This window comes from Sarcophilus harrisii, chromosome 2, assembly GCF_902635505.1.
Source record: "Sarcophilus harrisii chromosome 2, mSarHar1.11, whole genome shotgun sequence".
Lineage (NCBI taxonomy): Eukaryota > Metazoa > Chordata > Mammalia > Dasyuromorphia > Dasyuridae > Sarcophilus > Sarcophilus harrisii.
In genome coordinates this window covers 375,018,985-375,091,073 of record NC_045427.1, presented here as the reverse complement: position 1 = coordinate 375,091,073, position 72,089 = coordinate 375,018,985, and the positions used below count along the sequence as shown (strand labels likewise).

At 39.7% G+C, this 72,089-nt stretch overlaps 1 protein-coding gene across 1 annotated transcript; it reads left to right on the top strand.

The window, feature by feature from the left end:
- Nucleotides 1–34,494: 34,494 nt before the first annotated feature.
- On the top strand, nucleotides 34,495–50,834 carry SPRY4 (sprouty RTK signaling antagonist 4). The gene is made up of 2 exons (XM_023505459.2): nucleotides 34,495–34,704; nucleotides 46,074–50,834. The coding sequence occupies exon 2, from the start codon at nucleotides 46,123–46,125 to the stop codon at nucleotides 47,023–47,025; it is 903 nt and encodes a 300-aa protein (XP_023361227.1). The 5' UTR covers nucleotides 34,495–34,704; nucleotides 46,074–46,122; the 3' UTR covers nucleotides 47,026–50,834.
- The last annotated feature ends 21,255 nt before the right edge of the window (nucleotides 50,835–72,089 follow it).

Sequence of the window (72,089 nt, the reverse complement as noted above, 5' to 3'; positions counted from 1 at the left end):
CCATTTCTTTTTTCCAGCTCGTTTTACAGATGAGGAAACCCTTGCCCAGGGTCACATAATTAATGTCTTAGGCCAGATTTTAATTCAGGATGATGAATCTTCCTGATTTTAGTGAGTTAAGAAAAATAAAATATTAGAAGCCTGAAAAGGAAGAAAGAAGTCACATTATGAATAACTTTAAATGTTTATATCATTTTATCCCTAATTTCCAAAGACATCATTTCTCCTGATATAAGGGACACAGCATGTTAGCTTGCTGTATATACTAACTACCCCAATGAAGATCTTATATCAAACAACCTTAGGCAGAACACATCTAGAATATTCTACAGATCTGTACCTCATTTTTCCCATTTTATTGTTGATTCCCAATTATTTACTTGAAAAAAATATATAGTTTCCTGGTTCTTCAGAATAATGTGCATGTATGTTTGGCTGTGCCTAAGTGTGTAGTGATGTAAATCCCTTCTTGCCCACTCATGCCTTTGGCTTAATATGTCAATCTTCTGTATATATGCTGTATGCGGGTGTGCCCATACCAGTGTGTCTATCTTAAGCCATAACCTCCTGAATAGCAGGAAGCAGGTCTATGTAATTCTTGTATTGCCCCTGGGCAACTACATGCTTAATAAAAATATCTTGCTAACAATGATGATAAAACTGCCTTAATGACCCTATTTATTATACAAGCTCATTGCATGAGATTAAGAACTATAATAAAAACACCTAAAACAACATTATGAAACTGAATTTTAAAGAGTTCATTAACTCAATATTATTATTTGCTTAGCACCCATTAAGTGCAAAGTACTGGGTACACTGAGATGGAAAAAACAATGGCACCAAAATCAAAAACAGAAACACAAACAAGGTTCATACCATCAAGAAGCTTAGATTCTATGAAGTTGGGACAACTAACAGAAGAGCTATGACAGTTACATAGGTAAGCTTATGTATAAAGTACAGTATTAAAAAGGGACAAAACAGACACAGGCAAAGTGCTCTAGGAAAATTCAAATAGAGCATAAACAGTTTGGTGTAAGAGAATGAAGAAAGTATCTAAAATGGAATTTGCAGGAAGAGAATTCTGACATAAAGAGGCTGTCCATTAGAAGAGGCAATTTCCTCACTGGAAATCCCTAGACATCACAGGTGTGATCTATATGTCCCAGGTGTACCTATGTATAAACAACACAATGGAAGATGCTATGTTGCATTCGGCTCCAGTGAAAGGAATGAAGAATGTGTAAGGAATAATTTGAACTGAGGCCAAAAAGTAAATTGAAGAAAGACTGAAGGGCCAGGTTAAGGAATTTGCATTTTATCCAAAGGCAATAGGGAGTCACTGAGGGTTTTTGACAATGAGGATAAGTAAAAGAGTCAGACTTGTACCTTGAGAAGATTATTTAACAATTAGGTGAAAGATGGAATTAAGTTAACAGATCAGCATGAGGGTCATCGGTTGTACCACTTCCTATTAAAATGGCCAGAGTAAAAAGTGATGGGAGCAAGTAAGACCATCTCAATGTGAGGAAGATAAAATTGTGATAGACAAGATTGAGGTCCATTCAAGAGGAGGTAGCAACTCAATGGATATGGGGAGGGAGGGATGATAAAGAAGGGAAAAGTCAGAATTGACTGAGTGATTGGGAGAATAGTAGAGTGATAAAAAGAAATGGGGAAATTGGAAGGAAAACTGGATTTAATGGCAAATTAGTGAGTTCAATTTTAGTTCAATTTAAACTCAGGGAGCCTCTTCCTGAGACTTCTAAAGAGAGTGAGGAAGAGTTTTCTTTCCCATTTCCATCTTCCAGCCAGCAATGGTGATTAAACACAAATGATGGTAAGAACACATTATTGTTTAGATGAATGTAAGACTAGATCTCAGGTCATTAGCTATTCCTTCTGCTTTATGTTTCTTTTATTTACTCAATATATAAAGTACAATAAATGTAGAATTCTCAAAATGAACAAAAATTCCTACTACAATATGTATGGACAAACCTTAAATATATATCAGACCATGAACTCAAAAAAAAAAAAAAAACCCTCAACAAAAAAATTGCTACCCTTATTAGGAGGAAATTGTGTATTTGTAATACAAGTATCCTATCATGTTGTCAACTTACATTTGCAGTATACTACAATTTGCTATTGCAAAGAAAACTGTGCTATTAGAAGAAAAAAAATTTAAAGGTTGAGAACCACTAAACTGGGGCAATTGGAAGCACTTTCTAAAAGTGGCATTTGAGTTGATTTTGAAGAGATCTAGGAACTATATAAATTAAGAGGTTTAAAAAAAAAAAGATATATTCCAGTAATGAGAACAATTTCTGTAAAGGCAGGAGATTTGTTTAAAACAAAAAGAAACGAAAAACAAAATAAAAAACCAGAAAAATAGGATCCATATAAACTGACCAGGAAAAACCTAAGAATGAATACATCTAGATACATCTTTGATAAGTTCTAATAGGACAATGATAACCACGAAAAATTTCATGTTGAAAAAAGAAATGAGGAAATCACTTACCAAGAAATAATTGCCAGAATCACATTGATTTTCTGGAAGAACAAAGTTTGTTTGAAAAAATAAAAAAAGGAACATAACTTTGGAGATACGTGTTGATCAGGACACTCCTGATCAACTGTAATATTCCGTTAGCCAAATAGAAAGGTTTTAAATGAATTATTTTTTAAAAGGGGGTTTAAATTGTTTAATAATGAGGAGAGTCAGCTACACACAGAGAGAGAACTATGTGAAATGAGTGTGGACCACAACATAGCTTTTTACCCTTTTTATTAGGTTTTACTAGTATTTTTGTTTTCCTTCTTGGGTTTTTTCTTTCTTTCTAGATCCAATTTTTCTTGTGCAGCAAGATAACTGTATAAATATGTATATATATATATTGGATTTAACATATACTTTAACATATTTAACATGTATTGGACTACCTGCCATCTAGGGGAGGAAGTGGGGGGAAGGAGGGGAAAAGTTGGAACAGAAGGTTTTGCATGGGTCAGTGTTGAAAAATTACCCATGCATATGTTTTGTAAATAAAAAGCTATAATAAAAATGACAATAAAATATTAGAAGAGTGAAAAAATAAAATTAAAAAAGGATTTAAATTCTTTGTAATTCCTTTATGATATATGAAGAAATCTTGAATCAAGTATGATAGAATCAGAAAGATAGCTTGTTTATGGCTAGCCAAAGATCAGCTCTACTCCTGATGGTCTTTAAATTCTATCTCTAGTGCTGGTAGCTTGACAATTCTAGAGACAGTATCAAGACAGGAAAGTTTTGTGGAATGTGACTCATCACAGTTTAGAAGAACAGTTGTGGAGAAAGATTCCTGGACTTAAGAGGCATTGCTCTTTGCATTTTCCCTTGAACCTTTTCCTGAGGGCAAAATGGAAAAAAGAGATTTCTCCCTATTTTTCTTCTCCCACTGGCTATGTCATCTTGTGTGTGTGTGTGTGTGTGTGTGTGTGTGTGTGGTGTGTTTCATCTTTTTTTTATTATAACTTTTTATTGACAGTACATATGCATGGACAGTTTTTAGAACATTATCCCCTGCACTCACTTCTGCTCCGATTTTTCCCTTCCCTCCTTCTACTCCCTCCCCTAGATGACAGGCAGTCTTATACATGTTAAATATGTTACAATATATGTGTGCAGAACCAAATAGTTCTCTTGTTGCACAGGAAGAATTGGATTCAGAAGGTAAAAATAACCTGGGAAGAAAAACAAAAATGCAAACAGTTTACACTCATTTCCCAGTGTTCCTTCTCTGGGTGTAGCTGATTCTGTCCATCATTGATCAATTGAAACTGAATTAGATCTTCTCTTTGTCGAAGATATCCACTTCCATCAGACTACATCTTCATACAGTATCATTGTTGAAATGTATAATGATCTCCTGGTTCTGCTCATTTCATTCAGCATCAGTTCATGTAAGTCTTTCCATGGCTATATCATCTTGCAGCAAAGTCACCAGCCTAGTAAGAGATACCAGAAGGGACCAGGCCCAAATATAGAAGTAAGAACCCTGGCAGCAGAGAAAAAATTTAAATATGGTTTCAAGAGAGAATTAAGCCCTTGAGATTGGGAGGTGTTTGACAGAAGTTCAGGGCCAGAATGCCAGTTGATGATTTGATTTATTGTTGTTGTTCATCATTCTTATTCTTATTCTTTTTAAAGGATCTATGATATCATAGAGTGAAGTTTTGGCTTTCTAAATTGGATTTAAGTGAGGCAAAATTGCACAAAGTTATCAGCTTCACCCTCTCTTCTAGAATCAATGAAATTCAGTGGCAAAATGTTATAAGAGAAATAGTGTTGGGTTTGGATATAAATTTAGGGTACACGAGTTACATAGAATATACTAAGCATACTAATATGCTTAGAGTGGTAGTGGTTGTGGAACCCATGTAGGGAACATTTATAACCAAGACAATTCCGGTACCAAAGGGCTCCTAAGCTCTTCAGTGTTCCATGTATTCATGATGCTCTTCCTCACCTATAGCAAATCCAAATTAAATTTAGAAATGAGAAAAAAGTTAAATAATGAAACCAAAAGAAATTAAGATTATTGTCAGACATTACTATACACTGTTTTTAAATGAATAAATTTAGGGATTTAAAAGAAAGATGATTATTTACAGAAATATAAAAATACAAAAATTAACAAAAAAGGAATGGATAAACTAAGTAGATAAGCTTTGGAAAGAAAAATCAGAGAGAATGTCAAAGGGACTCTGGAAAAAAGAGATTAAGCCAGCCCAGACAGATATAGAACTAAATTCTATCAAACTTTTAAAGAACAAGAAGTCCTATCATTTATAGATGGATTCAAAATATAGAGAAAAATAGTGGGGTGCCAAGTTCTTCCCATGAAGCAAATTCAGAATTTGAACTTAAAGACAAAAAAAAAAAAAAAGAAAATTAAAGACTAATAATTAATACTAACACAAAAGTATAAATAAAATGCTCACAAATGGAATATAGAAGAATATTTTTAAAATTAATTATGAACTAAAAAAGACTTAAAATGAACACAATCAATATAAGTCATTCAAAAGGGAAAAAAATAAAGGCTAATATAGCATTCATTCATGACTTTAAATTACAGGAGCAAAAGGTTCTTTCCAAAAGTATTTATTTAAAACCATGAGATGATACTGTACACAGTTTTTAAAATACTCAAAACATTCTCCTTAAAAACAGGTGCTTAAATAGGGATGTTCACCTCCACTGTATATGGTATATGTTGTGAATATTAACAATAGGAATAAAGTGTGAAAAATACTAACATTTTAAAATCTCTCATTTGCAGACATGATTAGATACCTAAAAAAGCTAAGACAGTTACTCCTCCCCCCCACTCAAAAAAATCAATTAATATAAGTAACCAATGACTTTAGCAGAATGGTAGGATACAAAATAAACCTATAAAAATGATTTGCTTTATTCAATGTGCTGTCAACAAACATCAAGAAAAAGTGACAGAAGTAACTATAATAGACACCAAATATTTAATCGTTAACTCTAAAAGAAACTGATTTTGAAGGAAATAAAGAAAGAACCAAATAAATGGATGGGTACATCTAGTTCTTAGGCAAAGCCAAATAGAATAAAAATGACAACAATGCCCAAACTTACTTAAAGATTTATCCCAATGTCAACCAAAGTACCAAGAGGCTATTTATAGAACTAGATAAAACTATAACAAAATGTATATGGAAAATAGGCAATAATATACAGAATTATTTTTAAAAGCCAATAAAAAGACATCCTAGATCTCAAAAATATATTACAAACCAATGATGATAAAAAGTGTCTAGTACGAAAAAAAAAATGTGAACTATTGGAACAGAATAGAGAACCCAAGAAAGATTAGTATTTGATAAATCCATGCTTAAAAAACATAGATAAATGCAATCACTCACTACTGAATAAAATCTACTGAGGAAATAGATAGGTGGGGAGGAAAAACTTTGGACCCATACACCACAATAAGCTCTAAAAGAGACAAAGTTTAAATATAAGAAACAAACGTCATATACACATATATACAAAAAAAAAAAAAAAAAAACCCTTGAAAAAAACTATAGATTTATCTGAACTATTCAGAGGAGGTATATTTTTTTCATTTAAAACTAGAGACAAAAAAAAAAAAAATCAATGGTTTTGGTTATCCAAAAATAAAAGTATTTTAACTAGCAAAAGAAAAATCTGTGAAATTAAAAAAATGTAAAGCAATTGGAAAAAGTGTTTGAAGTAAATAAATCAAAGGTCTGACATCCAAAATCTCTAAAGAAATGATGCATATTCACAACACTAATAATTCATACTTTTGAATAGAGTGTCAGAGGACATGAATAGACAATTTATTCAAGAAGAAATACAAACTTTATAACCAAGAAAGGTACATCAGAAACAGTGTTTCATTTTAAATCCATTAGAAAGACGAAAAATAACAGTAACAACAACAAAATTCAATGTTGGAAGGTTTGCTGAAATTGTTTTGGAGGACAAAAGTAGCAAATATCAAACAAGTATCTAACAAATACTAACAAGTATCAAATTTTGAGAAAGCAATATGGACCAAGAGCTCCCAAACTGATCACACCTTTTGACCCAGGAATTCTACTGCCCTGACTTTATACTAAAAATAACAGAATAAAAGAAAGAAGAATCTACCTAACTCAAAAGATTCATATTTGTTTCATTTGTGAATAAAAAAAGTTGGAAAGAGACTACATTACACTATAATAGCTAACACAAAGTGCTTCATAAATTATTTGATGCTCACACCATTGATAAGGAAAATCTGAACAGGATTTGAACTCAGTTCTTCCTGGCTCCAAGACTAGTGCTCTATTTAATTATGCTCTTTAGCAGCCTTTATCACTCCAGAGAAAAGATAAGAAGACAAATCCCTTTCTTTTTTCAGATTTGTGGGGGAGGGGGTTCAGAAGGAGATATAGCTATTAAATTCTGCATTTATTAATTCATGTGCTAGTTAGTTTTGCTGAACAGTTTTTCTTTCTTTTTTATACTTTATTATAAGAGATAATTTTCCGGGTAGAGGTGAAGGACATGTTAGGAAATGCAAGTGATATAAAAACCAGAGAACAATGATTTTTTTTTTTTACAAGCAACTTGAACAATCTGATTTTTTTTTTATAAGCAACTTAATGTAATTCTTGAAGCTTGCTTGTATTTCTTATGATATCAACTGCATTCTCCTGAACAAAATGGGGGATGGGAAAAAGGGGGCAAAGGAATTATGTGTAAGAGAAAAGACTGGCCCAACACTCCATAGCAACAAGTGGTGTAAGAATCTGTGCCCCTTGGCCCCAGCCTTCCTTTGCCAAATATCTGAGACTCAAACCCTTCAGCAACTGGGAGCCTATCCAATAGGGTGTTTAGCCACTCTCTATAGTTAATTTATTCACTGGCAAATGTTTATTTAACTATTTAGTCTTTAGATCCCTAGGCTTATTAAATAAGCTTCTGGAGGAAAGGTTTAGCAAGTGGGTGTGTTCAATCGGAGACAGATGACTGGGGTAGGGCGTTATTTGTTCTCAGGCGGTTATCAATGGAGACAGGATCAATTATTTTCATTAGATACAGTCAACAAAGGCAGAAGGGATAAGGGTTCTTAGCTGGGAAAAGCAGAGGTTAACTACTAGAAGGGGGAAGGGAGGAAGAGAGAGGCAGAGAGTTAAGCTCCCCTTGCCAAAGCAGGACCTGATGAAGGACACTTACAGGGCCAGAAACTCTTTCATCAAAGGAAGACTAAGAGAGGTGATTATAGTTCCACAATGCACAGGAAGAAATAGAGAGAATCCTAAAGAAACAGGGATGGGAAAGGACTAACTGCCTGTCTGGCCCTGCCCTTCAGACAGGGCAGGATTTGCTACCAAAATAGTATGTTCCTACACAAATACCTAAAAGGTAGGGATCTTAATTCTGAAACGACTCATGAACAATGGCTCATATATGAACTCCTTTCTAAATGATCTGTATTATTGGTAGATAGTTTAGTGCAATATATGCTGCAGACTTTTCGTTAAGTGATTTTTCAAGATCTAAAGTATATATGATATATATGTATATGTATATGTGTGTGTGTATGTATGTATGTATGTATTTGTGTACTGGTGACACTCAGCTAGCCCTGCTGTGTCTTTTTTCTTCTACTTCCTTCTTGGGCTCCTCTCCCCCATGTCCCCTCCACCCCCCAGTGCTTTAGGCTTGCCAATATCTCCCACAGATAATGTTTATCTCGGCTAAAGAAGTGGAAATAGCCACTTCCTGAGGTCTCTTAGATGAGTGAGTCATTCTTCTGGGATTTCTTTACTGCAGAAAAACTTCCCAGATACCTGTATTCAATCTAAATCTTATTTCTTTTGTGATTTTATTCCAGAGCAAACTCCTGGGTGACCTGCTTAGGAAATTTGGGTTAACTTCTGCTGCCTTGCCAATAAGACTTGTAAGTCATTGTGGGCAATCTCTTCTTGTACTACAAATAAGAAATAAGTGTGACCCTGCTAGACACATTCACCCCCATCACCCCCAAAAGCAGCAGCACTACCATCACCACCCTTAAACAGAATGAAAGTTCCTTGAAGGCAGGAGTTATTTTTTATTCCTATACCCTTAATATCTACCATTGTGCATGAACAATGCAGGTAATTAGTAAGGGCTATATGAAATTCTATTGTCTTACTTTCTCTATGAAATAGGTACCCCCATTAGCCTACTATTAGGATTGTTAACCAACTACAAAACATTCTGAATCCATATCAGAAATATACCCTTGTGCATTTGACATTTGAATCCTTGAACTCCCCTTTTACTTCTCTAGACTAAAATGAAGATCTAAGAACTTTTTGTATAATCTGAATTCTGTTTTACTAATCAATCATATTTCCCTTTCTTGATTCCTAGAGTGATGGAGTGTTAACTGTTCATTACCACACTGTTGCTAACACTAATAGCTAACATCTATATAGCTTTAAAACATTATATGCATTATCTCATTGAAGTAGAACAGCCAACCTGTGACACAGTTTCCATAGTTATCTTCAATTCGCAGATCTGAAAAATCAGAAGGATTGATTTGCCTGTGATAACACAAGAGTATCTGAAGTTTGGACAAGAAGCCAACTTCCTAACTCCAAATTAAGCATTCTGCCCCATTATATCAGCAGTTGTCATAGTGTTGTCCAGGAATCCTGATGGATCTCCAAGACGTTTTGAAGGGGACTGTAAGGTTAAAATATTTTCATAATGCTACTAAAACTTTAAATTTCTAATGTGGCAAACATTGATAATCTACATAAACAAAAGTTTTTTGAAATCCTCGATAATTTTTGTAAAAACACCAAAAAGAATGGAGAACCATTGCCCTATAACATAGTATCTCTATTAGTGAAAAGCAGCAGTAATGTGAATGCATTTTTAAAAGGGCAGGAAGAGATAATCCAAAGATCATTTATATTTGGCTTTAGAGTATGTTTTTACACTTACATTTGAATATGGGTGTGTCTAATTCTGGGAATTCATGATATACCTCCACCTAAACAAGCAAGCAACACTGGGAATACCTGATTTAAGAAAAGCTGGGTAATGGCCCAGTTTCCTGTCCTCTCTCCTCTCCTACGTGGCACCCCCCCACTCCACCCCCAGTTCTTTGAAATTCTTCATTCCACAATGGAGATGAGCAGGCTCCTTTCTCTGACTGATACAAAGCATCAGCCCAAGATAAACTGTCTCCACTCCCTCCTGGAATCATTTTGCAGACTCACATCTTCCCTGGGTAAAAGGAAATTGTTCATTGTATTGCTTCATAGACCTGCTGAGCTGCTACACTGGAGGCCATATAATTATAATCAGTAAAATTAAAGAGAAAAAACTTAACTAAACAGAATAGATAAATAGTAGCTGATAATTATATGGGCTTTAAGATTTTCAAAGAGCCACATACACATATTGTTTTGTGTTATCCCCTCAACAATCCTGTGGGATAGGTGCAATAGTTATCACTGCTTATTTCAGGGATGAAGTTCTAATATGTTACTTGCTCGGGGTCATACCGCTAACAAATGTCAAAAGCCTGAGTTGAAGCCAAGTCTCCCCAACTCCACACCTCCTTGACTTTTAACCATACCTGACTGGCTCTTAATGGAAACTTCAGTAAAAATAAGAAAACAAACTACATTGTTGGCTGTCTGACTAAATAATAAATATGGCTGCAGAGTTCTTCCTCTTTGTTCTTGTTTTCCTTTAATATTTCATTTGACTAATCCAGATGTTCCAATTATTACAACTTAACTTTAGAAAGCTGCCTACTAGGATCATTCCAGTGATAGAAAAAGGGCATGTTTTTTGCCCATTTTCAGAAAGTTAACTCTCTTTACTTATATGGAGGATTTTTCTTCTGCCTCAATCTGAATTTTTCCAGTATTGAAGATAATTCTCTTCTCCCCATCTCATATATTCAAAAGCATCACAGAATATCCAACCCATAAGCATCTTGAGAGGATTCTTGGAATAAACTGTTTCTGAGCAGAAATCCCTTCTAAAAGATGTCCTAGCAACAGATCATCCAGCTTCCAGTGGAAGAACTTCAATAATGGGGAACCCACTACCTCAGGAGATAGCCCAGTCCATTTTTGGACAGCTCTAATAATAAGGAAAGTTTTCCAGAAATGGAACCGAAATCTGCTTGTCTGCTATTTGCATTCATTCCTTCTAGTCCTGCCCTTTGGAGCCTGCTCCTTCCACACGACAGCCTTTCAAGTACTTGAAGACATCTTCATCCCTCTAGGTCTTCTCTTCTTCATCCCTAAATGCACAAGGTCCTTCAATAGCTGTATTCAGGTCACTTCTTTCAAATAACAGTATGTAATGGGCTCAAGATGTTTTTCATACTTAATCACCAATAAATAAAGAGAACAGGCTTGGGACCAGCTTTGAGACTAACCAATTGTGTGCCCAAAGATAAATCATTTAACCTTCCAGTGCCTTAGGCTCCTATCGGTAGAATGGAAATAATTAAACAGATGGATCTTCCTAACGCAAATGGCCTTACTATCTCAGTGACTGGCATTAAAGGAAAACTGAACAGGAAAAGACAGGTGGGGAGCTATGGCAGCTCTTGAAATCCATAAACAAATGCATTCAGATTTGAAGTGCTACAGACAGCTGCATTTAGACCACCACAACTGACCCAGAGGTCATTTCAGTTTTCTGCTTTTAAAAGTGCATCCACTTTGGGAGCATTCTCTGGCTATTTGTGTGGAATGAAGGCACCGTTGTAGCCTCATTTATAGTAAAGACTCACTGAATTACACTCCCATCCAAACAAGGGAACTCCTTTATGAGGCTGCTCTTCAGGGACAGGAGTAATACAGTTATTGGTTAATTGCATTAATCAAGCTCTTAAGAGTATTCAGTTACTCGTTCAATCAACTAACTTTTTTTTTTTTAAATGTTAAAAAAGCTAGGTCTAAGGATTTTGGGAACAATATGAATGACACCATCCTGGTCCGGAGCAGAGAATGATGTTTCGGAAGAAAAGGCTTTAGTTAAGATGTGCGTACATGCATAATTTCCATTTTAAAAAGAACAACGTTATAACATACATCTACCGCAAACCATATTCCTGTCTTTCAAAAGAGATCATCAGAGTAAAGATTCTGGAGCTGGAAAGGGATTTCTAGTGTTGCCTTATGCTTCAATTTACAGTTGAGTAAACTGAGGTTCAAAGATTGGGTTACTTGCCCGCGGTCGCCTAGCAAGTAAGTGTCAATAAAAAAGGATTTAAATGCAAGAAGACTGAGTAAGAAAAGGCATAAAAGGAGAGCAAAAGACAGAGCCATGTAGACAGGCAGATAGGATCTAAGGCCTTTTATGTCTTTCCTCTCACGATCCTCCCCACCAAAAAGCCACAAGAAAATGAAAAACGGAGGGAGTATCTAAGGGGGTCTCCTAAGACTGACTCCAGTAGGAACCGGGTCTCCAGAGGCGGCGAGGAGCGGAGCCCGGAGTAAGGACAAGAGAGAGCAAGCGGCCCCAGGGGAAAGGCTCAGGCCGCGGAGGCAGCTCCCGGGCTGCTGCGGAGGAGGCGGAGGCGGAAGCGAGGGAGGCCGAGCGCGGTGGGGATGTTTAAAGGAAATTTACAATCATTTCCTCTCTGTGGTTTGGTGACAAATCAACAACATCCTGTTCTTTTGTGAGGCTCCGGGCGCCTGCCAGGCGGAGGCAGCTCACAGGCTCTTAAAGCGATAGCCGCCCCGCCGCCCGTGAAAAGAGGCGGGGTGCGGGAACCTGGAGGAGGGAGACTAGGCAGGGGGAGTTGGGGGAGGGGAGGGAGGGGGAAGGGAGAAAGAGCAGGCCTCCACCCTGGCTCCCTTCCCCCCAGTCACGGCTCCACCCCGGGCGGCGAGGAGGAGCCGGGGGCGCAGCCGGAATGCGGAGAATGACCGGAGGGGGCTCCTCCTGACCTCCCCACCCGCCCCCTTTCGCACGAGCATCTGCTCCGAAAACTTAATGAGGTCGGATCGACTTCCAGGGAGGACCAGCAGCAGGGAGAGGGAGGGGAGGATGAGCACTGCAGCAAAACGGAGGTGGGGGGAGGGAGTGCCACCAAGTGAGCGGCAGGAGCAGGGACCCCCCCCCAACTTCTTTTCTCTGCATCTCGGCCCCCACCCCCATCTCCTTCCTCTGAACATTGCCCTGAGAGGGTGGAGGCGAAGGAGAACTTGCCGCAGAGATCCGTGATTGATGGCAGTATCCGGGCCATCCTCCACGGAGGGGGATAAGGGGGCTGGAGGTGGAGGGGGGTGGGGGCCAGCATCCCGGGGCAGGAGCTGAACGGGAGCTGCGGCCCCTCCCAGCAGCGCAGCCTCGACTGCCTGGGGGGTTCCGTGTTTTGTTTTCCCGTCACAGCTTGCCTTTCCTTTGCTGCCTCTCCAGTCTCAAAAACATACAGTTCTCTGTGAACTACAGAATTAAACAGCTGAGTCTTTTAAAACATGGAGCTATAGGTACTTTAAAAATTACAGGACTGTATACGTACGCTATAGATACAGATATGCACACGTAGCTTTTATATCGCCATATATTTATCTTTACAATGCCAGGGGAGGCTTTGCTGAACACTGTCCGGAGTGCATCATTGGACAGTAGGACTGCAACCGGGACTCCCTATGTGTGCAGCGATTCTGTAACACGGGGTTTTAACCATTTTCGGGTCTTGGACTCCATTGTCAGATGGTGAAGCTTGTGGTTCCCTTCTCAAAATTGTGATTTAAAATGCATAAAATAAAAATAAAATATGTAGGATTATAAAGGAAATCAGTTATGTTGAAATAGTTTAAATTTTTTTTTTAAGTTCACATACTTTGAGAGCACGGGCCTATGGTTTGAAGACTTGTGACTGATCAAGGAAGGGAGAAAAATCCCTTGGGCAGAGGGAGAGTTAATAAAAGAAATGAAAGTTATTATACTGCAGTCAAATAAAAAGAGCCAGCCATAACTACACTCTTTCCACCAGTCCTAAAAACTGGGCAGCTGTGGAAGGGATTCACTACAGAGCAAAAAATTGGGCTGTGGCCAGTGGGGGAAAAGCCACAGAGTATGGCTCTTTCAGGCCTCCAGACCCAGTCCTACTGCTGATCCTGTGTGACCTTAAGCAATACATCTCATTTTTCTCATCCCTAAAATAAAAGCATTGGGCTAGATCATCGATAAGATTCCTTTGAGATGTGTATGTAATTGTATGTATGATTATATGTGTATATATATATGTGTATCACACACATATACATGCATACATATCTGTGGAAATAGCTTCAAACTACTGCAAAAACAGTTGAGGTAAAGAAGTAAAGAACTTTATGGCGCTTTTAAATGCTGAGAGAAAATTCATAGCATATAGAGTTGGAAAGGACTTTAGACATTGTCTAACGCAACCCCTTACTCCTCCACCTTCATTTCACAGATGATACTGATGTTCTAAAAGAGTGAATGGCTTGTCCAAGATCACACTAAGTAGACCCAGAATTTGAACCCAGGTCATCTGACTCCAGATCGGGTGGTTTCCCTAAAGATTTGTAAAAATAGGAAATATAAGTGTGAAGACAGAGAATTAGAGTAGATGACCTCCAATGATTTCTTCTAAGTAAGGATTTTATGCTTAAAACTGATGTGTTAAGAAAACAGCCTTAGACACCTTTTCAGTTTCTCTGTGTTTCTTCTCTTGGTTCCTTTCAAAGATAATTCCCATAAAACACTGGGTTTTTGCCTTAACTAGACAGAGGCACCATTTGGTGAAGCTGCTAATGGATGAACTTCCTATGTACCCCAAATAACAGTGGGGGCAGGACACATGAAACGCCTGCTGCCATTCCAGCTGACTCCTGTCCTTCCCTTCACCTTTAGCCACATTCTCCAGAATGTTCTTACTTTGGGCAGGAGCATGCTTAGAATTGGGACAAGACTGGACACAAAACTAAGTCCCTGGGACTGCATATATGCAGTAGGGAGAAGGTAGGAAAAGGGAAGTATATAGATCTGCCAAGAAAGCCTTGTTCAGACTAATCAACCTGCAGCCTCTTTGCTCTTGGGTTTTTGGACAAGTGCAGATGGTTCCAATTTTTTGTGTGGTTGCTTTACCCAGGAACAAATTCATTTGCTAGGAAATTAAGCCCAAGAGGTAAATCTGGCTCCCCAATCCCTATGCCTCTGGGTATTTCTGCTCTGCTCCTGATTCACCTTGGTTTTGGAAGCTTTGTAGCTATCATAATATATAGGTTCTTCTTTGGAGAAGATGGTTGTATGATTTTTGATATCCTATCAAATAAAACCAATATATGAAAAAGTTTTTTAAAAAAAGCAATATATGCATGTAGGATAACAGCATCCCCAAATCCTGTCTTCCCTTGGAGTCTAAACTTCAAGTCACTGTTTTTATAACAGAAAAGTGATTTCTAACCAATATTCCTTTCCCCACCTCACCATTTTGTCAAGAGAGACATTGTGGTTTAGTAATCAAATCCTGGCTTCAGGAATCCCAAATCCAAATTTAGTTCATATTTAATTCAAATCAACAAAAAACTTGTTAAATACTTAGTATGTGCCAGGTTCTGAACTAGGCTTTTAGGGATATAAAGACAAATAAATAAATAGATAGTCCTTGTCCTTTCAAGGAATTTGTATTCAGCTGTGGGAATATAACAGTACCTGGATAAGTAAATACAAATAAGAGGAATAAAGTGCCATACAACTAAAAGGATCAGGAATGTCTTGTGTATGAACTGAGAACAAACAAGTGGGAGGGATTTTTTTGAGAGGGGGAAGATAAAAGAGAGGCTGGGGAAAGGACCTGCATTCCAGATGTAGAGGACATCTCCAGAAGTACATTATCTTATTTGGTGAGCATGCTCCAAGATAATTCAGTAATTACAACTTAAGTGAAGATTCAGAAGTTGTGTAATGACAAGATAAAAAGCAATCCACTGCACTCTCAGTTTCCCCCATAAATAGCCCAAAATACACAAAACTATGAAAGTATTTCTTGAGAAAACTTATGAGCACCATTCAGAAGAATTTTCAAAGATCCTACTTGCTAGTAGCCCTATACAGTGTTATAGAATGACCCCCTATCAACCAGAGTTGTTTAAAAGTAGTTTCTCTTTTTAATCCTCCTTCTTTTCCTTTTCCCTTTCCCTTTCCAAAGAGTCCTTTCAGGAAAGATTGTAGCTCCAGTAGAAGGGGAAAAGGGGGAATTGGTGGAGGTGGGGAAGAGGAAGGGTTCATAGGGGTTTAAGATTTAAACTGATGGGTCATTAACACAGTAACAAAGCAAGCAGGAATTTTCCAGGTCACCAGCCAACCCTTTACAGTGGCATTTAAAATTCATTGGGGGTGGGGGGTGGGGGGTGGGGATGAGGAGGGTAATGCTGGTGGTCAGGGTAGGGAAGAAACTCTCCCAGCTCCTAAAGGGAAAAAAGGAACACCCAGACTTTATTTATGGGAGGCAAGACCCCTTAAACACCAGTAAAATGTATTCAATTTGCTTTGGACTTTGTAGTATTAATCCTCCAGGTCTGACTCAGCCTCTTATTGCTTGTATGACTTTGGACAAGTCACTTTCTTTCTCCAGGCCTCAGTAAAATGAAGGGTCTGAACTCGACTCAACATCCACCATCCTATGATCTGAGCTGCTGGTAAAATAAATGCCAAAGCAGTCTTTGGAAGGAAGCTGAGGGTCAGCTCTGGAGTCAAGAACACTTGGGTCCTGCTTCAGACATACACTGGGGGACCCTGAGCATATCAATTAATTTCTCAGTGTCCAACACATTTCTTCAAGACTTCAAGTTATGAAAAAGCTGCAGATATTTATTCAGGAAAGGAGTTTCCACTCTGGGAGGTTCCTATACTAATGAAATTGAAGGCCTAAGCCAAAAACAAAACAAAACTAGATGCCAGGGGGAAAAACCAAATATCAGTCCACATATATAACCAAGGCAAAGCTTTAAACCAAATATTCTCCCTGGCTCCTTACTCCATCCTCCACCCCAGTATGAATCCATCAGCTAAGAAAGAAAATGTTCTGGGAACAACTACTACTTCTTTCAAACCCCCTAAAACCTACAGACACAACCTGACTTGTTCCAGCTGGGGTGAAGTTCAAGAGGAGGGAGCCTCAGCCACATTGTACATTTCCCCCATATGTTTGCTTTTTTTTTTTTTCCATTTAGTTGCTGGCAGGCTAAAAGTCACAAGGGAAGGCAGCTCTAGTACTTAATTGGTAAGCAGGGCTTAACTTGTAGAAATATTCTTCCTGTGATTGACTTCCCTGATGAAGAGAGAATGACAGTCATCTTAAAACGTGATGCAAGGACTCATTCTCCATAACTTGCTTGTCCTTGGAACTGTCACTTCACCCCATTGTTCCAGATCTATGGCTATACCTGTGTACATTTAAATTCCTGGCCCTTTCAACCCACTGTCCCCAGACACTGGGGGGACCTTCCTATCCTAGGCCTTGAAGCTCACAGAAGCTGATTACACTTACTCCTTAAAGGCCAGAATGACTTCCGGCAGACAATTCAAAAAGACCATCCAAATTCTTTGATCCATCTGGAATTTTATTATATTTTATGCTGCTTAAAGTAGGTTATTATTTGGAAGTTGGGAACTTTTTTCCTTACATAGAGCTGTTAGTCATAATGGTATTTGACCTGTAATAACAATTTTGACATATGCCCTTGGGAGATGACCAGATTCCAGATCTGGAAACAGGGAATAGTAGTGGGAGGAGAAGAAACTCAGAGGAGCATATCATAGCAAGGCTGTGATAAATAGATCCAGGGAAGAGGTGAGTTGCATATTTAAACTGTCACCAGAGAAAACTCTGAATGAAAATGAGTTCAGCCTGAGTATTTTATCTACTTGGGAAAGATAGAGGATAGAAGCAAGAAAAAAAAATCTCATCTTCCCCACTCTCACATCACCCATGCACAAAAGTCAATTAGTCACAAAAAACCATATGTACCATATGAATTTCCAGGTGGTGGGAAATCTAGAGATAAAAGCAGAATAGTTCTTGCCCTAAAAAGGCTTTTTTCCTTTTTTTTTTTTTTTTAATAGCATCCTTCCCAACCAACTCTGTCACTGGACCTAACATTTTCTTATCTATCTAGACTTGAAAATGTGTAGTTCTTTTGAATTATTTCCCTTGTATCCAAAGATCAAATCATGTTGATTTTCCTTTCAAAATAGATGTTTTCTATGAGCCTTAGAATCATGTCCTCTATGAGTCTCTTAGAATCAATGTGCCATTGGGAAAAGAGTACTGATTAATCAGAAGACATGCAATTCAAATAGCACTTTTGTCACATACTATCTGAGTGATTGTAGAGAAGTCAATTCCTCTCTCTGGGTCTCAGTTTCTTCATTTGTAAAAAGTAGGGGAGAGGTATAGAGAATGAACTTGAATGTGCTTTTCAGTTCTAAAATGATGGCTTTCATCACTTCTCATAAGCTCAAAAGATTTACAGATGCTAGAAGAAACATTAGAGATCCTCTAATAAAAATTAATGATAATAATGACATCTCAGAGTGTTTTAAGATTTATAAAGAACTTTATAAATATTATCTTAGTTGAACCTCACAATCACCTTAGGAAATAGGTGCTATTATAATTCTCTTTTTACAGAAGAGGAAATAAAGATAGATAGACTGTCCAAAGTCACATAGCAAGTATGGCAACTAGCAAAAGTGTCTGGGGCTAGATTTGAACTCGGGTCTTACAGATTGACAAAAAATATAATTCCCAGATGGATTTAAGTTACTTGCATAAGGTCACAGAGATAGTGCTATGTAAATGCTAGCTATTAGATATTACTAAATAACACAGCTGGGTTTCAAACACAGGGCATCTAATTATAAATCCATTGCTCTATTATCTCATATTGCCTCTCCCCTCTTTGGTTTTCTAGATGAAGTAGCCTGATGCTCTGGTTACAAGAGCATCTTCATCAGCAACTCTATCTTCAAGCCATATCCAAATACTACAGCCATATTTCACTTCTTTAAATATCACTACCATTATATCACTTGCCTGCTTTTAAAAAAAAAATCTATAATGGTTTCCTACATCAAGTCTGAATTTTTCAGTCTGACTTTCAAGGATCTCCCTTGTTTTATTCCATCCTACTGGACCATTGATTTCCCACAATTCCCCAGGATATACCCTCTTTTTCAGTCAGGCTTGTTCTTTCACCCTCCAACCTAATTGCCTTTTGGCCTCTATGTTTGGAATACCTTTGTCTATCTAGTGGTATCTTGGCCACTCTTCTAGGCCCAGCTTAATTCCATCTCTTCAATGAAGCTTTCTCAGAATATTCCCATTCTCAGCAGTCTCCACTATCCCTGATCTCCAAACAGCACACTATTCTATATTGCACAAGTTAGCAATTAATTACATTGCCTTTTAATTAATTACATTGTTTTCCACTGGGAAATCATTCTTTTATGTATTTTACTCTTTACTCCCCAACAGTAGGGAAGCTCCTTGAAGTCTGGGGCCATGTCTTATGCTTCTCTTTCCCATCCCCACCCCTAGCATCTAGTATAAGGCTGATTAAGCTCATAGTTGATGCCCAATAAATATTCAGATATTTATCAATTTTTCTATTGTCCAGTACCTAATATAGTGTCTTGCACATAGCAGGCTTGTAATAAATGTTTATGGATCGGTTGATAAACATTTCAGATTTCAAATCTGGGACTTAAAGAAGATTTAATGTTTTAACCATAAACCAACCTTATTCATCAGTCCCACATAAGTTTCTCAATGGCAGGGACTATTTTGATTAATTTTATATAAGGTGTCTGAAAAGTCTTAGTGCAGTTGTATACCTAAAGCACTAAGACTTTTGAGACAAGTAATCTAAGCAAAGTGTCTGAGGACTCATAGACAGAATTTAGCTGATTGAAATGCATCTTCAATTTGCGTATGGGCAGTCTATCTACCCAGTTAGAGAGCTCCCTCTCTCAGAGTGAGAAAGCTATGTTCTCTTTCTGTTGTAACTATCCATAGTATCCTAGTACAGGGTCCTGTTTAAAGTCTGTCAATCTTCCTGATCAGCCCAGAGGGGAAGAGAGAGAAAGGGCCCTCTCAACTGCTTTTTTCTGCCATGCTCAAAAGAAATTCCAATATTTCATGTTTCTCCCTCTCTACAAGTTGCAGGGGGAAATCCCAGGAGCAGATTTACACGTCACTTAATTGTGGGATTTTGAAAATGGGGCATGTTGTCAAGTAACCCTGAGGAAGCCAAAGGGAAGGAAGGAAATGGGTTTTTGGTTAATGAGACACAACAGCAGCTGTTTTATTGGGAGGAAGGGATGAGATTGGTCTCCATGAAGGAAGATGCATGTATATGAACAAGCTCAGGAGGAGGCAGACATGGGAATTTTCATCACTGATGACTCGAAGCTATTGTTCAGGTCCAACATCCAAGATCTGTCTTCTTACGCCCCCCCCCCCCCACATCCCCAGCCTTTTGCTCAGGCCTAGAACCAAAGTTTTGTCTAATCTTAGCATTGTCACTGACTCATCTGAGATCCTAAGTCTTCCACTGGCTCAGGGCCACTCGAGTACCCTGGGAGAGTAGTCTGGGAGGACAACCAAAGAGCATGAGGATAAAGGCAAAGCTGAGAAAACATATTTGCAGCTCCCAAGTGTGGATGCTTACTTACAAAGCTGCCTCATTGTCCCCTTCCTTCTATAATGCATTTTAGAATTCCAGGGTCCATTCCTAAGAACTATCTTTGACTTCATTCAAAAAAGTCCAAACAGGGAAATTATACCATCACCTCAAGAGCTCCAAACTCACCCTTCCTCCCTCATGTCTCATCCTTAGGCCTGATGAAGTCAGGTTAGTTGTTGGGATCTTGTTCATTTGGGGGTTTTTTTATTTGTTTGTTTTTTACTCAATGACCTCTGCTTCCTCCTACCCCCTTCTTTCTCCCTCCACTTAAACTGAGTTTTTGGCAAAGGGTTTATGCTGATTCTCTAAATGATTTCTAGCATAATTTACCAGATAACCTGCAGGTTGAGGACTGATAGACCTAAGGCCCTTCCTGCAAGGAAACTGTGTGGGTTTCCTGGATAGACAGATCCAGCTGGACCTTGGTTCCACCTTAATAGTAACAATAATAACAGTAAGCAAAATACATTTCCACATTGTTCTAAAGTCTGCAAAGCACTTTTTCCTCAGCAACTCTGTGAGGTGAGCAGATGGGTGGGTCACTGGTCATAGCACTAGAAATGGAAGGCTCTCTAATCCTTCCTTCTAATTTTATTGTTTAGTAGTGTTAGCCTTGGGATTTTGAATAATTTTGCCTATCATCAGTGTCTGAGGTGAGATTTGAACCCAGGCCCTTTGGTTGCAAAGATAATGCAAGTATTATTTTTCCATTTTACAGATGAAGAAACTGAAGAGGACCAAGATCCCCTAAAGAATAGGACATCAAAAAATATGACCAAATAAGAAGTAGAGAACACGATGCTGTACAAAATGGATAATTTTAATTTCATTAAATTAAAAAATTTTTGCACAAACAAAACCAATGCAACCAAGATTAGAAGGAAAGCAGAAAGGTGGAAACAACTTTTTTTGTGGGTGGTTTACACATTTATTGCCAAAGACAACCTTAGGCTTCAGCCTAAATTCGGGCATCTGATTAAATTCCACACTCTTTTGCAATGTATTTCCAAGGCTGGTGGTGATGGTATAGTAGAATGGTTACGTCTGCTGTCTAGTTCACTACCAACTGGACTAACTAGCTCCAGGATTTAGTAGGAGTGTAAATTAACCTTATGCAAATCATTTAATCTTTTTTTTTTTTTTTTTTTTTTTTTTAATGGAGATGATGCCTGAACATGTCAAAAGTGTTTAGTGAGAATCAAAATGGCTGCTTATCAATGTAGCAGAAACTGAGGCTAAGATGATCTGGTTACACAGCAACTGAAGCCACTCTTTATAGCCAGTATTTCTGATAAAGGTTTCATTTCCCAAATATATAGAGAACTGAGTCAAATTTTTTAAAAATACAAGTAATTCCCCAATTGAGAAATGGTCAAAAGATATGAACAGGCAGTTTTCAGATTAAAGAAATTAAAGTTATCTATAGTCTTATGAAAAAATGTTCTAAATCACTCTTAGAGAAATATAGATTAAACCAACTCTGAGATACTACATCATACTCATCAGATTGGCTAATATGACAGAAAAGAAAAATAATAAATGTTAGAGAACATGTGGGAAAATTGGAATACTAATACGTTATTGGTGAAGTTGTGAACTGATCTACTCATTTTGAAGAGCAATCTGGAAATATGCCCGAAATATTATAAAACTTTGATCCAGCAATAACCCTATACTTTGATCAAGCAATATCACTACTAAGTCTATATTCCAAAAAGATGATTAAAAAAAGGCAAAAGGACCCACATATACAAAAATATTTATATCAGCTCTTTTTGTAGTGGCAAAAAATTGGAAATTGAGGGGATACCCATCAATTGGGGAATGGCTGAATAAGTTGTGGCACATGAATATAATGGAATACAATTGTTCTAGAAGAAATAATGAACAGAAGGATTTCAGAAAAACCAGAAAAGATTTACATGAATTATATATATATATATATATATATTATATTTAACATGTACTTTAACATATTTAACATGTATGAGACGATCTGCCATCTAGGGGAGGGGATAGAGGGAAGGAAGGGAAAAGTTGAAACAGAAGTTTTTGCAAGGGTCAATGTTGAAAAATTACCCATGCATATGTTTTGTACATAAAAAGCTATAATAAAAAAGATTTACATGAATTGATGCTGAGTAAAGTGAGCAGAACTAGGAAAACATTGTATACAGTAGGCAATATTGTGTGATGATCAACTATGATAGACTTAGCTCTTCTCAATAATACAATGGTCCAAGACAATTCCAAAAGATTCATAATGGAAAATGCTACCCCCATCCAGAGAAAGAACTAAGTAGTCTGAATGTAGACTGTAAGCATACTATTTTCACTTTTTTTGTTGTTTGTTGTTTTTTGTTTCTTATGGTTTTTCTTTTTGAAAGTAATATTCTTCCAATGAAGCTACATATGACATGACTCCATATCATTCATATTCATGCCCTTCTCTCCAAACCACACAACTACTAACCTAGAATTCAGGAGGTAGAAACAAGAAAAGCCATTGAAAAGGAACGGTCTTCTCTTGTGAACTAGAGTAACAGCCTCCTAATTGAGTTTTACATCTTCAGTGTTCTCTCTCTCCACCATCCTCCAAGAGACACAATTATCAAAATGATATTCTGAAGTTTAGACACTGCCCACTACTCTTAGGAAAGAACATGAACTATGCTTTTAGTCATTTAAAGGGTTTCAAAATCTGGCTCCACCCTACTTTTCAGTTATTCCAGGTCATACTCTATGTATTCTATCAACTAGCCAATCTGCTCTGCTGGCCATTCCTTATATACAGTATACCAGCTTCTATCTCTTAATCTTAGCACAGGTTATCTGTCACACAAGATCAGCATGGAACTCCTTCCTCAATTCTGTTTATTAAAATCCTTATTTCCCTTTGATGCTCAAATCAACTGCCATCTTCTACAAAAGGTAATCTTATAATCTACCCCAGCTTCTGGTACCCTCACAAAATTATTTTGTATTTAATTTGTGTGTATTTTTCATTTATTTTTAGATGTACATATATATATATATATATATATATATATATATATATATATATTTGCATGAAGCCAAAGCTATATAGTACTTGGGAATGGACCCTGGTATTCTAAGATGTATTATTGGAGGAAAGGGATGATGACCTTTGAAGTCAATGACTGTTTTGGTTTTTGTCTCTGTATGCTCACCACCTAGCACAGTGCATGGCCCATTGCAAATGGTTTAATAAATATTGATTGATTTGATTACTTTCCTTGAAATCAAGCCAGGGCTGGAAAATCTGGGACAAAAGAGTTATTATGTATGGAAAGGCAAAGAAGAAGTCAATCGTTCAGAACTTGCAATCCTCCCAAATGTCTTCCTAACACAAAATACATCTTTTTTAAAGTAATATTCTCCCAATGAAGCTACATGATAACACAAAATATATCTTTTTGAAAGTAATATTCTTCCAATGAAGCTACATGATAATGTAGTACTCTAACCTCTAAAGAATCAAAATGTAGGTAACCCAAAGAACAAAGGAGAGATTCATGGCATAGTATCTTAGCTGAGAGGACCTTAAACTTTTTTAGCTTCAGATACATTCTTTACAGTGAGGAATTGGGACCCACTAAAATTTTAAGTTTGGAATAATGAAGAGTTCCAGAGTTGTTCCTGAAGACTCATTATACGAGTTTAGGGATTCTTCTGCCTTTCTTTCCTTTCATGCTTTTTTTTCTTTACCTCCCTAGAACTCACAGCAAAGGAGTTGGCTCAGTACCTCCTGGTAGAGACCTGCAATTGTGATCTTCCCAGCAATAAGCTAGAAAGAGCAGGAAGCAGGTAGGGATGGAAGTTGGTGAATGTTGGAAGTCTCAGAGTGGGAAGTGCAATTTCATGGCACACCTATGGAAACTTGTTGAGAATCACTTTGAAGAACATATAACCAATAGCCAGTTGGGCACAAAAGTTGTATACCCAGGAAAAGCATGCTTAGAATAGGAAAGAAGAAGGTTCAATAGCAATATAAGTATCTTCTCCATTATCCACAGAGTATTAAAAGACCCAGAAAAAGGTCTCAATTACAATGAGTAAATCCTATATAAAAGAAATATGAGTGGATGTAGACAAGAATTCTACGGATTTGGGGATCATAGACTTCCAGAACTTGAAATGATCCTGGAAGTCATCTAGTTCAAACTACCCCCTTTCCATTTTATAAATGAAAATTAGCAATCCAATGGGGTTAAGTGACTGGCTCAAGATCACACAGGTAGTCAGTTTCCCAAATCAGATCTTCAGTAAAATCATGTCTTTAGACTCTAAAACCGAAGTTCTCTCCACTGTGGTGGTTGTTATATAGATTTTAAGGGATTAACCACATAGATGAGAGCCACTGCACTATAGTCTAACATAGTTCTTATGAAATACTTTTACCTAATTAATGATATTAGGCAGGGTATGCAAGTTCAGTACTTCACATTTGAAAAGTGTTTTGCTGTTATTTTTATTTTTTATTCTTTTCTTCTCCTTCTATACTCTTTTCTTTGGTGATTTTATCAATTTCCATGAGTTCAATTATACAAATGATTCCCAGATACATAAATAGCCCTGACCTCTATCTTGAGAACCAGCTTCACAAATTGTCTCTTGGATATCTGAGCATGTCCAAAACAGAACTCATTTTCTTTCCCCAATATCCAGCTTTTCTGGCCTATTTTTCTATTACTGTCATGGATACCACCATCCTTCCAATCAGCCAAGTTCCAAACTTTGATGCTATCCTTCCACTTTTCACTTTCTCTTACCCTTTTCCATATTCCAATCTGATGTCAAGTCTTGTCAGTTCTACCTTCACAATATCTCTCCTAAACATTCCTTCTCTCCTCTGACACTGACTGACCCCATCCTAGTGCAGGCTTTCATAGCCCCACACCTGAACTATTTCAGTTGCCTTCTGGTTGGTCTTCCAGCCAAAAATCTCTCTCCATTTCAGTCTTTCCATCATATAGCTACCAAAATAATCTTCCCAAACTAAAAATCTAAAACCCTTCACTCAGCTCCCTATTACTTCCAAAAGTCCTGTTTGACCTTTAGAGCCTGTCACAATCTAGCCCATTCCTACCTTCCCGATCTTTTTACCCTTTTCTCCCCACTATAATACAGTTATACTGATCTTGTTGTCCCATCTCCCAACTCCACACTTAATCCCATACCTGGATTGCTCTTTTCTCACTCTACCTCCTGAAGACTCAGCTTAAATGCAGGCTTCTGCAAAAGGTCTTTTTTTGGTCTTTTCCCTTTCCTTTCCATGTCTACTCCCTGTGCTTACCTCATATTTGTATTGCATATATTTTGTATATAATATGCATGTTATTTCCCTTTAGTCTGTGAATTCCTTGAGGATAGAGACTGTGTTTTTGCCTTGTTTCCCCATTGCTTAGCATAGTGCCTAGTACATAGTTGGTACTTAGTAAATGCTTATTGATTGATTTTGCAATCTCAGGGAAGGATCCTATATCCATTTTTCTGAAGAGGAATTTTAGGTTGGGATCCTTTTCTCAGATAAGTTAATGAGATGTTGAACTTCAGGCTCCTGATTTTCTAGCTCACTAAAATCTCCAATTCTGTAGTTTTGAAGACAGTGAAAAAAAAAATTTCCCAGCCAATTCCAAAAAGATTTTAATGTATTTTACAGATAAATCTGGTCTGAGCCTGTATCATTCTATGTGTGCTGAGAATTTTAACTTTTACTCAGAGATAGGCGTAAGATTAGCATGAATATCAACCTATGAGCATCTTTCTCCTTTGTAAATTTTCTCTTTAACTTTGTTGTAAACAGAACTGAATTCATCATTAATCAATTTCTATATGTCTAATGATTCAGAACATCTTGCTTTCATTAAGCTCATAATTTTAAAAATTCTTCTTTTGACCTCTTCTCTTGGAATTAGAAGTTTCAGCCCCAGCTCTGCTTCTTCCTCTGTGACCACCAAGGCCACAATCTCATTGAACCTCACTCACTTCCTTATATCATAAAATGAAGACAAAAATTCTTGCCATACCTATCATATCCTAATAGTTGTGAGGAAAGCATTTTGTGGATCTTCATGCAACAGGACAGTTTTAAAAACAACGGCTTCAATTTATCACCTATTAAAAAGGAAAAGCTCCATGTATCAGATACCTACCAATTTCACACTTTCTCTTCTATAATAATAATTATTATGATGATAATAATAATGATAAATTATAAGTTGTTCCATTCAGAATAAAAAAGTAATTTTTTAAAACCTTCAAGCATGATAAAGATATGTTCTTTTTATTTTTGCAGGTGCTATTCTAGTGACCTGCCTTATTGGGCAACTCACTTCATCTCTCTAGGGCTAATTTTCCTCATCTATAAATGATATTTTCTTCATTTATAAATGATAATGATGATGGTGATTATAGTTAATATTTATATAGTATCTATAGGCACTGTGCTAAGCACTTAACAATTATTACCTCATTTAATCTCATGGCAACTCTAAAAGGCAGGTTCTGGTATTATTTCCATTTTTACAAGCAAACTGAGATAAGTGACTTGCCCAGGGTCACACAGTCATCTGAATAAGTCAAATAGTAAATATCTATTGTCAATAAATATCTGAATCTTGGTTTTAACTGAGATCTTCCTGATTTTACGCCTGGTGCTCCATCCACTGCACTACCTCACTAGACTACACCTTGAGGTATCTTTTGAGTTCTAATTCTAAATCTTAAATAATAGTCCTTTCCTTAATACAGAAACACAGGGAGATACACACATGGCACTACATAGTAAAGAAAGAAATCTTATTTCTAGCAGGTTCCAACACAATGTGTGCCATCTTCCCATCTCCCACTTGCAGCACCAAAAAGCATTTCCAGGCTTCCTGTCATCTCAGAAATGGCTTGAATTCAATTTTCTATAAGTCAAGAAACTTTACTTCTATTAACAATAGTAATAAGAGCTAGAGTTTATATAGCACTTACTACATTCCAAACATTGTGCTAAATTCATTATAAATGACATCTCATCTGATCCTCACAGCTCTGTGAATTAAAGGCTCTAATTATTCCCATTTTACAGTTGAGGAAACTTACTGAATCAAAGAAGAAGGTACTTGCCCAGAGTCACGTAGCTAATAAGGGACTGAGGTAGGATTCAAACTCAGGCCTTCTTAACTGCAGGTCTAGGACTCTTATCCATTGAGCTACCCCTGTTACCAATTTTGACAAGAAACCTGGATTTTATCCCCTGATCCACCATTAATCACATCATGGAATGTTGGGGTTATTTTTTCAGAGCTGGAAAAGAACTGAGAAGTCTTCCAAATTAGTTTATAAATGAGGAAACAAAGGCCCTACTACCATGCAGGTAATAAACAAAGAGCTAGCCTTTGAATTAAGATTTCTCTGATTTCAAATTCAACGTTTTTCCCTGGCCTCTCACTGCCTTGTAGAAGCATTCCAAAGAGCATGGCATGTTGTACACCAGGTATGTATTGCTCCACTCCAACCTCTACACCCCATCTCTCCGAAATATATATATATATGAATATATATATTTACATACAAAATATTATATAACTATGTATGTGTATGCAGTCTCCCCAATTGATGGAAAGCTTCTTGAGGGCAGGGACCATTTCATGTTTTTCTTTGTATTCCCAAACCCTAGCAGAGTGTCTGACACATAGTAGGTATTTTAAAATTTTGATTGAGAGCCAAAGCCTGGAGTTCAAATCCCAGTTCTGTTACATATTACCTTTACATCTTTTTGCAAGTCACTTCCCTTCTTAGCTTCAGTCTTTTCATCTGTAAAATGGAAGGCTTAGACTAGATAATCTCAAAATTCCTTTCACTGTGTTAAGTCTATAATATCTTGGGAATGTCATTCAGCATTTACATATATCAAGCTCTCAACTAGTAAAATCTAAGGGTAAGACTATGCTCCCTGGGATTCCTCCCAGCTCTAAAATTCCATAATTTATTTCTGAAGAAATTCAGCTGCCTCTTCTTTGAAATGGGACTACTATGTTCCTTTTATGTGTAGTAACAGTGAAGGGTTTTGCAGAAGACAGGACTCTGACAACAACCTAGGTTTGCCCCAAGCCCTCCCCTCTACGTAAAGGGGAAACTTTAAGGTATAAAAGAAAGCACAATGAATTCTGTGCCTCAGTTTCTTCATCTGTAAAAAGGGATGTTAAAACCTGTCCTACATTACCCATGGGGTTGTTGTAAAGATTAAAAGTAAACTACATTTGTCAAAGTCTTTTTTTTTAAAAATCTGTATTACATGTTTAACCTATATGGGATTGCTTACTGTCTTGGAGAGGGAGTGAGGACAGGGGGAGAAAAATTTGGACATATGGTTTTGCAAAAGTGAATATTGAAACTATCTTTGCATGTATTTGGTAAAATAAAATATTATTTTAAAAATTTTAAACCTTAAAAATAAATAAAGAAGTTTTATGTTTAATTAAACTATAGTAAAAAAAAAACTGTATAAAAGCAATGTGTCTGGTTATTAATAGCTAGTCAAGAAATGTTTATCCAGTGCCTACTCTATTGCAATAGAAAAAAAGCTATGTATCCCAAGAGATATGTCCAGTCTCACTATGGAAGCAAATAGGGCTTTATACAGAATAAAAGATGGAGATTCTCTGTCTTAGATTCCAGCTTTGCTCATGGGGATGCTACTTTCTATGGGCTGGTGACCAGTGAATAAACTAATCTGACCACTTTGGAGAAGATACACAAGAGCCTGAGGGAAGCTGTACAGTTGGAGTAATAAAAAGATGGTTTGTATGAATAAAAAATAATGTGGTGCTAGAGAAAAAGAACAAGACAATTCTGGAGAGACATAAAGAATTTCGGGACAGACAAAGACTCATGGCAGCCAAACAGGGAATATACAGAGAAATCAAAACCTTCCCATCCCCCAACTTTCACTTATATAGCAGGTCTATTATGTGAAAATGTTTTAAAACTCTGCATATTGCACATAGTAGGTGCTCAATAAATACGTTGGTTGATTGAAGAAGGAAGTGTACCAAACCTAGGAAGCAACTTAATTAGCCAGTATAAGGTATAATGTTTTTAATCTCAAAGTTCCTGAGGAAAATTCTTAACACTAAAATTTTTATTTGAGAAGGTGAGAAAGAGCACTTCAAAAACTTTTTGGTTCATTATTCTCTTCCTATTGTTCTCTGCTTTATGTCACCTCTCCAACTAGACTGTAACACCGCTATTGCTCATTTTCCTCATCTATCAAATGGGGATGACAGATTATAGATTCTTAAGAGGCTAAACACTGTCCCATAAGAGATACTTCTGAAGGAGATAATTTGGAATCACGTATTAGAAGCCGTGTCTTCAGATGTCACCTTTCTATTTGTGAGATCTAAGATGAGTCAAGTTAACATCCCTGATTTTCTCCTCAGTAGAATTAAGGGTTTGAGTTAGCCTTTGAGGTCTGGTTCTAATTCACATGATCATGGGAAGTAACAAATGGGCACATAGTGGGCATGTAATTAATAAAAACAGAATAGAACTGAATATTTTTTCACGGCTCCATAAAGAGTGATTTAGAGAGCCAACACAGCCAGGTTAAACAGGCAGCACACAGTGATGAAAATTTGTAAATGTTCCCACATGGAATATGATCAGAGCTCTGAAAACAAGTATATCTCAAAGCCCTTTCCTCTTCCTGTCAACTCTAGAGTAGATTTGTTCAAAAAGAGACCCCTAGAAGGGATTTTAGAGAATATTTAGTTAAATTACTTTGTAGCATTAAAGGATTCAGAACTGGAACAAACCTGAAAGACTATCCAGGCCAAACTAACTTAATTTGCAGATCAGAAAATTAAGACATCAGGAAGTTAAGGTAACTTTCCCAACATCACATAGCTGAACTATGGCAAAGCAAAAAAGGGGAAGGAAATAATCCTTATTAAGCCCCTACTATGTGTCAAACACAGGGTTAAACATTTTATAAATATTATTCCACTTGATACTCACTATAACTCTGGGAGGGTAGGGACCATTATTATCTTCATTTTACAGTTGAGGAAACTGAGGCAGGCAGAGATTAAATGACTTGCCCAGGGTCACATATCTAAAAATGTCTGATGCTGAATATTAATTCAGGTCCTTGTCCTATCCATTGGGCCATCTGGTTGCCTATAAAGTAGAACTCTGAAAACAGATTCTACACTACTTCCACTATAGCTGCATTCTCTGGGATTGTCCTTGAGTGAAGTTAGTAACCTATGTGATAACAAAAATTAAAAATGATAGGCAGGGTGGCAGAGTAGACAGAGTGTTTAAACAAGGAAGTAGGAAGACTGGGATGCAAATACAGCCTCTGAGACTTTCCAGGGCAAGATAACAACCTCCCTCTACCTCAGTTTTCTCATGGAAAATAGTGATAATAATACTTATAATATTCATTTCAGTGTTGTTATGAGACCCAAATGAGATGAATGGAAAGCACTTTGCACAATTTAAATAATTAAATAAATGTCAGCTTATTGTTTAGAATTAACACATTTATTATGAGTATTGTGGCCAGGAAAGGTAGCAAACCTAATTGTGAAGCAGGTAAAGTGGGATACTTGTCCATCTCCACCTTCACCGAAGGAGTGAATGAATGAATGAGATTTGGTTCACTAGCTCTCAGTCCCAACCCTATAGCCTTCATTTCCCTTTAGCTTCTCTTAAGAATCACATCCACGAGTAAGAAAATGAAGGACAATGTTGTCCACATGTGATTTGCATAAATATAAATAATGGGGACATTCTAGGGCAATTTCAAGTAGAATTCAACAAGAATTTATTGAGCACAGACCATGTGCCAGGAACTATGCTATGTGCTGGGAATACAACAACAAAAGATAAACATGTCTTAATTTTTTCTTTTTTTCCCCTTCACACTATCAATTATCATTGGACCAGATTCTCTACCTCAGAAGCACAGAGTGAGGAGTCTTCAGCCTCAGGCTGAAGAGATGGGGTGAACAGTAACCTGGATTATTTTAATTTAATTGAATCATAGACCAAATAAAATCTCTCAATTACTTTGAGTAGGCAGGAAACAATCCATGCCACAAATGTAATCAAAATCATGTATATTGGGCACCATATTCAGAGGATTTATTAAAATTTAATTTGCCAAATATTGTCTAGCCTTATACTAATCTATCTGTATAATTGTCTAAATTATCCCAAAAGCTAGTGATTTCAAAAATTCCCCTACTTACAATATTATAGATTTAACCCCTATCACCACCTCAGCTTTATTCCTCTATCATGAAACTGCTAGATTCATTGCTCAGAAATATTTTCTCCCTCATCTCTACCACTGCAGAGATTGGCAATATGAGCATCTTCCTTCAGGAAAGCTGAGAAAAGACCAAGAAATGGAATCATCTCTGTCCCTTTGCTAATGCCTTTGATTGAGGAAACTCTATCAGGAAGACTTCGAACTATCCTTCTCAGCTCTTTTTTTTTTCTGAAATGCTCCAGAATGATTTTATTTATGTTTAACCTTCTCGTTGTGTAAGCAAGAACAACTGGGTTAACCACCTGCTGGAAAATTAATTGCTCCTCCTTCCTTTGTTAAAAATACTGAAATAACATGCCTGTTTGTAATACCTGAGAAGTAGCTGTTTCCAGCGTGGGATAGCATCACTGAGCAGAGATGGAAGACTCATTAGGCTGAGGAAAAGGGCTTGGCCTTGATGGAAAGACAAAGACTCCCTGGAGGGCCAGGGCCCTTTTTGGTCTAAGAAGTCAGGGTCTTTAGGAGAGCAGGTGGGCAAGCAAAAGAAACAGAAGGGGAGCTTCTGCGAGTCAGGGAGCAGAAACTGGTTCCTTTTTAGAAAAGGATACGTGAAACATCCAGGGAGGTTTTGTCCCTAGTTTCAATAGGTAAAAAAGAGAAAGAATAAAAAGATGGGAAATTTGGGAAGGACAGGACTAAATATAAAGCCTCTATTGTCAGGTGACATATCTGTTAATTGATTGATTGAAATGGTTGATTTTATTTACTTTATTTTAATGCTTAGTTCTCTATATCCAATTGGGAGGATTTAGAACATATATATTTGAAGTTCTTTCTAGCTTCAATGACTAGGTTTTATTTCAAACCAAGTTAGACTGCAAGTACTAAGGAAATGTCTAACTATAGCAATCAGTTTGGGCAAGGAAAAGGCTGTATTCAGTTATTTTTTTAAACGTCAATTCTTTTTGAGTCTTTCTGAGATATATACAAGATCTCCTTGTAAAGAATATATCCACCGAGGAAGGAGAGGATTTCTGCCTATTAAAAGAGATAGAGATAGATAGATAGAGAGAGAGAGAGAGAGAGAGAGAGAGAGAGAGAGAGAGAGAGAGAGAGAGAGAGAGAAATGGTTCAGAGAACCAAGGCTATCTTTGCTTTGTTAGTGGGTGGCCTGACATTCACGAGCTCTTTTCAGTTTCTTTTCTGCTTTCTACAGACAGGAACACCGGATCCTTGTTAAGCAGGTCTTCTAGAAAAGATATAGTGGAAAGACCACTACATTTGGAAACAGTGGACCTGATTTCCAAATCCGACTTTGATATTCTACTTATATGACTTTCTCAAATCAATCTCTCTAGGCCTCCATTTCCTAATCTGTACAAGTAGAGAATGGCTTAGATGAACTCTAAGATTCTTTCCAGTTTTAGATTTTACGATCCTAAATTTCCCTCATCCTAGGCCACTGCTCTTCCTTGCTTTAAAATTCAAGCTATCTGAAAGGCCACCAGCAAATGCCATATTGATCCCTTACTGCACTAGCGACTGCCCACAGTCTCTGTGAGCTAGGCCTTAGAGATGTCAAATTAAAAAAAAATAGTAATAAAGGAAGGCGATGATTAAATCTGACCATATATGCTGTGGTGGCCCACATTTCTCCAACTCTACCTAAGGTTTATCTTTGTCAATCGCACTGATTTAAAAGGTAGAAAAAAGGAATTCAAAGTGTCCTGTTTGTTATTTAATCTAGTCGCCATCACTGCAGCATCTGGGAGCCGCACCCAGAGCAGGGGAGAGCAGCCAACCCCACTCAGGCAACCACCACGCCCCCCCCCCCCACTCCCCCTCCCCTCGGTCCCTCAGCCTTCTACGGGAATCTCCCCCCACACAGACCCACCCCTCCCCCTAACCCTTTGGTTATTAGTGCTCAAAAAATAGCTGCAGGGAGGGGAACCCTACTGGGGCTGATGGGGGAGGGTGGGTAAGGGATGCTTCGGGATATGCTCAGAGGGACTTGAAAGTCGCTGCGGTAATTTCACAGAGAATGAGGAGAAACGTCAGATCAAAGGAAGAAGGCCTCTCTAGGTCACCCAGGGAGTGAGGGAAACGCACTCCCTACATCTTCATCAGCCTCAGAGCCGCTCAGTAGCTGGAGGCCAAAGCATCTCCTTCCCCACCACTGAACACACCCGAGTTGCCCAGGGCGGTCCCCACTGCAGATATGGATTTAGGGATGAGGTTCAAGCACGTCTCCAGTGGGAATTTCTAGAATTCAGGTATTGCTTAATCTTTCCAAGGGGTAGAAGTAGGAAGACCTAATCAGCACTGTCTGTCTGTAGGCAACGAGTGGGGCTGCCCGGTTGTACCTTTCCTCCATCCCGGCTCCTACTCTCCCACCAGCCTTTCCGGCCCGTGCTGTCTGGGGCCGTCGCGGCCAGGTGGAGATCCCCATATGGAGGGAGTTCAGTGTGCATTCACCTCCTCAGTTCCCCGACCCCTTTCAGCTCCCAGGCCCAACAAATGGGGCCACATCGCCTCCCCGACATACACGCACACATACTGGACAGGCCCGCGGCGTGAAGGCTTTCTTTACCTTCTTTCCCAGGCCGGGTGGGGTACAGCACGCGCAGCTGATCCAGCTGCAGCTGCTGCTTGCCGCCGCCCTCCATTCATTAAAAAAAAAAAAAAAACAAAAAAAAAAAAACAATCATTCCTCTTTGTAAGGCGCGACAGCCCGGTAAGGAGCGACAGCCCCCAGCAACGATGGGTTAAGTTCCTTTCCGGCCCCCCATTCATAAAAAAGGGGGGAGGGGGGAGTGTAGGAAAGCAGCGCATGCGCCCAGAGGGTCTCTTGTGCCCACCCATTCATAGAATTGGGGACGGCGCGCATGCGCAGAGAGGCCCCCTTCCCTCCCATTCATAAAAAAGCCATTTTCCCAGGCAGTAGTTGCAACACCAAGGCGGAGCGGGGAAAGCTGACAGCGCTGTGCAGGCGTTTCAGGTCGCCGGGATCAATGCTGTTTCATCTGGCTGGGGTTTGCAGGGACAGCCACTGACTTGTTTGGAATTTAGGATTAAGTACCTATGGAGAAATGCTCCTGACTGGATTACTTAAAGTAAGTAGCAAATTTAAGGCTCTTAGATCCCACTTCTTCCCCCAGCAAATTGGATCTGGAAGGCCGTTTCCTTCCTCCAAAAGGGGCAAACGTTGCTCCCTTTTTGGTGCATGTCCCTATAAACTTTTCTGTTTGGGCGCCTCCGCAGACGGCAGCGAGGCAGCTGCGAGGAACTCCCGGTCCCGCAGTCTCCCACATAAACCAGACACCGGGCTCTGGGTGCTCACAGCGACGGGATGCGCTGTTTCAGACTGGGACATTTCCAGCCTTTACTCTGTGTTAGGATCTTCGAGTGCTTACAACTAACTCCCTGTCTGCCTTCCCCGCTTGCCTTCTCGCTGCATTCCCCCGCTTCGGACGCGGGGAGCGAGCATCTGCCCCCAGCGGGGCAGGGGCAAAGGAACCGCCTCGGGGTGCTGGGGACGCCCTGTGGATGGGTCTATTCGCTCGCCCCGTCGCCTTTTACCGAAGGGAACCGCTTCGTCCTAACTTTCCTTCCCCAGCCGCAGTGGCCTAAGCCCTCGACGTAGGTTTTTCCCCTTCTCCTCTGGATCCTTGACATGATCCCTTTCCTTCTCCGTGGGTGGGTCTCGTCGGAGCTTAGGGTTCCTTAGATGTCTCCCTCCTGGGGCACTTCTGATCTCGGCTCCTTGGCATGTAAGATCTTTACTGTTTGACCTTTGCTCCTTAGCATTCTATTCTGTGCAACTGTTTCGCAGTCGCCTTTTTTTCCTTGGGGCTGTGCAGAGCTCCGGTTTCCCCGGGCCCCATCCCCACCCTTCTCTAGACCCTGGTCGCCTAGCTTTGCCCCTGGGATTCCCTTGGGCTTCTGAAGGGTGGGGTGGGGGGCAATGTTGTATGGAGGGTGGGGAAAGAAATGGGTTTATATAATGCCGAGATGGAGAAATCCAGAGAGGAAACGGTTGCATGCGTAGCAAAGATAAGGCTTTTTTTTTTCTCCTGCTTTCTTGGTGGTACCAGTCTTGACGTCACCGGGGAAAGAAAGGGATAGAGACCTTATATTCTGAAAATTCATAGTCGACCAGGAAATGGAAAACCCAGAGAAGGCTTGGAGGTGAAGCTCAGGGGCACCAGTTTAGGCAGTTCTAGCCAGTGGAGAAATCCCAGCCGCATCACTAGGGAAGGGGTTTCCATGTCTCCTCTTCTTTCCCATGCTGACCATCAAAAAGCATTTAGACAGTAGTTTCTGTTGTGCAAGAGATTTCTCAATTCTCTTTAGCTTGGGAAGGGGTGGGGAGGGAGGTGAGGAGAAAGAGATCTTAAGGAGAAGAAAATTGTTGCTTTTCCTGGCCCAGGTGTTGAGGAGAGGCGAGAGAGAGCTTGGTTGGACGTGCCCCAATCTCGCTTGAGGTGAGTTGGAGAGAAAGAAATGCAGAACATGGAAGGGCTGCTTCCAGTTTACCTATATCATGGTTGATTTGGGGGAAAATCCATGTTTTCATGGATGGCTTGAGTTAAGTCGTGGAGCCGCACTCCAATGCACCAGAGGTGCCATGAATTCTCCAGTCCATTAGGTCCCCCCACCCATGCTTGGAAACAGAGAGGTTGGAAGGGTAGAACACTGATGACATATTTAATGCTTTTCTGGAAGCTTTACTTCATGTTAAGAAGGGGCAGACAGGTGATGTTGAGAGAAGTCTTGCTGTAGTGTTAAGAAATGTGAAGCTCGTTTTTAGGAAACTGTGAGGCATTCCTCCCGCACCCTAACTCCCCCTCCCCCCAATCTCAGAGCCTGGGCCCTGGGGGTTAGTTAAGGATCTTCTCGCCTTTCTTCCCTGAGATTAACAGCAAATTAAAGGCTAGCTGGTGGAAAGGATATGGAACTGCTGGATCAGTTGTGAAATGTTGGGTTATCAATCTCTGATAAGATGATATGAACTGAAGGCCTTCTCCAGCGTTGCAGCAGTAGATTTCACAATATTTAGAGTTCTCTGAATCTTCACCCAAGTAGAGCATCAAACATCCGGAGTTCTCAGGTTTTTTTAGTCGAGGGTAAAGAGGGAGGGTTAACATTTGGCTCTCCAGGGAAAAGAGTAGAGAGAATATTTAGAAGTGTCTAATGGGAAATAGCATTTCCTTTCTTTCCCAACCCCCTAGAGAGTTTAATCCATTTCCAGGAGTCAGCAAGCATTTTCCCCCTTTGACCATACAGAGCACAACTTTATTGAGAAGCTGAGCCACCATGATAAGGTCAAGGAGGATAGTCTTTTAGGGACTAGATTTGAGAAATTTACCCTACCTCAAATATTCTTCCTAAGGGAGGAATCTTTTAAGAAATCCAGGTCTTTGATTACCAATCTGTAAACTCCAGTATCATTTTCCCTTTAGATGGCATTGTCCTAGTCATTTTCCGGTTCAATTTTCGCTGCATAAAATTGTACTTTTATCTCTCCAGAGATAAGTAAAAAGGCTGGGAGTGAGGTGGGGTGTGAAGTGGCATAAATAACAATGATAATGATAATAATAACTGACACATGTTTTAAGCACTTTATGCCCACATCAATTGTGCTTACAACAACCCTTCAAAATAGGTGGTACAAGTGCTTTTATCTCCATTTTACAGATGGGAAAATTGTGACTGAGAAGTTAAATGACTTGCCCATGGTCATATAGCTATTAAATATTAAAGAATTAAAGATCTAATGCTGGCAAGGACCTCAGAGTCTATCCACCCCACCCCTCTCATTTTACAAATGAGGAGTTTTAAGTTATTTGTCCAAGGTCACATAGAGAGAAGGATCAGAGGTAGGATTTGAATCCAGATTCTTTGACTCCAGAGCCAGTATTATATTGCTTCTCTGTATTTCAAATCGATTGATAATATATCCTTTTAATCCTAGCTAGTTTGAAGGAAGCTGTAGAAGCTAGTATTTGAGATGATAGAAAGGTCCTTTTGACTGCACCATCCTCCTGGTATAGCTACCCAAGAAGCAAATCTATAGTTCTCTCAATTGAATTTAGATTCCCTTTTATTTTAATGCCAGAGCACTAGATTTTTAGCATTGTTTATGCTATGAGATTCACTTGATTTTAATGAATGTTGAATCAGAAATGTCTTTGATTGTGCCTAGATCCTTATCCCCCAAAAAGTAAACTTCTTTTCTTGGATTAATGTAAACTCCTTGAAGGCAAGGATTATTTCATTGTCTTTGTATTCCCTTTCCCCTCCCCCAAACCAGGGTCTGGCACGTAGTAATAATAAATGCTGGTTGATTAATTGATGTAGCACCTAAGGCTATCTATCCACCGTCTGCACCTGGATAGATAACTCCTTTTTCTCCTGATTTTTGTTACTCTGGGGAGATTTATTGCTCCTGGGTCTGTGTTCTTATCCCTATTTTAGCAAGCAGCAAGTGGCAGGCTCTTTGTGGGGTCTCTGAGCTGGCCAGTATTTTGGCCTCGGCACCTTGGCTTTGAATCCCATTAACATACTGAGAAGGCTGATCCCCAAGGAAGATCTGGGGTACTGATCTGGGTGAGGATGGTAGCTCCAGGTACTATATCTTGTAAGGGGAGGGGAACAAATTTCATAATCATCCTGATGATGAAGTATAGATCTGTCTTTTAGGGAAGGAGTTCTGACCTAAGTGGGAAAGGATACCTATGGAGCACTCTTCAAACCTTAGCTCACTGTATGCATTAGCTATTATTATTCTTGCCATACCAATGGAGATTGCTCAGGAAGCCATCCAGAGCCTTTCTTATAGCTCGATTAGTTGTCATTGACTGAAGGGAAGCCTTTAGTGAAGTACAGAAGTAAGAAATGATAGAATAGCTTTATTCCTTCTTAATACTGATTTGGGAAGAAGACTGAGCAGTTTATATGCTGATGAAACCCTTAACTTTTAGGTCTTAATTTCTCCATCTGAAAAATGAAGAGACTGTTACTTCTTAAGGATGACAAGGGATTCTGCAGCTGATGCCAAACCCTTGGGGAGCACTGGGAAATACTTAGTGTCCTTCTTATTCTCCAGAATAGCAAAGCCTCTGGCTTCTAAAGAAGATCTTTCCATGAGAGAAGGGGTTTGTTTCATGGGAGCTCTGGGACCTCAGGGTGTATGTACTCCGTCAGGGCAGAGAGAACAAATCGGGAGAAAGTACAGATAGATGTAGAGGCTTAACTTTAGTGTTAATTATGGAGTCTTTCTCACTATTGCTGTTCCCATATATAGAATTATACAAGGCCATATAAAATATGATATCTGAAAAGCAGAGGAAAAAAGGCTGTTTGGCTTTGATGTCAGAAGGACCTGGATTCAAGTCCATTCTCTGATACACAGCCCTGAAACACTGGGGCAAGTCAATTAACTTCCCAGTTTACCAGGCAATTCTATGAGTATGTTCCAAATTGAATTTGCTGTTAAGCAACAGAGAAGGGAGTCCCTACCAGGATGAAATCACGGGTCCACACTACACATATTTCATTTTGGCATACAGGCTCACAGGGACATTAGGGAAACAGACTAGAAGAGTTAGTTGTGACAGTCCAGTTTTAAGGGGAATTCTCAGTTCTTATTTATTGAAGAAGCCCTGGTTTATATTGATCTTTCTTGGACCACCCCCTGGAATTGGCTTTCTTTGGCCTTTTAGTCATATAATATTCCTGTCACAGTAATGGTTCTAATTACCTATTCATTATTGGGGTGAGAGATAAAAATTTAAAAAAATTGTTTGGGTTTTTCCCTCATCCCCATGTCTAAAGGATGAGCTTTTGCTCTTTGATGAAAGAAGACACTAGCTTAGACCAATGTTGCCCTGCATGCATTAGGTGCTTAATAATACATTTGAATCAAATGAATGTTAAGAAAATAATCTTTAGGGCTATCATAATAAAACTTGAAGTTGATGAACAGATTACAATCTTAACATATTAAGAACCCATTCAAACAGCAAGCTTGGAATCCTTCTGGTTCTTTGTGGGGCAATGTGAAGTTCCAGAACTTTGTCATTCTTTCAAATGATTAATTAAAAGCCCAGATGAATTTGGAGTGACTTGGGGAGGAGATAGTCTTCCTATGACAGGGTTGGTTATTGAAAAAAAAATTATCCTTATGATCCCAAGTCTATCTCTTCTAACAGATGACTATTCTTTGTGGGTGGGAGGAAGGAAAGTTGATGTTCTTAGAGATGGAAGACACTGTAGGGGGTGTCTAATTCAATCCCTACCAGAGACAGGATACTCCCTTTAAATATCTTGTAACAAGAGGTCATCCATCCACCACTTGAAGATCTCCAGTGACAGGAAACTTATTACCTCAGACTCAAGTGGCTTCTTTCTGTTATAGAAGAGTAATCCAATTTTCCACAGCACTCCAGAATAGAGGATCTTCGATTTAGAATTGCAAAGAACAGCAGAGGTCATCTAATCCAAGGCCTTCATTTTACAGATAAAACTAGGCATCAAGGTGGCACAGTGGATGGAGCCTTGAGTCCAGGAGTCTGGAAGATGGGAAGTCATTTCTGCCTCAGGCACCCTCCACTATGCCCTACTAGCCATTTAATCTTTCAGTTTCAATTATATGGTATTCCTAGCATCTACCTCACAGAGTCATTGTGAAGATTAAGTGAGAAGGACATGATAATAGCTCTTGCCTTTATATAATGTTTTAAAGTTTGCCAACCATTTTACATCTGTTGTTTCATTTAGTCCTCACAAAAACCTTATCAGAAGTGTTTCTATCAGGTTTTTTACTCCAAATATACCCTTAAAGGCTGAGGATACCCTAGGAAAATTTTCCTCTCTTAGAAAGAAGGGGAATCTCCAATTCCTTTTGAGTTTTAAACCCTCAGCAACTCTCAGTTCTCACCTCTGGTATACATTTCTCCTTTTTTTCCTGAAAGTTGGCACAAGACTGCTCAGTCTTTTAGATTTTGTAAATAAAGTTTGAATCTGGCTTGGCTGAACTGTAACGTTGCCCTGAAGAAGTGCAGATCTTCCAGTAGAGCATGGCCCCATGCTGTGAAAGAGGAAAGAGTACTGAATATGGGGCCAGAGGTTTGGATCCTTGCTCAGTTGGTAAAGTAATACTTCTGATCTTGTCATTTAAGTTAATTGTTAAGATTAAATTATTTAACATTGCCAGGCCTCAGTTTCCTCATCTTTTAAAGGAGGGGGTTAAACCCAATGATTTCTAAGATCCACTGCAGATCTAAATCTATGATCCTATAATGCCATCAGCTGGGTTTCACCTCCCTTGAAGACTGAGGATGTCCTAGGAAAGTTCCCCTCTTTTAGAAACCTGCATGATAAATGAATGTAGAACCACTAAAGACATGGTCATTTATTCATGGTTTTGTAGTTTGGGAAATACAACTGATTCAATGAATCTTTTTTTTTTTTTTAATCAGATAGGTTCTTCTAATATCTCCAGATTGCTGAGAGGGAGATAAACTTTACCCTGCGTCATTCTCCAGGCTAGTCAAAAGCCCCACTGTCTCAGCACCCTTTTTGAAAAGCCTAGCAGGTATCCTGTGAATATGTACCAGTTTGGCTCCCTTGCATCAAATGCAGTGCCACATTCCTCTCTCCCTTTCCTATATCTCCTGCCATATGATGACCACCCAAAAGACTAAACTCACCATCATTTACTCTGAGATTGAGTTTATATTACTAATTAACCCTTCAAGAGTTAATATAGCAAAAAGTCCCTTAAGCGACTCATGGCATGCAATTTTAAGAAAGCAAAAAATGGAAACTATGTATCTCTATATTTGCAGTTTAGGAGAAGGAAACTTCATCCTCAATAATCAATTAACTTGAGTTGCAAACTTTTTAGGTCCACCTTTGGGTGTCCTCTAGCCTCAGAGCAGCTAGAGGGCGCAGTGGTTGGAGTCCTAGCTCTAGAGTCAGAAGACTCATCTTCCTGAGTTCACATTTGGCCTCAGACACTAACCGTGTCTGATCACTTAACTCTGTTTGCCTCAGTTTTTTTTTTCTATAAAATGAGCTGGAGAAGGAAAGAGCGAACCACTCCTGTATCTTTGCCAACAAAGCTCCAAATGGGGTCACGTAGAATCAGAGTATATGCCCCCAATTTAACATATGGAGAACTTACTGTGTTTTATGCTGGGGATTGGGGTGATACAAAAATAAATAAAAACTTGGTCTTTGGCCCTTGAGGACTTTATAGTTTATTCGGTGGTGCACAGAATTGGTGATAGACAAAGGGAGTATTGGGGATTTGAGGTCATAAAATGTATTGAAGCTGTATTCAGCCTCACCATGTGATTATTGATTGTTTCTGGAAGTCTGAGAGGCCATTTGCACCTTTTCCACCCTCAATGTAAATTGTAGCTATTCTCTCTGAAGGAGGTTTTCCTGAATGATTGGTACATGCATCCTTAGCTAATGCTGCCCCATTTCCTTGCTGTCTAAAACTTGACAAGATAGATTTTCTGACTGAATGTAATATTGGCTTTGGGCTATCCATCCAGGATCTATCAAATTGGCAAACAGTCTCTCTTTAAGAAACTCCAATGCAGCAAAGTCTCCGCTCTCCACTTTCTATTATAAATCTCTTCCTTCCTTGTAGAGGAAACAATTTACCTATTAAACTCCACTTAAGTTCTTTACTTTAGCTTCAGACTGTCCAGTGAAGCAGTGTCATTGATGAGTAGGGAAATTGATCTTTAAGTCTATGTGAAGGAAACCTGTTTTTTTTGTTTTTTTTTAAAGAAATGTCATTTAGCTCCAATGATTAGCTACTCAAGAAAATGTTATCTCTAGTCAGATAGTGTAACCTAAGCAGATTTGATGAAAGCTTCCTTTAAATTTCCCTCTATTTTGGCCACAGGAATCAGGAAGATGGAAAACATCAAATGAAAAGTTTGAAGGATTAGAAAGAAAAAAAAAAGTCTGATTCTTGTTGCAGAAGGAGGCTTCCAAAAAAAATGATGCTGCTAGTAGAAAAGTATATCTTAGGATTTTCTAATGATGCTGGTTTCTGTCTTAGAGGGCAATATACAGATATTTTAAACTTTATTCCCAGATGTTACATTCTACTTGTAGCCCATAATTTGGGGGCAGCTTGTTTTGGGGGAAAAGGCTGCTGACTGAATTACATGACTATAGTTAATGGACCTGGGAATTAGGGATACCTGGGCTCTGCCAACAGTTGAATAATTAGACACATGACCTTGGACAAATAGCTTTTCCTTGCTGACCTAGATCTGTTCTCTGCAAAATGAGGGGGGTGGGATTCAATGTAACTCTACCATCTCTTCCAACTTCAATATTAGGTGAGGCTATGGCACTAGCTCCTGTACAGGTTACTTTGTTGAGGCAAAAGCTGTTTACCCAAGGGATTCCCTGTAGGATTTCCCATCTAATTAGTGCCCTCTGATTCTAGGATTGGAGTCTTAGAGTTATGTTGCACTATTCTAAAAGGCCAAAGATTTGCTTAGATACACAATAGTAATTAGAAATGTGTTCTGGGAAGAAGTAGCAATTTTTAAGGTACCAAGTCTTAGTTTGGTATGGAATGGAAGAATGAATTAATTTTTTTCATTCAAACTTTCTTTTCCTTTATTTTCTTCAGGATTTGTCTTATGGCCTTTGAGGCTCAAGGGCTCAACTTACTAGTGAGTAAGTGGGATCCTAAATTTCAAGTTCAGAAAAACCTTAAAGACACAGATGCCTGGAAAGGCTAAATATTTCTAATTCAACTCCATTTCATCAAACATTTGTTCAGTACCTTTTCTTTTGAGTAGTGTAGGTGAAGGGAGAGGGCATTACCAACAAGGAGGCCAGCCTTTGCAAACACTCAGAGATAGGCAGTGGATGTTGGGTACAAGGAGCAGCAAATAGGCCATTGTGTCTGAAATGGAAAATAGATCAGAGAGAGTTAGACTAAATAGGTCTGAAGATATAAATCCAAATCTGATAGTAGAGGACTTTCAAAGACAGTTTCTCTTTTACCCTAAAGGTCAGGAGCAATTGAAACTTTATGAGCAGAGAGGTTGACATGGTCATTCCCTCTGTCTTAAGAATATCAATTGCACAATGTTACACAGATAGTAGAAAATCTTGGACTGAAATTCAGGCCTCTAATCCCAAATATGGTATTTGTTGACAAAGGAATGTTCCTTTTTTTTGTAATTAATCTGAGAAAGTACTTAAGAGCTACAATAAGCAATGGGAATAGGACCATCTCTGTCAGTAACTCTTCACATCTATAAAATGAGGGACACGGACTTGATCTCTAAGGTCTCTCTCAACTCTAAAATTCTATTGTTTTGGAGTTTGTATTTTTTGTATTGGAGTCTGCTGAGATGTTTCACTCTCCTGAAAAGCACCATCTTTTCTGAAAGACTAAAAGGTTGTGAGCTCCAAAAGAGCCGATGGCTCCATTAGAAGCCAGAATGCAAGACTAGGACTGGATAAATATACTTGATACAGTTAGGGCTAACATCCTGCACTCCCTTGAAAAGAAATGTCTTCCCTTTTCTCCATCCCCATTTTCTTAGCAGTACTTTTATTTCCTAAGTACATTGGGAGAAATAGAACCACTGCCTAGCACAAACCTAGAAAACTCCAAGTTAATCTGGGATCCTCAGTTACTTCTTTAAGTAGGAATTGGAGCAATGGGATTTAGATGAGAACTGTTCCACTTGCCAGGAATGGTCAATTCAACAAACATTTCCCTGGTTTGAAAGAGGTCTTTGGGCTCACATGAATGCAAGGTTGGGGAGAAATCTGTCACTGAACAGAATCGAATCCTTCCTCCCCAGTTTTCATTTCCTTTCTCTTTTCTAAGAGAAATCTCACTCCTTTAAAGTAGAACTGTCAAAGCTAATTGATCATTCATGCTCTGTATAAATGTAAAATCTGTCCAGTATTGAACGCTGCAAAATAATTGCTTTTTGGCTATGACTTTAGATATTCGGAGGAAAAAATTGACTTCTCCTAATCACTCCTTTTATAAGAATCTCTTTTTTCTAGATGAAGTATTAATCACTTTGAGGGTGATTCCATGATGTTTTTAGGGAAGAATGAAATGCATTCTACCTCTGATCTGAGTCCTAAATGCAGGCCTTCTTTATGTGAGGAACTGAAATTTAGATGACTTCATCTTTCTGACCAGGCTCTTCTCATGAATAAGGAAGGATCAGTTGCTTAATTAAGAATTAATGAGAAGGTATTCAGTGTAAAAATATCTGAAGGGGAAAACAAATAACCTAAAAGGCTTATCCTTTGAAGGAATAGAATTGTTCTTTATAGACAGAGGATATCCGGACCCAAGTGGCTAGTTCTCCTAAAGAACAGAGAAATGGGCATAACTTGTCAAAAACAGCAGCCACCAGGAAGGCTAGAGATTTTTCTAACATTCTTGAGATCCTTAAGTGAATGAATTGAAAATTACTTTCTAAGTCAGGATAAGTATATATACCAAGAAATGGTTTCTGAGCATTTTAATAACATTAGTTTCTTCTCCTTGATTCCTTTCCCCCTCCCTAGCCCCAACCCATCCAAAACAAACAAACAAACAAAAACTTGTATGGGAAACTCCATTCTGTTGGTCCAAATAGAGATTTGGGGAAACATTTTTCTTCTTTATTCCACCCTCCCCTTTCCCTGGAATTCATGAGCTTCAGAATGGAATCTTCCCAGGCTGGTCCATTTTTTTTTTCCCTTTTCCTTTTGGATTCCAAATACTGTCCCTTGGGCAAAGGTCTCTGAGACTCATGCTCAAGCGGCTGCTACTTTAAATTGATCTGCAGCGGAATTCCAAAAGTAAAGGTCAGCAGGCGAGGAAATTGCACTTCTAATAGAAAACAATGTGCACTTTCTAAATTTGAACCAAGCAGTTTCCGCTCTTTGATTTAAGTTTAGTTACTTCCTGGGGTTCCGTGTCAGGCTCTGCAGTTGAATCTCTGGCCCCATTCCAACGTAAAATTGCACTCTCCCAGTGAAATCAGAAACTGAAGTGAGGTCTGGCTAGCTCTTCTAGTAAATACCATTTATCCTAAATATTATTCTGCTCTGCGTCTGGAAATCGGTAACACTCATTTTTCCCTCTAGATTTTCCCCTAGTTAATCGCAAGCTCCCCTGGAGTTAGGTGGCCACAACGGGATGTGCTACTATTATAAACTGTTCTATGCGTACCTTGATACTCTGAGTCCCTGAGCAGAAAGGTCAGAAATGGCTTTTTTACTCTCTACTTTTACGGGCCTCCCTCCGATGAAGGCTCTGCTTGGGCAGCAGTTGTACGGGACTCAGGTTATAGAAATACAAACCAGTCCAAAGAGACACTGGCAAATATACGAAGCAAGCCTATCAGAAAATTGATGGGTATATTGGCAATTGGAATAATGAATCTCTCTCTTCTCTTTCTTGACTTTTTCTCAGGACCCCTAGAAGCCAAGTTTCTCGAAGCAGTTCTGGACGTCTGGCCCCTATGGAGCCCCCAATCCCGCACAGTATCCCTGTCAGCCCAAGCTCAGTCATGGTGCAGCCCCTGCTGGACAGCCGCCTCCCATACGGCCGACTTCAGCACCCACTCACGATCCTGCCCATTGACCAGATGAAGACGACCCACATAGAAAATGACTACATCGACAACCCGGGCCTGGCCCCCGCAGCTGGCTCCAAGCGGCCCCGAGGAGGGTATCCCGAGCCAGGCCCAGGGCTCTCCCGGTGCGACCAGGATGTCACCCACCCCTGGATTTCCTTCAGCGGGAGGCCTAGCTCCATCAGCAGCAGCAGCAGCACCTCCTCCGACCAGAGGCTCCTGGACCACATGGCCCCACCCCCTGTGGCGGACCAAGCCTCCCCTCGGGCCGTGCGCATTCAGCCCAAGGCCATCCACTGCAAGCCCCTGGACCTGAAAGGGATGCCTCCGCAAGAGCTGGACAAGCACTTCCTGCTCTGCGAGGCCTGCGGCAAGTGCAAATGCAAGGAGTGCGCTTCTCCGCGGACTTTGCCTTCCTGCTGGATCTGTAACCAAGAGTGTCTCTGCTCCGCCCAGAGCCTGGTCAACTACAGCACCTGCATGTGTCTGGTGAAGGGCGTCTTCTACCACTGCACCAACGAAGATGACGAGGGCTCCTGCGCCGACCACCCCTGCTCCTGCTCCCACTCAAACTGTTGCGCCCGCTGGTCCTTCATGGGGGCCCTGTCTCTGGTGCTGCCCTGCCTGCTCTGCTACCTGCCGGCCACGGGCTGTGTGAAGCTGGCCCAGCGGGGCTACGACCGCCTGAGCCGGCCGGGCTGCCGCTGCAAACACACCAACAGCGTCATCTGCAAGGCAGCCACGGCAGTGGACAGCAGCAAGACCAACAGACCCGAGAAGCCTTTCTGATTTCCCTCCCTGCCCACCTCATTCATTGCCTCGGCTTGGTCTGTTCCTGACCCACCACATTGCCAGAGCAGACTGCAGCGGCTCGGTCTTCTGCGTCCTAAAGAGTCCTTGGTTCATCTCCCCCTCTCCCCCTTCGGATTCTGGGAAGAGTCAGATCAGTAACCTTCCTCCTTCCCTTCCCAAACAAGGCACTTTGGGCAATATTCAGGGTTTTGGAACTTTTGTGTGGGGAGGGGGGAGAGGAGTGTCGTGTGATATGGACTTGAGATTTTTCAGAAGACAGAACATAGATGTGCACACACATCCGGAAACTGCAGCTGCTTGGAATGCCTTCCCAGCCCCTTTCTCCCTCCCTTCCTTCCCTCCCTTTGTCCCTCTCTCCACGGATAGGGGCTGGCTGCCTGGGAGTTTGAATACCCCAGGAATCATTAACTAGGTGGCTTGGGTGCCTCTGTAGAAGAGAATTGGATTCTCGATTTCTCCCCTCTTTCCCAATGTGTCACCAATTTCTTGGTGAAGGTGAAGAACTAAACTGCTATAATCCACACTCTAAAAAGGAGAGGGGCCAACTAAGTTCAAAGTAGGTGGGGTGGGGAAAATGCTGGGCGTCTCTCTGTTTTGCTCCCTGCCCCAAGTTACACTAGTAAGGGCGAGTTTTAGACTAACTCCCAAATACCTTTCTCTCCCCATCCTTCTCCTTCATCACTAATATTTTGGAGATGTTCCTACCTATAGCCACCAAAATTCATTCTCTCTTAGTTCTGATAAGCTGTCACAGAATTAATTGCCCACCAAAGGTCTTTTTTTTTTTTTTTTTACCTCCGTCCACAGTTTTTTTTTTTTTTTTTTTTAAATAATATGGGTGGGGCAGGCAAAGGAAGGAGAGGCCAAATGTCATTTTTGCCAATGAGAATCTGGTTGCCATATCCAGTTACTACATTTTGCTAGAATACATAAACTAGATGGTTAACAGGTTTTTAAGACAGTCATTTCCTTCTCTGCTATCCCTCAAGTGCTGCTTTCTAGGTCTGATTGGGGAAGAGGAGAAGAACGTCCAGAGGAAACACAATCTCTGCTCTCTGTCCCCATCCCTATCTCTGACCTTCCCCCCTTCCCCACACATAAAATTTTTAATTCTGAAGAGAGGCAGTCACTCTCGTTGGCCAAATGACATTTGAAGCTTGGTGAGTTTTCTTCCTCTTGCCTGCTGCTGCTGCTCAGCTTCATAGCTTCTCATGTACAATAGTGTGTCTATATCTTTGTAAATAGAGAGATGACAAAAAAAAAGTCTATTTTAGTGTTAGCAAGTGCTAGGGGGAGAGCCAGAAAGGCCCTGATGGGGGAAGTTTTCCCAAGGGGGTTTTGAAATAGAATGCTAGTCAATGGTTATCCCCCCAAAGATACAGTGACCCTTTCTCTCGAGGTGCTAGAGGAAGTAGAATGGGCACATGTGAAATGGGTACGTACTTGTTGCATGCAAAAGCTGATCTTGTAGCTTTCTTTGGTCCTCCCCCATTTGTTGTGTTTACTGTCAAGTGGAGAAAGTGTCCTGGGCAAGACCGCCAGGGGCAGATGGAGCAGGCTCAGCAACTGTTAAGGCTGTGCCAGACATAGATAGCATTCTCCAAGAAATCTCATCTGTTCCATGGAGAATAATAATCCTCTTTTTAGGAGGGAACAAGGGAGGTAGTCTATAGTCCTGTGTAGGATACTTTCCAAGGACCTTTTTTTTTTTTTTTTTTTAAGAGTAGTGGTAACATCTGATTTAAAATAAATTAACTGTAACCATAGGTATTTATTGATTGGGGGGGAGGAGGGGCTTGTGTTTTAGACTTTCTTATTTATATAAATATTTGCTAGCTTGTAAAAGCAGAACACGGAATTACCACACCTGCATTTTCCGGTGCTGGTTCATGTAGCTATCCTTGCCATAGACATAATATGATGGGTATATATATATATAGATATATATAAATGTTCTTGCACAAATCTGAGGGAACAGTAGGAAGGGAAACACATTTACAGCCAACCACTTATACCAATTGAATGTATCAGATGTCACTACTAAAAGAGATGACCATAAAGGTTTTCCTGGGGAGAGGATTAGACATCCTGTGCCTGCCTAGCAAAAGTCATCCATCTGTATGTGCTAGGCAGTGGATGGTGCTGGAGGGCCTCAACTTGCCTCCATGGGAACCTGGACTGAGTGGTGGGCTTGCTACATTTTGATGGCCATTCCCCCTTGCACACCCATTCTGTGGAGAATTGATTGACCCATGCACACACCATACCTACACTAATCCTCTACACAAACACTTTCCTTACAAAGTAGCCTCCAGGACCTTAATTTCTAGTGTACATAGTTTGTAAACTCCTGATTTCTTTGGATTTCTGGGTTTTTTTTTTCCTTTTGGTTTGGTTTTAGCCCTACTGGGCTAAATGGCTTCAACTTTTTCCCTTGCCTCCCCACCCCTTAACTTTTCTCTGCCTCTATTATTTGTGGCCACTTTACCAGAGTATAACAGATGAAAGGCTCATTTTTTATTATTATTATTTTTTAAACTCCCGATCTTCAAACAATTCCTTAGCCTGTTCCTGCATGGGGGCTTCCCCAATTGGAACAACAAGCTTGTTGAGGTTCTTGCCCATGGATGTGGGACTCACTAGGGGGACCTGAAAAAGGGCCACTTGATAATGAATTCAGGAGTACTTGTATTGGCCGAGATATTGGGTTGACAAGAAGTCCCCAATCCCTTCCTTTTAATGGTACCACTTCCCACTTTTACCTGTTCTTGCTGGGAGCCATGAGTCAAGGGATATGAGGTCATTCATAAAGGGTAAATATATCCATTTAGAAAGTCTATGGTCTTCCCAGAGCAGGTAATAAATCCTAGCCCCCTGAGCTTGGAGGATATGTTTTTTTTTTTTTTTTTTTCAATTGGAGGTGTCCCAATGAGAGCCACTGGCCCTTGAGGAGTGAAGTAGATGAATTCAGGCCATGATAGCAACTGTGTTCAGGCCCACCATTTCTCAATGAGTATCCAGCACATCCCCATTAAAATGTGCCACACTGGTTTTTCCCAAGGGTAGACATAAGAAATCTGTATAAGCTTTATAAAACATTTTCATATCCCTATTGATATTTGAACCTCACAACCTTGTGGAATAGACACAAAATCTGAGGCACAGATGAAGTAGCTTACCTAAGGTTGGTAAGCAGAGAGGGTGTCACCGAAACCCATGTTCTGGGACTCACTAGGCCTGTAATGGGTTGGCTAATAAGGCTCAGAATGGGGTAGGGTAGGGGTAAGTGAGGGCTAGAGTGACCCTTTTAATACCAACTTATAGCAGAGCTCCTCAGAATGTCTCCATGGGAAATTAACTAGCACAACATTTTAGCCTTGCTAGCCTTTTGGTTCTCTGTCCTTTTGGAAGCAATTTCACACCCCTTCTGTAAACTGTAAATCCTGAGTTTCCTTTTTTTTCCCTGTCGGTAACTGTGTGCCTAGGGTGTCTGTTCTCACTGTCCCCAAGTTTGATTTTGTGTTACAAAAAAGCTGTTCAAGTCTTCCCTCCCCCATCCATCCTTACTTTGTTTTTCTCCTTCATTTCCCCCTTCACCTTCTCACCCTGCAACAAAAAAGTTACCACAGAAGGGTTCCTTTGTATAGAATATTTATTTTGAAGCTCTATTTTAATACTATTTATTTTAGAAAGTCTACTATTGTAAGAGTTCTTCTGTTTGTGAAGAAAAAAACAAGTTTAAAAACTGAATGTACTGATCTAGAAATATATATAAATATATATTGTTAAATATATCCAGGACTACTGTGTTGTGTTTGTGTATGCATGGGAATGAGTGTTTATTCTCACTTTAAATCCCATCTTGGGGTCTTGTAATACCCCAAGTTGGTCTTTCTATCTGTTGGTGCCGCATGCTAAACCTCTTCCATATCCTATAACCAAATGGTTCCCTCTCTCAGATTGGAAACAAACTCTTTTCCCCAATAAAGGTTCACTACATACATTTTCCAGAATATTCAGAAAAGGAAACCTGTGGGAAAAGCTAACTCTAGGCAATTTGAGTACCTTGACTCACCTTCCCTTTATTTGTAAGCAGGATAGAGCCACTGGCTTAATCTATCAACTCCCAGGAAGAACTAAGGATTTTAAGGTGAAAGGGAGGAAACAAAGCTCTTTCTGTTTGGGTTCCTCCCCACTCTCACCCCCTTAATGGGACATTCTCTGATATCTGTCTATCTTTGCCTTGGCTTTAAAAGCCTTCGGAGTAATTGTCATCCTTTGATTCCTCATAAATCTCTGATTTCATCCATGTGTGTTCCGCTACAACCCATCCCATATCTTCTTCTGTATACAGAGAATCATATATCACAAGTTCCTAATAAGAGGGCAAACCCAGCCAATTCTCCCATCTGTTTATGTAGCTGTATTTATTTAGTTATTTGAGGGAGCAGAACATTCCTGTCAATCCATCTATAAGGATCCTAAGGTCAGGCAGCCTTTATTATGAAAAGGTAAAGATTGCCTTCTTTCTTGACATCTGTCTATGCTTTAGGACCAGAGAGAATTTTTTCAGTAAGCACAGCTCTTCCCACATGTGTTTGGGATGAGAGGGGCTCAGAACACCTGGGTCCAGTTCCTGACCTGTCACTTCCTGCGGGCCTTTTGTCTCAAAATTCCTCCTCCATCCCTGAAGTTGCTACTCTTTGCACTTCCTTCTAAGGCAGTTACTGCAAATGATTAACATTTCTTAGCATCTGGGTCATCCCCTAAGAAGGAAGAGAGTGATGGATTTTGTCAGCTCAGATGCAGAACTGACTAGTCCTGTCTGTGCAGGGAGCTAGCAGAGACAGGATCAGAGTTTTTCCTACAAATCTATGCCCAGACTCCATTGGCCCACATAGAATGGAGAAAGGTTAGTTAAGGATAGACTAGACCCATGATTTCATTGATAGAAGGAGCTTTCAAAGTTAATCAGTACTTTCACTTCCTTAGGTGAAAAGGTAAATGTATATAAGTCATATGTATACATGCACATACATACTTGTGTATATACATATACATTTAATAGGATAGACCCCCACTAGTTTAATCAGGCCTTATATTTTCCATCTTCAGGGTGAAAGAAATTTGAGTGGGGATACTAGGCAAACCTTCCATGATTGTGTTTTAAATTATCTCCAAGAAATGCTGAGCCCTTCCTTCTTATAAATAACTAGCAAAGAGTCTAGGTTTCTGAAATCTCACTCTGTCATGCTTCCCAAGAAAACTAGAGCAGGATTTGTGCTTTCAAGAAATCTAAATATTGGAAATAATGTACAGCTGCCTAAAATATGCCATCATGGAGGCACATTTTACTCCCTTGTCAACATCTGCTTAGCCCTTTTTTGTCCCTACCTCGTATGAAATGGACAGGGGGTAGAGCAGGAAAGGAGGGATGCAAAGAGTAAAAAACTTTTATCAGTTTATTAGTGCTATGAAGAAACAATTTCGGATTTCACAGAATAAGGAATCAAATATTTGATCTACAAGGAGCCTCAAAGATTATGTAGTTTTATCTCATCATATGACAGAGGGAAAGAAACACAATGAATTTAAGTGAGTTGTCCAGCCATTCCTTCAGTAAGTAATAATGCTGAGATTTTGGAATCTATTTCCTCTTATTCTATATCCATTCCCCCACCGTTATATTCATCTTTACGAGCCGATTTTAAAATAAAGGTGAAAGTAAGTCTGGGCCAGCTAGGTAAATTCTTAGGACACCAAGCCATTTTCTATCTTACCCTCATCTTTAAAAGGGACCTTGGGGCTCCCACTATATGTCAGAGGAGTGCCCCTTATCCTTCGGGGGCTACAGGAATCTCCTTAGGTCCAGACTCTTTATAACAGTGGGAGCTTTCATCTAGCTGGTGACCCCCCACCCCTGTGCAGCTCCTGAAGCCCAGCTTCCTCCTCTATCCCCCCTACCCCAACAACCCGCCCCCTGTTGTGACTTTAAATTAGTAAACTTTTCAAAGTACATTTGTGACTAATCGTATTAGTGCAAGTAGACAACTCTTGTGCTGGAGGTGTGTGCCAGATGAAAGTCGAGGAGGACATTTTTAAGAGCCTAAAGTTTATTCATCCAAACTTTAATAAAACAATATGTCCATTGCCTGGGGCAGGTGTAATTTTCATAATTTATGGGTCTCTGAGACAGGAAGAGAGCTCGGGGTTTTATTGTGTTTTGCACGATAAATGGCATTCCAATTGTCTACATGTTGTTCTTTGAGGGCTCTTGTCTGGCAAGAACACAAGTCCTGCTGGAGCCCACCTGGGCCTCTTGCCCTGAGGCAAGGGATAATTATGAATACATCTGTATCTGTTAAGCAGGAGATGATTGAAAAACTCCCCTCATTTCCTTATGTCATTAGAAGACACTTCCTATGCCGACACCTATATTAACACTTAACTGATGCAAGGCTTGGAAACCTTTCTTCCCATTCTCTCTCTCTCTCTCTCTCTCTCTCTCTCTCTCTCTCTCTCTCTCTCTCTCTCCCTCTCTCCCTCTCTCCCTCTCTCCCTCTCCCTCCCTTCCTCACTCCGTCCCTTTCTCCCTCCCTCCTCTCTCTCTCTTTCTCTTTCTCTCCTCCTCGATCTCTCTTCTCTCTTCTTTCTCTCTCTCTCCTTCCGTCTCTTTTTCTTCTCTTGCTTCTTTGTCTCTGTCTCTCTATTTATCTCTCTCTTTCCCTCTTTTTTTTCTCTCTCTCTGTCTCTCTCATCTTTCTTTATCTGTCTCTCTTTTCTTCTTTTTTCCTCTTTCTCTCTCCTGTGTCTCTTTGTCTCTTTCTCTGCTTCTCTCTGTATGTCTCTCTGTCTCTGTCTTTCATTTTCTTTTTAGGAGTGAGAGGAGACAGATAGAACTGCCTGGACTTCCTCTAGATTGCATCCCCTCCCTTTCCAAATAGTTATATAGGAAACAAGATCCCAGGAAAGAATATGCTACCCTGAAGGACAAGCCAATTAGGGGAAAAGGACTGAAGTTCTAGGTTGAATTGTGAGTGTTAGCATTGAGTAATAATAGTAATAATTTACAGAGTAACTTAAAACTTGCAAAATAATGCCTCATTTGGGGCCTGCATCAATTCCACAGATATATGCTATCATCAATATTTCATAGGTAAGGAGACTGAAACTTAGATTTAAGTGATTCACCCTGATCACATTGAGTCAAAATGTGCATTTTGAACCCAGGTCTTCTTGAATTCAGGACCTGGGGTCCTTCTGAAAGGAAAGTCAAATAGAGAATATGAAGAATATGGGGAGGATATTATTGAGTTGTAGGGGGAGGTTGGTGAGAGCAACAAAGCTTCATTCAGTTAATCCAAGCAGCTTTGAAAGACTAATGAGCTTGGGAGTGAAGGAATAACTTTATATTAAAAGGCTTCAGCATCTAGGAGAGAGAAGGTACCTAGGAGGCCAAATAATCAGACTTTAACCTAAACAAAAATTCCCTCTATAATAAGAAGGTTCATGAACCCCTGATTCAAGAAAAATGGATGAGAAAAGATTTTCATCTTTATTTTTACTAACCTCTAATTGAAATTTAGCATTTTTCCCATTCAGAAGTCTATTGGTAAATGTTTAACAACTAACTCTAAGGATAGGGATTTAATCCTCACTCTTAACATTGTCTCCATCACTTTCTTAAGTTTAGGCAATGGTCAAAAAATAAATCAAGCCCAAATTGCTGATTTCTGAGGTATAAGTGCTCATGCTGAAAATTTAAAAATCTAAATCAACTGTGATGGACTTGGCTCTTTTCAACAATGAGGTGATTCAGGGCAATTCCAATAGACTTCTGATGGAGAGAGCCATTTGCACCCAGAGAGAGAACTATGGAAACTGAATGTGGATCATAATATAGTATTTTCACTTTTTGTTGCTATTGTTTGCGTGATTTTTTTTTCTTTCTCATCTTTTTCCTCTTTTGATCTGATTTTTTTGTGTAGCATAGATAAACATAGAAATATATTTAGAAAAATTGTACATGTTTAATTTATATTGGATTACTTGCTGACTAGGGGAAGAAGGAGGGAGAAAAATTTAGATCACAAGGTTTTGCAAGATTAATGTTGAAAACTATCTTTACATGTATTTTGAAAAATAAAAAACTATTATTATTTTTAAAAACCCAACAATCTGGCATAGGCTGGCACCAGGATACCCCTATTTGAATAATGATAATAATAACAATAGCAGTAGTTAGCGTTGATTATATATTGTTTTGCCACTTCACAAATTTTATCTTATTAAATCTCACAACAAATATTAATTAATCTACCATCCGGTAGATTCTATTTTAACTCCTATATTTTATATATGAAGAAACAGGGACTAATAGATTGACTTATACAGATCCAACAAACTAATAACTATCTGAGGCCAGATTTAAACTCAGATCTTCCTGATTGTTTAAAAACATTGTTTTGAGAAGGGATCCACTAACGACTTCATTAGATTGGTAGGAATCTATGACACAGAAGCAACTAAGCATCCCTCTCTCTTAGTTACCTCATCAAGTTACTACTTATGACATCTAGAATAGCTGTGATTGTTAGAAAATCCGTTGGGAAGTTCAACAGAAATTCTCTTCTCATTTCTACCCCATTCTAATCCAAATAAAACCTAAGCTCTCCTGCACATGACAAGCCATACTTACAGTTATGAGTCCTTTCTTTAGTTCTTCTCCAGGTAAATCTCTAAAATCCCTTTAACTGATTCTTCTGGGTTCTAGTTCATCACTAAGCTGGTCACCTTCCTTTGGATACTTTTGGTTTGTCATTATCTTTCCTAAAATGTCTGAAACTAAACTGAATATTTCAGGCCTGGTCTGACCAAGAGAGAATACAGTAAGATTACACCTGCATTCTCATGGGTCCTCCTGGATCTCTCTGTGCAGCCCTAGAGTCGATCTGCCTGAGAAGGAAGTGGGGTTCTAGTTGTGCTGGGAAAGGATAAAAGAACCGTTTTCTGGGGAGCTATTCCATTCATCCATCTCCTTGGACGCTTCCACGACTGTCACCCAGAAACTACTTGCTCCCTATAGCAAGGCCACCTGCCTTCTTGTGCCCAGATTCTAAGGATAGCTTGGACAAGGACCAGTTCACCTTGGACCTATGCCAGATTTCCAAAACAGTCTAGAAAGGGAGGAAAGGAGATTGGACAATGGTCCTTGTGCCAGATCTCTAGGATTCTCATACTATTCTCCGGGTTACAGTCAGAATCTCCCCCTGCCCCCACCCAAGACTGCCCCATGACCCCTTTGGCAATCAAACCCCATGTAGCCAGTCTCCTGTGCAGTCTGGATTACTAAAAAGCTCTGAAACGGCAGGCACCTGATCAGATTAAAGAATGAGTTGGATTTCCAAACTGAAGCTCAGAGTCCTCAAGGCACAGAGGCTCTGGAGTACAGTCTGTGAGAGCAGATCTCTCTCTTCTTTAAGAGAGGAGAAAACTCACTACAAAGAACTTTATAAGCAGGGCATTTTAAAGTCCAGTTAATTACCTTTCGTGATAATAGCTGACATTTATGTACCACTTAAAAGTTTTCAAAGTGCTTTTTTATATATATTATCTCATTTGAATCCTACAAGATTCCTGTCTTTATTTTATAGATGAAGAAAGGTTAAATGACTTTGCTCATGGTTACACAGCAAATAAATGTTAGAGATGGGATTTGAATCCACATATTCACAATTATAAATCCAGCACTCTAGTCATTATTCCTTGCTGCCTAACTTTACTTAATCTCTTTCTACTATGTAGTTATACATACCCCTACTGAAACCAATAGCTTGTGAATTGTGAAAGGAGTTCTCTAATAAATCAATGAAAGCCCCAACTTTGAGTGAATCCCATTCTAGCCCTCTAAATTATAATTTGTAATCATTAACTGTTTTTCTTGTTTCTGCTGGCTATCTGACTCTATCTTCCTATGTCAGATTTGACATTCAAGTTTATGAAAATATATGATAATTTTCCATGCCTGCCTCTGGGTTCTTCACAGGTGCTTGTCAAATATATCATTTATATAGGATCCTTCCTATATTAAGAACTTACTGTATAAAAGCACAATTCTGGGCAATAGGGAAAGAAATCAAATGTATGTTTTGGCACAATTCCTCCCCTTCTGGAGTTTGTAATCTAATAATGGGAGAAGATAAGCACAGATAACCATAATACCTACATGACAAGTGTATTAAAGACCTGCTAAGAACTGGAGAAAGCTATTTGAATTGGGCTATCGATAAAATATAACAGGTTATAACTTAGGGCTAGAAAGGAACTTTAAAGATCATCAGGTTCAACTCCATGATTTTATAGATGACTTGTTTGGCTTCTTTTTTGAAGAGGACCAATGACATAATGGGATGATGTCTTGACTTTTGAATGAATGAATTTAAGTGAACCAGAGTTGCAAAGTCATCAACCTCACTCTTGCTTTCAGAGTCACCAAAATTCAATGGCTAGGCAAAAATCAAAATGATTGGTGATGGTCTAGGATGCAGTGGATGCCTTGGTACCTTTGATTCTGACCAAACTTTACACACTTCATAGCTCCTGCTTCATGAGTGTTGAAACAAATTATTTTCATTCACCCATTCTGTCCAGGGGAAATCTTTACATGCTTGAGATAGACACCCCCTACGTCACTGGAGGATTTGAGGCTTGTCAGTTACCTAGTTTAGCCCATCCACTAAGATGTTTTACCGGGGATGATTGCTGCTTCTTAGAGCTACAAGTAAGAGTTGGGTCATAGGTGGATGGTCATTTTCCTCCATGTTATACATCCAACTAAAGGAAAATGACCATTTTCTGAACATTTCTCCCAGAACAAAGTTGTCAAGAGAGAGAAACAAGTCAACCTTGCATGACCTTGTGTGCATGAACACCTCACATCTGAAGGTCAACTGCATTTAGGCCCAAGTCTCCTGACTCTTAGTCCTGAGCAGTGCTGTAGTTAGAAGAAATGTACTTCATGTACCTTTCCCTCATCAGGTAGACAATCTGTCTCCTTGGGTTTTCTGCCATTGATTTTCATTTTTAAAAACCTCCTTCTCCACATGTGCAAAAATGTTTGTGGCAGCCCTTTTTGTAGTGGCAAAGAGCTGGAAAGTGAGTGAATGCCCATCAATTGGGGATGGCTGGATAAGTTATGGTATATGAATGCTATGGAACACTAATATTCTGTAAGAAATGACCAGCAGGATCAATACAGAGAGGCCTGGAGAGATTTACATGAACTGATGCTAAGTAAGATGAGTAGAATCAAGAGAACATTGTATATAGCAACAACAAGATTATGTGATGATCAACTTTGATGGATGTGATTCTTTTCAACAATGAGATGATTCAGGTCAATTCCAATAGAGTTGTAATAAAAAGATCCATTTGCATCCAGAAAAAGGATTATGGGGACTGAATGTGGATAATTAACATAGTATTTTCACTTTGTTGTTGTTGTTTATTTGTTTCTTTTTTTCCGTATCTCATTTTTTCCCTTTTTGTTCTGATTTTTCTTGTGCAGCAAGATAAATGTGAAAATATGTATAGAAAAATTGTACATAGTTGAACATATGGTATAAGTTTACCATATACTAGATTCTTTGCTGACTACAGGGATGGAAGAAGGAAGGGAGAAAAATTTGAAACTCAAGGTTTTGTAAAAGTGAATATTGAAAACTATTTTTAAAAATAAAAAAAAAACTATTGTTAAAGAAAAAAGAAAAATATGCGTCAAAAAACCCTCCTTTATCATCAGTGGTTGTGGTTGAGATTTCTGTTGCAAAGTTTCTGTCACAAAGCTGATCAGCTGGCAAAATCAATATCTCCCACCATCAAGAATTTGTTTTAGAAGTTCACAAAGGATACTTATCAAATATAGTACCTGTGGAACATGGGAATAGAAGAATAAACAGGGTACTTCCGGAATGAGTTACTCCTAAGAAACTTAGCTGTATTATCACAAATAATAATTCATACTGACAGGCATTTTAGGCCTAGGAGATCAACAAGCTTCATTGTTCATTTGTCCTTACTCATTTCCATCCGTCTATGTTTTAAGGAGGAAAGAAAAAGGAAGCAAACTGACTCAATTGCTTGAGTATTATTGTGGTCTCAGCATTTTATACAATATAGGGATCTTTGAGAAAAGTCCAGAAATCTAAGTATGTTTAAGCCTCTCTTTCCTTACCAGTTGCTGGATGGCTAACTAGAAGAATAAACATTTATTAAACCCAACTCGTTACCAAGATACTAGAAGAGTAAGAGATGAAATTTAAGACATGAAAATTGGTACAAAATCACAGATTTGGAAGAGACTTAGTCCAATCCATTCCCAAACAAGCATCCACTCTCCAACATACAAGGGTTACCCAGTCTTTGCTTGAAGAACTTACAGAATATATAATAATCTCGTCCATTGCTACTTCCTACTTAATGTATTGGCTGATAGGCAAAGTGGTATAGTAGATAGAATCTTGATTAGACTTGGAGTTTGAATTCTATTTACAGACACTCATTAGTTGTGTGACTTTGATCAAGTCATTTAACCTCTCTCAATTTTTCCTTGTTTGTAAAATGAAGATCATAATATCACTTGCCTCCCAGAGTTGTGAGAATCAAATGAGAGAACATTTGCAATTTTTAAAGATCTTTATATATGATAGCTGTCATCACAGCAGAAACAGAAACCCAAGGATGCTTTGTTGTATAGTGGCTTCCCCTATTCCCTCATGTCTTCCCTCTCTACCATGTTTTGATGATTCTGCCTTCCACATGCTAAAAAGAAACAATTGCTGAATTTGTCTTAGCTATTTGTCCTTTCTTTCAATTAACTCAGCTTGAAAATTATAAACACTTGGGTGATAAATATTGAAAAAATCATTTGGTGGATTGCAAATGATTTCTTAGAATTAACCATTTTCATTTTTTTCCTGGCTCCATGACTTTCTTCACAATATTTCCAACCCTCAATCTCCAGCAATTAGGATCTTCTCCCTTTGTCAAAGGTCTAGTTCAGATGCCACTTCTTTCCTGACCTCACTTGAGTAAACTGAAGTGATCTCTCCTTTCTCAAACTCATGGCTCTTTCCCAGGATGTCTTTTTGTCCCTATAACATGTTCCTCTGTGTCCTAGTTATTTGTGTAGAAATTGTTTCACCCCATTAGTTGTTAAGATGTGTGAGAACAGGGAGTATGATGTAGTTTATCTATCTCTAGCACTGAACATAAAATGTAAAGATTATCCATTCTGTTGAACCTCGGTGACCAAAATAACCAGAATCTTGTTTTAGAAACATGACAATTAGAACTGGAATCGTCTTTGAGACTCAGAAGTTAGAAATTCAAAATCTAGAAGGACCTTAAGAACAGGGAGGGGCTTCAAAACATGCAATGTCAGTGTTGGGAATGACCTTGCCATTTTCTGGTCCAACTCCTCCCTTCTCCCCAAACACACAAGAAGCAATATGTTTTAACTGTTAAAATGAGGGGATGGTCTAAATTATTTCCAAGAATTTTTCCTTCTCAAAGTTTGCAGACTGGAAGTAGCAAAACTAGATTCAACCCTTTATGTTCTCCTTTCCCACTTTCTTCTCTTCTTGATCACTCAGTGACTTACCTTAGAACCTTTCACTTTTCCACCTTAACCAGCCATTACTAGCCTTTGCCTGACAAGGGTGCTGAGTCTTGGGGGAACTTCTGTAGTTCAGTGAGCTATTTGTCCTTTCCTCCAATTAACTCTGGAGGTTTCTGTAGCCTCCAGAATATTTTTTAGTGTGGTGCTCCCTCTGCTTTTCCATATCTCTAAGTTGTTGTGATATGGGAGCCACCTGCCAGTGGCTGTTAGAAGTCTAACTCGGACTTCATGTGAGAGGATGATGATGATACAAGGACACTGAGAGGCAATTGTGCTCTCTGACCCTCAGAGAGCTAGTCCGGAGGGTATCTTTTGGCACCCCAATTTGGGGGCTCTAGAAAGCACACTACACTAAGACAATAGTTCCCTCTTCCAGTTCACAAGCAAATTCCCTCATGTCTTCCCTCTCTACTATGTTTTGATGATTTTGCCTTCCACATGCTAAAAAGAAACACTTGCTGAATTTGTCTTAGCTATTTGTCCTTTCCTTCAATTAACTCAGCTTGAAAATTATAAACACTTGGGTGATAAATATTGAAAAAATCATTTGGTGGATTGCAAATGATTTCTTAGAATTAGCCATTTTCATTTTTTTTCCTGGCTCTGAGTTCTTTGCCCACTCATTCAGACACATATTCCTGAGTAGCTCCTCCCCACTAATCCCTTAAAATTTCTGCTTGGTTGCCTATTATACTCACTTCACAGACCACCCCAACAGACAAGAGAAGCCAGACCATGCTATCCCCCAACAGAAAGCCCTTAGCTTGAAAAATCACCCAAACTGTTGAGTCCACTCCCCTCAGGATCCTCCCCAGTCCTCCCCACTCCTTCCTCATCTGCTCCACATTCTACAGGAAACTTGGGAAGTATCTTTGAAGTATAGAAGAAATAAAGAAATGGAAGGAGTCATTTTTTTTTAAATGACAAAGAGACTCTTTGCTAGGACGGTGCAAAAAATTGTTCCTCAAAATGGAGGTGGTGGAGTAGTTCTATTGACATTGCAGAAGGCTGATAATCCTATTTTCCTAATCTATCTTTTAAAGAATATCCTGTTCCTCCTTAACCATGCTAAAAGGAAGACCCTCTCCTGGAAGGATGTTCAACTGACTCATATGATCCAGGGTTTGTGGGACAGACTGGGCTGAACTCCAGGGAGTTCAGAAACATTCATCGTCCAAGTTTTCTGACCTTTCCCATTCATCAGAGTTTCCTACCCCCTCCATCTTTAGCCTCTTTCCCTATCACTTCTTCCTTGGGCCTGGCTTTAATCTCCCTTTCCTGAATGATTTTGTTCAAAATTTAAATAAATGCGTTAATTGAAAAATGGCCTCAAGTAATTGTTGTTTAGTGGGTAGAGAGACAGTGAGGACTGAGACTAGCTAGAAGCACAAAAATCTAAAGCCTTTGGATGTCCTCCTATATTACAGACACAAAGAGACTTAGAGAGTGGTCACGTTGTTTATCTTTCTGTCTTTAAACAGTTTCTTAATCTAGGATCCGTGAACTTAAAAAATGATAATTATTTCAATATAATTGTTTTTCTTTGTAAACCCATGTATTTCATTTTATATATTTAAAAAATGTTCTTCTGAGAAAGGGCCTATTAGTTTCATCATTCTGTTCAAAGGGTCAATGACACAAGAAAAAGTTAAGAACCTCCGCTTCAGAAAAATGCATCTAAGTTTTCCAAAATAGACAGAAAGATTTCTAAGATTTAGCTTGGAACTAGTGCCACTAATTCATGTCTTGAAAGTGGGTCAACCGTGTACTTAGCTGCTGGATCACAGAGCCCTGTAAATAAATAGTCACAATTCTCTGCAACATTAGAGAGGTTTAGTTAGCAGACTACCCCTGTGCCAGTGGCTATTTTCACCTCCAGATATTAGCCAAAGAAAAGGTCTCAAGTTTTTCAAACGGCATCCTATTAGCTCATTTAATAACATCCTTATTTTCAAGAGTAAGAGGAAAGGGAGGTTCAGAACTGTACCTCTTAGACTCTACCAAAGTGGATTACATGAAATGTCTTTCAGATCAAAATCATGTTTCTCTTGTAATTCTAGGAAGGGGAGGAAGAACTTAGATCTTAACTAGGTTCCAAATTAGAACCAGCCATTTTATTTTCATCTGTTGCCCAACCCCCGACAACAAATCTCTCCTTCTCTTGTGGACTTTCACACTGGAGCTCTGCCAAATATGTGAGGAAGAATTCGGCTCCCATTGTTACTTTAAATATCCCGTGTAGCTAAGACCACACCATCTAGGAATGTTTAAATATGGGAATTTTTCTTGAGGCCCTTGGATGTCTATATAAATAATTTGTCAGATGTCTTCTCAATCCCAGCTTGCATTTCAGTGACAGGCTCCCACCCTGAAATGTTAATAAACCAGCATTGTAAATAAGTGTAAAACTGTTACTGATCTAATCCTTTCCAGAGAGATGTGACATTTGTTAGTATGCATATTTCATTTAAACTTCCTTCTATCCCCCTGGCATAAATCATTAAAGGGATTAGGAGATTGGCTATTTCCAAGATTGTCATACATTTCCCCCAAAATGAAGGCTCTGTGATCAAGTTTAAAGTTGACTAATCTATATGTTTTCATCCTATTTTATGGGAGAGAGACTTGAAAAGTCCTGTTTTCTTTCAATGGAGTTAAATCAGAGGTAGCTTCTCCCTACTTTCCAACACCTCCCCCCCCAACTCCAATACTTCAACATGAGTAAAAGAGAAAGCCGTCAGCTACATGGGAAACAAATCATTTTATTGAGAAGAAGTTGCCTTCTCTCTTCTGGCTCTCTAACTCTTCCCTAAAACCATCAGCCCAGCCACACACCCCCAACACACACTCTTAATCAGAGGATCTGGTTATGAACAAACAGGTCTGCAGGCTCCAGGCTTGGGCTGGATGGATTCAGCGGTGGTTCTCAAACAGATCGCAAGAAGATAGGCCAGAGGGGTAGGATTCCAAGTGAGCTGGCAAGGGGTTCTGTTGGGTTTAGGGCTTCAGGGTATTATTATTTCTTACAGAACTTTAATTTCATTCCATCAATTCTGAGGAAGTGAAAACCACTCCAGAATAATCCTTCTGCCCTTCCCTTTTCCCTTTCTCCCCCCACTAACTTTTTAAGGCCAAAAATAACCTCCCTCTTTCTCTTCACTATTGAATTTTTTTCTTTTAAAGCCCAACTCATCTGCCACCTTCCTCTGTGAAGTTTTTCTGTATTTTCCCATATAGTAACAGCCTCTCTTCCCCCTTGGACTTTATTATAACCATATAATGCACTTAACTCATGCACTGAGAGTTGGAAGGACTAAGTCTTTTCTCTAACTTATATATGGAATTTGCTACTTCAGGCAGGTCATCTAACTTCTCCGAATGACCTGAAAACTCCCCAAGACCAATATTTGCCAGATATATTGGTTATTTCTTCACTGAGCTGCATTGCAATTTACATAGAAATGAGAGAATATGGGGCCTTAAGTATAGAGCTGGAAGGTACCCTAGAAGTCATCTTCATTTTATAGGTGAGGAAACTGAGGCTGCCCCTTCCCCCAGTTTACATGAATTGACCAAGGTCATAGAGAAAGGCAGAATTTGAACCCAGGTCTTCTATCTCCATAACTATTTTGTTTTCTATTGCACCACCCTATCAGGTGGTATTGTACGTTATAGTTATTTTCATTTGTGTCATCCCCAACTACACTCTTAAAACCTAAGAGGATAGGACATGTGGATTATCTATTATCTATAGCTATCGATTACAGAACTAGATTGATGCTTTGAGCACAGATGAGTAAATGATAAATGTGTCTTGGTATTTTACAATATTCCAACCTTGTCTCTTCTGCTAGTCTCTCCTTCTCAGAAGGATCTGTATTTGGAGCTTCTTATGCCACAAGAAAGAGTTACCTTGACCCTGACTTTTAAACACCCTCCTCCCAGCCCTTATGCTAGGCCAGCCTCAGCAGATGAAGGTTTGGAGATGATCTGGTGATTATATTAAAAGCACTTGAAGGGGAAAAAGGAGACAGCTGGGATATTTCCTTTCTGTCTGCTCCCATAGTGGCCAAGGCTATAAATCTGTGTTTGGCAGGTTGATGTCTTCTTCCGGGGGCTTGGGTGAAATTTTCATGTAAAAGTCACCTTTGTTGGCTGGCAAATCAACAAAGCCTCGGGAGGCTCAGGATTTTTTTTTTTTTTTCTATAATGGTTCCCTTTGCCAAGCACATATCCAAGAAGGAGTTTGTGTCTGTACTTATAACTGCAGGTCTGAGAGACAGAGCCTTAACCCATAATTCTGGCCCAGGGCAAACATTAAAAAATTTGCACCCAAGGGAAACAGCACAAAAGACTCCATCAAGTCAACATTTTAGGACAAATTAATGGGGGGGGTAGAAAGCAGGAGAGAGATCTCAGACTTTGGAATACAAGAAGGGACAGGAGAAAGCTCCAGGGATCCCACCCCGACTGGGGAGGGGAGCAGAGCACAGCTGGGCAGAGGGTAGCCAGCTCGAGGGATGTCCAGAAGGAGGTGGGGGGTAGGGACAGGAAGGAAGGACCATCTGGTAACGTTTTTTATTTTTGATAACCAGGTTCCAAGCTCAGTTGTTTCTATCTGCTAAAGTACAAGTATTGTCAGTACTGGATACATTTTGTGCCAAAGGCCTGCCCTTCTCCCTAGTTATAACTAATAAGACTGATGACCCCTATTTTATAGAAGGGGAAGGTGGGGGGGGGTATGAGTTATAGAACTTGAGCAGGGTCTCTTTTTCCCACCCCTTAAAACATGCTTCTATTCTCACTTGGGGGAAACTCTCATTGAAAATCAAGGAGAAATTCGAGGGCTGTGCCTTGAGATTGGGAATTGTTCATAATTCACTGCTGACCTGACTTTGTTCTCCTATACCACTCAACCTGCCTCCATTCCCAGCCTCACCAGACCCACAGGGGCAGGGCAGGTAGAGAGCCTGGAACAGGAAATGTCAGAATAACTCATAACTGGGTTATGTCTATTCACAGGAGTAACATTTTCCAGAGCCCTAATTCTTCTCTGCTTTCCCCCCACCCCCGCCCCTGCCCCCCACCCCCGTTCATCTCCCCTGCCCCAGCCTTCTATAAGTCATCTCTAATCCCCTAGGAGACAGCCTCAGGTGTGTGTAGGATGGGTGAACCCCGGGTTCAAAACAAGGGGCATCCCCGTCTCCGAGGTGGGCCTCCGCCTCGGCTCCCAGGCTCCATATCCAAAGCCCTCTCCGGAGACAGACAGACAAATGGTGCAGATAATGATCGCCGGCCTTAGCATTTTGTTTTCCTTCCTAACGATAGCAACCTCCGGTATGACACGCTGATTCACCTCGACTCTTCCTCTGACAGCTGGAAAATTTTACACATCTTAGCCAAAGGACCCGGAGGACAAGTCCTCCCCCTACCCCAGCCCCCTCCTCACCGCCGGGAGCCTGCCGAGCTGCCATCCGGTGCAAAGCCAAGGGAGGCTTCCTTTCTTTGGAGGGGGCAAGGGGGGCAGGAAGACTGAGAGGGAGGTCAAGGCAAAGTGCCTCCCCTTGACCAAGCTGTAAAGTTGAGTTTAAACTCTCTCCAGGTCAAAGCTACCAAAACAGTATCAGAAGGTGTGAAAACAAAGTTAGGAGTTCACGGGGTTTGATGCTTCTTCCTGAAACCCAAGAGAATAAAAAGCCTCAGAAGATGAGGCCAGAAACTATGCAGGTCAGGGAAAGAACTTTTCAACTCTTATACCGCAGTTTCCTGAGTGAAGAAGGAGGCGGGGAGGAGGAGAAAGAAGCAGAGGGACAGGAAAACCTGAATTAATTAGGAAAACCTGGGCTGATCTATATTTATTCCTTCCTTTTTCCCCTTTGCCTTCATTTTCTTCCTTCCTTTTTTCTCTTCCCTTCATTTCCTTCCTTCCTCTCTCCCTATCTTCCTTCCTTTCTTTCCTTTTGCCTCTCTTCCTTTCCGTTACCTTTCTTTTTCTTTCCTTTCAGTCTTACTACCCAAACATCCTTCAAAGGAGTTTACAGTTAAAAGGGACCTTAAACTTCAGGTCAAACCATCTCATTTTTAAGTGAGGAAAACAGGCTCATAAAGAAATAATTTGTCCAGTCACACAGCTAGTAAAAAAAGACTTTATCTCTTTCTTTCCTTCCATCCAACTTTCCTCCCTTCCTTCCCCTCCCCTTTTCCTGCTCTCCCCCCCCCCCCATATTTATTGAATTTCTAGGGGGCCAGGTCTAGGGGGTAGAAAAAGCATACTCCTGAAGCTAAGGAACAATGCCTGCTCTCCAGGAACTTGCACTGCCCCTTCTAATTCTAGGATTAAAGCTAAGTTTACATTCTCGTTGAAAAGACAAGACATCCACATAAGAAATATAAATAATAATAGGACACTATGTGAGGAACTTGCAGGAGCTGACTAACTAGGCTGAGAAGAGAGACATCCCCTGAAAGGCTATTCTATCGAGAACTATAGAAACAAAGGTAGGGGCAAGAATGAGCCCGCTCTCTATAAAGGACAGTGAGGAAACTTGTTGTCATGTAGAGGGCAAATAAGACTGAAAACAGGGCCAGCCATGGAGGCGGGGGGAGATAAAATATTGACAAAATCTGTCTTGGGGACTCCAGACCCTCCAATTTAAAAAAAAAAATGATCTGATGAAAGAGACTGCTAAAAACGAATTTAAACTAAACTGCAAACAGTAGCTGTGGTTAATATGTCACCTATTTCCAAAGGTAGTTTTCATTTTAACATGCAAAAAATGCCTAAACACACACACACACACAAATCCACATTGATTTTATGCATCAGGGAACAGTGCAGAGGAAGATATTTGGGGGGTTTTGTTGGTCTGTTGTTGATTGGTAGAGAGGAACTCCCTAGCCTTAGAAACTAGACTCTAGCAGAAGATACCCTATTTTTGAAACTATTCCTTGGTGGAAAAGGAAGTCTTTTCTGCATTACTTGGTGAGGTATCTTTCTTTAAAATATCATAAATTGATGAAAGATTTGTCCTGTTCAGTCCTCCCGTCTATGTTTGCCATTTTCCTATCATTTCTTTCTTTTTTAAAAAGTCTTTGCAATCTTCTACTTTCTTTTTATTTACTTTCATTGCACTAGCAAAAATTTATCAGTCAATAAACATTTGTTAGGACTTCCTATGGACAAGGAGTGCACAGCTATGTAAGAGGGACACCAAAATGAAACACAACAGAATCCCACAAGGAGCCTATAGTCTAATTTTGGGCAAGGATAGGCTGATTAGACAAAAGTGGTATAACGAGTAGGAAGCACACTGGGCAGGAGTTAGGAGTTCTAACCTATATGACGCTGGATAAGCCATTTCAGCTATCCCAGCTGCAGGATCCTCTTATTACTACTGCTCTTTCCAGGCTAACTCTTCAATCCCTCTGTGTTTTTTGTTTTATTTTGCTTTGCTTTGCTTTGTTTTTAGCACAAAAGCATCAGGAGCAACCAAGTCATGGAACTTGGGGAGCCACTATTTGGGGGAGAGAAAGAGGGTTCTCCAGACTCAATGCCCTTCAAGGAGATTAATCTTGAATTTTACACAGCTGCTAACTTGATGCTAAGCCAACCAATAGCCATGTCCTTAATAAAAATACTTGTTGAATAGAATCTTTGATAATAGGGACAGATGCCCAAACCACTCATGTTTTTCACCCTGCCTACTGCATACATTTGGTTAAACAATTGTTATAGAAGGAAGGAAACACACATTTATCATGCACCTACTATGTGCCAGGCATTGCACTCTAAGCACTATACAAATTACCTTATTTGGTCATTTCAACAACCCTATGTATGTGTGTGTGTGGGGGGGGGGGGGAAGGATCTATTTTTATTCCCATTTTACAGGAGAGGAAACTGAGGCAGACAGAAGTTAAATAATTTACCCAGGATCACACAGCTAGTAAATCTGTAAGAATGAATTTGACTTGCAGTCCAGCAGTATCCACAGGGCCACTTAACTCTTCTATAGCTAAAGAGTGCCTTAACAGGAGACCCAAAGTGAATTATAGTATTCCAAAAGGATCACCTGGGAGCTAAGGCACTTTCAAGTCCCTCATACTAAAGGTCCTAACCCTTGGGAGACCTTCCCAACTTCCCTTTTAGGTAACCTAAGGTTCTGCCCTAGCCTGAGGGGAGTAAAACAATTAATGGAAGTTAATTGTTTCCTTCGATAGCTTCTGATGCTATCTCTGGCAGGCTGGCCCGGGGTGGGTGAAAACGTTAGTTGGAGATTCGGTTTTCCTCTGGAGCTGCTTTATTGTTCTTTGGGGGAGAGAGGAGGGAATTCGGAAGAACTGCAGAGGAGAAGGGAGCTGGGAACTGATTTCCTTTCATATCACTCAACTTTCCTTTAAAACCAATGCTTTAGTGAGAATTTTGACACCAAAGCCATTCTTCTGAATAAATCCTCAATCAATCAACAAACAACATTTATTAAGCTCCTACTATGTGCCAGGTAGAGTGCTCAACTAGTGGGGATCAAAGTAAAACTATTCATAGGAGTTTACATTTCTAATAGAAAAGACTTATTATTATACATACTTTTCAAATACAATATAGTTTGGGGAGAGAGTACACTATGAGAAGTTTTGGAAAAGCTTCCTATAGAAGGTGCCACTTGGTTTGAGTCTTGAAGGCAGCCAGGAATTCTGAAAAATATTCTACACAAATTTGGAAATGTGTTTGGGTTATGACCGATATTCAACATATAGTTAATCTAATGAAAGCAAGGTATGGACCCAAATAGAAATAATCAAGTAAGATTTATAGCTAGAAAGGATCCCAGGAGTCACTGAGTGCAACCCCTTCCTCTCTTATTTTACAGATGAATGTAAAATTCCTTAAAAATCCAGAGAGATTAAGGAATTTTTTGAGTGTCACACAGCTAATATAATGAGGTGAGATGGGATTCAAATTCAGGTTTTCCTGATTCAAAGTCCAGAGTTCTCTCCACTATGACAAGCTATCTTGTTATGTTATGTGACATTTCATATTGTTTCACATCTGAATATCTTCTCTCCCATACTAGATAGGGACCTCCATTCCATATACAACACAATTCTGCCCCCTCATTAGTGCTTTATATATGTATAGTTGATAGATATTTGTCAAATGGATGAATGAAAGCTGATTTTTGTCTTCTCTGGAGTTTTTAAGTCATTTACTACATTGTCTGTCAGGTGGATAAACTGTAGTAGTTAAAAAAAAAAAAAACAGTAATAAATAACACCCCAAACCTGAATTATCCCTAGAAGTCATTAGGGAATAAAGGCAAAGTAAGAATCACCCATGTAACAACCCATTTAGGCATCCAGACTATTCATTTTCCTTATGCTCATTTTTCCTTCAGAACCTTTGTTTATGCTATCCCCTTCTCACTGGAATACCTGCCTTCTCCCTTTGTCCCCATTCTATTTATATATTTTTATATTCTTTAATTTCTGCTTCCTCGCGAGGAATCCTGATAAGCGAACCACCTGATTTTCCCCATTCCTGACCTCCCCAGAACTTCTTGTTGCCAGGATCACAGTTTTGCATTTAGGTACCTCTAATCTTTTCTCTAATTTTTCCAGGTGGGTAAGTCTGCTCATTTATTTGCTCCCAAGTTCTTCCTTTGACTTCCTTTACACCTTCTGGGAGCATCCACACATTGCCTATCTACTGTAGACACCGAACAAAGATTGAATAATGAGTTCCTGTCATTCTTTGCACCTACTTAGACCGGTTGTCTAAGTGAGATGTCTTCCAACCAGAAGACTTCCTTCCAACCTTCACAAGTCAAGCCTAACGTCCCTCAGGACCCTTACCCACGGTCAAACTTTGAATGAACTCCTTCCCAGGCATCCTGAAACAAGCCATTCACCTTTGAGGAATACAAGTTATGGTATATGGATGGAATGCAAAAGGGCTGGTTTCTGAGAAAGTTTAAAAGCCGTGGATGAGCTGATGTAAAGTGAAATCAGGATAACCAGGGGAAACAATATATGCTGTAACAACATTGTAAAACACAAACTACTTTCAAAGACTTAAGAACTCAGGACTCAGGATGAAGAATGTCGGCTCCCCCCCATGTGACCAACTAAATATTCAGAATCAGACATGTATTTTCGGATATAACCAATGTGGGAATGTTTTGCTTGACTTTGCATATTTGTTGGGGGAGGGGTGCGCTCCCTTTTTTCTTTCCCAGCGGAGTGGGGGAGGTGGGAAGAAGATAAAATGAATACTTTTAATATTTGAAAAAGAAACCCAAGCCAAAAAGCCTATTACTTTCTAAAGCAACACCAACAAGCCCATAACTTATTCATTTGTCTCCCTCCCTCTTCCTCTCCCTCCCCCCCTCTCCATTTTGGGATTAGCCAGCCAGGGGGTCATAAAATGCAAAAAGGAAGCCGGGGCTCACAAACAATAGTAGGAACCTCCTTTCCGAGGGCAGGGCCAGTGGTTTTTTAACCACTCCAACCTGTAGGTTGGTCTGTCTGTCTTTGGGGAAGTGGGCAATAAATAGCCCGTCTGAGCTGCTATCAAGAGGATATAGGCTATTTATAAAAATTCTTGGGCTTTTTGAACTCTGTTTAAAGAGGCAATACGGTAATTGAGGCTCAGCATTAAGGGCTAAAATGCTCCAACAAACAAAGCTGCCTAACTCCCAGCTGGGAAGAGGTTACCATGTAGTAGGAGCAGAAGGGAAATAATCAGTGGGCTGTCGAGAAGAGGTGGAGATCTTGGGTTACTGTATGTCTGAGGGTGATGAGAAATAATTGTTTGCTTTGGAAAAGCCTGGGTACCAATGCTTGATAGCGGGCACCTCCTTAGTAGGGAAGATGAGGATTTTCTTACCTACTGTATATTGGCCATGGAATTAAAGTGTTTTCTCCTAAGTCGGTGGGATGGAGGCAAGAGTCCATATCCTCATCCCATATACATCCATAAGGTGACAGGCCAGGGTGAAGGGGGAGCAGTCTTGATAAATGGGGAGTCAAGACTGAAAGCCATGACTCTGGCCTCAGGAATAGCCCCTGGGTCCCTTCCAATTCCAGATCCATGATAGCAAGATAAGAATATAGGCAAACAAGGTAGATTGGATGTACCCTTCAAGGACCAGCTTATATATTCATTTTGGGGGACCTATGATGGGCAGGGAAAATGTTGATCAATCTACTTATTCCCCAGGAGAAAGTAAGATCCTTAAGGGTAAATCCCCTTAGTCTTTGACTGTTTAACCCCACTTCCTAATATAATGCTTTGCACATAAAATGTTTTGAATCCCTGTGACAAACACCAGATCTTTGGGTGAGGATCCTCCCTTCCTTTGTC

Coding starts and splice junctions, on each gene's coding strand:
- SPRY4 (XM_023505459.2), top strand. CDS start 46,123: ATGGAGCCCCCAATCCCGCACAGTATCCCTGTCAGCCCAAGCTCAGTC.